This window comes from Oryctolagus cuniculus, chromosome 5, assembly GCF_964237555.1.
Source record: "Oryctolagus cuniculus chromosome 5, mOryCun1.1, whole genome shotgun sequence".
In the NCBI taxonomy this organism is placed as follows: domain Eukaryota; kingdom Metazoa; phylum Chordata; class Mammalia; order Lagomorpha; family Leporidae; genus Oryctolagus; species Oryctolagus cuniculus.
In genome coordinates this window covers 136,856,636-136,928,724 of record NC_091436.1, presented here as the reverse complement: position 1 = coordinate 136,928,724, position 72,089 = coordinate 136,856,636, and positions in this window count along the sequence as shown.

Genomic DNA, 72,089 nt, shown 5'->3' with positions numbered 1-72,089 from the left:
ATAGGCAATAAAAGAAATAATTAACAATTGGGATTACATCAAGTTGAAAAGCTTTTTTTAAACTTTTATTTATTAAATATAAATTTCCAAAGTACAGTTCATGGATTACAATGACCTTTTCCCCCAGTAACTTCCCTCCCACCCGTAACCCACCCATCTCCCGCTCCATCACCCATTTCATTCGCATCTAGATTAATATTCAATTATCTTTATATACAGAAGATCAATTTAGTGTATATTAAGTAAAGATTTCAACAGTTTGCACCCACACCAAAACACAAAGTGAAAAATACTGTTTGAGTACTAGTTATAGCATTAATTCACAATGTACAACCCATTAAGGACAGAGATCCTACATGAAGAGTAAGTGTACAGTGACCCCTGTTGTTGACTTAACAAATTGACACTCTTGTTTATGGTGTCAGTAATCACCCGAGGGTCTTGTCATGAGTTGCCAAGGCTATGGAAGCCTTTCGAGTTCACTGACTCTGATCTTATTTATACAAGGTCATAGTCAAAGTGGACGTTCTCTCCTCCCTTCAGAGAAAGGTACCTCCTTCTTTGATGGCCCATTCTTTCCACTGGGATTGCACTTGCAGAGATCTTTCATTTAGATTTTTGTTTTCCAGAGTGTCTTGGCTTTCCATGCCTAAAATACTCTCGTGGGCTCTTGAATCAAATCCAAATGCCTTAAGGGTTGATTTTGAGCCAGAGTGCTGTTTACGGAATCTGCCAGTCTATGAGTCTGCTGTGTATCCCGCTTCCCATGTTGGGTCATTCTCTCCTTCTTAATTCTATCAGCTAGTATTAGCAGACACTAGTCTTGTTTATGTGATCCCTTTGACTCTTAGTCCTATCATTATGATCAACTGTGAACTGAAATTGATCACTTGAACTAGTGAGATGGCATTGGTACATGCCAAGAAACTAGGCAAAAAAGACAAACAAATGACCTAAATGAAAATTTTGAGATTGCAGCGGAAAGAACAGGCCATCCAAGAAAGGGGTACCTTTTCTGAAACGAGGAAAGAACTTCCACTTTGACTATGGCCTTGTCTAAATAACATTAGAGTTCGTGAACTCAAGAGGCTTACATAGCCTTGGCAGCGTATGACAAGAGCCTCAAATAAGAGTGTCGATTGTTAAATCAACAACATGAGTCACTATGCACTTACTCCCCATGTAGGATCTGTCCTTAATGTGTTATACTATGTGAATTAACAGTATGACTAGTACTCAAACAATACTTTATACTTTGTGGTTCTGTGTGGGTGCAAACTGTTGAAATCTTTACTTAATATACACTAAATTGATCTTCTGTATATAAAGATAATTGAAAATGAATCTTGATGAAGAATGGGATGAGAGAAGGATTGGGAGATCAAATGGCTGTTGGTGGGAGGGTGGTTATGCGGGGAAAAAGCCGCTATAATCCAAAAGTTGTACTTGTAAATTTATATTTATTAAATAAAAATTTTTCAAAATTCCTCAGACCATACAGTGGAGTAAGGATAAATTCTTCAAAAAATGAGTTTGGCAAAACAAAAGTACATATGTAGAAGTATGAAATTATACATGGAATACTCCAAGACATTTGTGTAGGGCTAACTTCCTGGATAACACCCTCAAAGCACGGTCAACAAACACAATTAATTAAATAATTGGAATTATTTCACATTCAGAAGTATTGCACAACAAAGGAAACAATCAACAGAGTCAAGACCCTTCCAATAGAATGGAAAATAATATTTGCAAAACACATATTTCACAAAGGATTAGTCTCCCAAATATATCAGTAATTAATAATCCCAATAACCAAAAAAACACACAAATAATGGGCAAAAGTCTTCAATAGTCAGTTCTCACAGAAGAGATACAAATGGCCAATAAATCTATGAAGATAATGCTCAACATCACTAGTCATCATGGAATAGCAAATCTAAACCACAATGGGCTATGACCTCACCTCTGTCAAAATGGCTAAAATCCAAAACACAGACTAACAAATGCTGTCAAGGATGTGCAGAAATGAGAACACTTACATACTATTGGTGGGAATGTAATTTAGTGCAGCTACTGTGGAAAATAGTGTGCAGATTTCTTTAAAAATTAGAAATAAACATGTCATATGATCCAGAATACCCATTCTCACTACAAGGTATATAGCCAAAAGACTTGTGGCAATGAGGGAAAAGCTGCTACATGCAGACTTGCATTACATGTGGGTGCTAGTTCAAGTCACGGCTGCTCCACTACCAATCTAGCTCCTTGCTAAAATGCCTGAGAAAACAGTAGAGGATGGCCCAAATGCTTGTACCCAGAACCCAAGTGGGAGACCTGGAGTGGGCTCCTGGATCCTGGATTCAGCCTGGCTCAGCTACAGCCATTGTGGCCATTTGGGGTGTGAATCAGTGCATGGAAGATATCTCTGTCTGTAACTCTACCTTTCAAATAAATAAAATCTGAAATTTGGAGAAAAGTTTCATGACATTTGTCTTGGAAATAAGTTTTTGATACAACCACAAAGACGTAGCAATGAGAAAAAAGTGAGTGAGAAACCATCAAAGATTTTGTACATCAAAGAAAACTAAAATGAAAAGCAAACCCATATTATGGGAGAAAATGTTTTGCTAGCCAAGTACGTGATATAAAGGAATAACATCCAAAATATACAAAGCATCTATACAGCTCAATAGCAAGAAAACAATGAACTGGTTTAAAAATGGGCAAATGATGTACAATGTAATACTTTATCCATTTTAGTATTTTCTCTTTCTTTTTGTTCTAGTACTATTGGTTGAACTCTGTGATTAACACACAATTATTCTTAGGTGTTTAAATTTTAACTGAGAAGTGATCTCTGTTAAATATAAGAGTGGGAATAAGAGAGGGAGGAGATGTACAATTTGGGACATGCTCAATCGAACTTTCCCCAAATGGTGGAGTTAGAATCATGCCAGGGGATCCCAATACAATCCTATAAAGGTGGCATGTACCAATGCCATCTCACTAGTCCAAGTGATCAATTTCAGTTCACAATTGATCACTGATAGGTCTAAGAGTCAAAGGGATCACACAAACAAGACTAGTGTCTGCTAATACTAGCAGATAGAATCAAAAAGGGAGAGAACGATCCATCATGGGACGCAGGATACACAGCAGACTCATAGAATGGCAGATGTCCTAAATAGCACTCTGGCCTCAGAAACAGCCCTTAAGGCATTCGGATCTGGCTGAAGAGCCTATGAGAGTATTTTAGGCATGGAAAGCCAAGACACCCTGGAAAAAAAAAAATAAGTCCTAAATAGAAGATCTCTGCAAGTGAGATCCCAGTGGAAAAAACGGGGCCATCAAAGAAGGAGGTACCTTTCTCTGAAGGGAGGAAAAAACTTCCACTTTGACTATGACCCTGTCGAAATAAGATCGATGTTGGCGAACTCAAAAGGCTTCTGTAGCCTTGGCAACTCAGGACTAGAGCCTAGGGAGACTACTGACACTATAAAAAAGAGTGTCAATTTGTTAAGTCAACAACAGGAGTCACTTGTACTTACTTCTCATGTGGAATCTGTCCTTAGTGTGTTGTCCAATGTGAAGTAATGCTGTAACTAGTACTGAAACAGTATTTTACACTTTGTGTTTCTGTGTGGGTGCAAACTGACGAAATCTTTACTTAATATATACTGAATTGATCTTCTGTATATAAAGATAATTGAAAATGAATCTTGATGTGAATGGAATGGGAGAGGGAACGGGAGATGGGAGGGGTGTGAGTGGGAGGGAAACTATGGGGGGGAGCCATTGTAATCCATAAGCTTTACTTTGGAAATTTATATTTACTAAATAAAAAATAAATTAAAATAAATAAATAAATAAAAATGGGCCAATGATTCAAATGCACATTTTTCAAAGAAGATATGCAAATGTGCACCTAATATATGAAAAAGTGCTCAATAACAGTAATCATGAAAATGTAAATATATATCACAATGAAATATGAGCTCACACCAATTAGTGTATTCAAAAAGTGAAACATTTAAATCCTGAGACTGTGAAAGAAAGGGAACTCTTGTACAACATTATTTGGGATGTAACTTTATGTAGACATTATGGGAAATAGCATTATGACACTTCCAAATATTACAAAGAGAGCTGGCATATGATCCAGCAGTGAACTTCTAGGTATACATCCAATGGGAATAAGATCACTGTCTCAAAGATATGAGTGCATTCTTGTGTTCTTTGCATCATTATTCACAACAGTTGCGATATGTGATCAACTTAATTCTCACTGACACATAACTGAATGTAGTGTATATAAACTATGGAATACTACCCAGCCATCAAAAAAGAATGAAATTCTCTCTTTTGCAACAAAATGAATGGAACTAGAAACTCTAATGCTTAGTGAAATAAACCAGTCCCCAAAAGATATATATCATACTTGTTAGTTAATATAGAATACAAAAATTATAGGAATAAAAGAGATGTCTTGTGATATGATTGCTGTTTTTAACCCTCTTTTATACTCCTGTGAAACAGTGGTCTTTCTACTTTTTACTAGTTGAATATTATTTTTAGTGCTGCATTCAACTGGTGGTTATAGAGTGGACTAAATAGTGAAAAAAATGGGAGAGGATTATGGGAGGGAAAGAAAAATGGTGGGAATATGGTTACCTTATGATCACCTACCTGTAGAATAAATGAAATATGTTCTATTCATATTAATAAACAACTTTTGAAAAGAAAATTTGGCATGTGATGGACTTCCAAATGTTCACAGAAAGTGTATTTTGTTAAAAAGATGTATATCAATTTCAACTATTTCACCAAAATAAACATTTTTTAATTCCAATTTACTGAGAGACTTTTTAGAGTATTCTTGTGAATTGAAATATCATTCAGCATTAAGAAAGAGATCCTGCCAATTGGAACAGTATATGTGAACCTGAAAGATGTAATGAGAAGTAAAATTAGCCAAAAATGAAAATTATATGAGGTAGTTGATATGTTAATTAGGTTGATTGTGTTGATCATTTCACAATGTGTGTGTATGTGTATAAAATGTGAAGACACATGTGCATTTTAAATATATGCAGTCTGTGCTATTTATATTTATCAATCATATGTAAATTAAGCTTAAGAAATAAAAGGAACTATAGTATATTGTTAGCAGTTCCCAGAGGAGAGTACAACCCATGCTTTAGGACGGCTACATGGGTAAGCACTGGGCATGGTCATGAGGATGAGGAAAGGGGGACACAGGCTACAGCCCAATAGAATGAATGAGCAAGTTAAAAAAGCAGACTTTAACTAGTTTGAAAAATTTCAGCAAATTTTGGGCTTAGGGATTATCTGTGTTTTTTTTTTTTTTTTTTTGTCTGTGGTGACTGGAGCAGGTAGATGATAGTGCAGTGGGTGAGGCTCCATTAAAGATGTGTTTTTAGATTGATGGCTTTTATTGGGAAAGTACATTTTGTGTCCAATTGTTTACTATATCTAGTAACTGTTCGACACTGGGAAGACTAAACCCTCCAGGGTCAGAAAAGCCCATCTGTCACTGTATCAGAATACAGAAAATAAAAGACATGGTTAACACATGGAGTAGAATAATTGCCTCTGCTTCTGCTGGAGGGTAATGGCAATTACTATACATAATTAACATATTTTCAAGCAGTGAATAGTTTTAGTTAGAGGTACTTTGTAAAAACTCTCCAGGCACTGCCTTCTAAGATTTTGTTAGGTGTTGATTTAATTAATCATAAACAATTTCACTGTCAACCTGGGCTGTACCCACTACTACATAACAAACTATTGTACAATTCAGGAGCTGAAGATGACAAACATCACAAAACGTCTGTGATAATGAATCTAAGGTGGTTTAACTGATGGTTCTGGCTTAAAAATTCACAGAACTGCAGTTAAGGTCTGCTTTGGTGTCAGTCATCTGAAGGATTGATGAAGGATGGAGGATGTGCTTCCAAGATGTGTTACTCATGTCGACTTAAGAGGCCTGAGTTCCTTGCCATGGGAGCTTCCTCAGAGGACTGCTCATGAAAGATGGCTTGCTTTCTGCACTGAGTATTCCAAGAAAAAGATTGAGAGGGAGACATAAATCGCTTTGGAAACTGGTGGTGGGGTGTATGTGCTTTTTCTATTTCTACTCTCAATTCAGCACTTCCAAAACAGATGTATGGGGATTGTTTCCACACATTTCAAGCAATTCTCCAGGAGACACCAACTGGGTGTCTATTCTGGTACTGTCTAGCTAAAGACTGTGTCATAGTCCACAAGTGGAAGGCTCAGATCCATAGATGGCCCTCTATTACAGATGCCAATCGCAGGTAGTCAGATGTTAACATTTCTGATCCAACAGCTAAAATATGAGCTCCCCATTATCACTTCCTTGGATTTGACTAACTTAACAGAGTGGTCCACAAAATTTAATATGTTTACTCATTTATTATAAAGATTATTTCAGAAGGTACAGATGAATAGACACATGGAAGAGATACATAGGTTAAGGAATGTGAGGGGGTGCTTAAATTGCATATACTTTCTGGTAGTGCCACTATCCAGAATCTTCCACCTGTCCAGCTATCTGGAGGCTCTCAAAACAGAGTGCTGTTGGTGAAAAGCTGAATCATCAGTCATTCACTCTTTCCTGGAGGTCAGGAGATGTGATTCAACATCACAATGCTCTCAGTATGCCTTGGTTTTTCAGATGATCTGCCCCCATTCCAAAGCTATCTAGGAGACCTTAGGCTCCAGTTGTCTTATTAATAAATTGATGACATTCTCATCATTCCAGGGTTCAAGGATTTTAGGAGCCATGTTCCAGGAAATAAGATGCAAAGACCAAATGTGAATTTCACAGTATCATGGAGCTCAATGTCTTTTATTACTCAATCATGAAAGTCTCAGTACTACCTTGGAATAATACAGATGGATCGCACACAAAGGTACAAATTCTTGGAGTTAGGCAATATTAGGGTCATTTAGATGCTGACTACTGCAGGTGCTACTTGTATTTATCTCCCCATGATTATTTAATTTTATATTGACTTTAAAGATGAGAGTCACAGTGTTGAAACTGGGCACACTTTATCACAGATGCCAATTGTAATTCCTTCAGCTCATCACTTGTAATCAATATTGCAGATCATATTAAAACCAAACATTGTCTTTGTCTCATTCACACTTTTGTTTTGAAGACTGTGGAGAAGTGTGTGAAGACCATGTTCGCACATGGACGTATGAAAGTGGTGTTCATGTGCAGCATTAAAGCCTTGCGTGCAGTAATGTGACTATTTAATAAGGACTTCGCTGAATATCTGTGTAAAACATGGAATCTAGTACATGCAAGCTCAGAGTTCCTGATTTCATCCTATGCTTCATTTTTAAAGAGTAGCAGGATATAGAATGAACCTTGCTAAGAAATACCCAGTATGAAAGTTGTGACCTGCCAAATGTCACCTAGTGTTGTTTTGAGCCATGCAGGGCCTAAATCTCTATTCCAGACTCTTGTCTTTTACTTAGAGAATTTTAAGTACAGGCACAAACACAACATAAAGTGTTGTAATGATTATTTACAGTGAGAATAATACACAGGTACATGAGGTCTTATTTAGGGAGAGTGGGCCAGGAAAAGTAAATTGGGCCTTTCATACCCTGCTTTTCCTAAGTCCATGAGGGCAGAGTGACAGCAGGAGAGTGAGAAAGAGTGATCCCTTTCCCTTTACCAGGCTTCCTATGAACTTAGAGATGGGGAGTGGTTACATAGTACTGCCCCCAGGTCCCAGGTAAGGGGAGGTACATCCAGGGGAGGGGTCATCTAATTGACAGGTGTGTTGATATGGTAGCACAGAGCAGGAAAGGAATGGCAAGCAGCTCATGAACATAAAGTATCTATCTGCCTGACTCCTCACACATCAGTTACTGCCTGAGCTCGGCTCCACTCTGTTATTTCAGTCTTACTGCCAAAGAGCAGGACAGTGAAATTATTTGAGACTGACTAGTGCTCTGTGTAATCCAAAGTTACTTTTTTTCTCCATTAAAAAATTAAGATAATGTTTAAGTTTACATTATGGTGAAACTTTTAATAAATGACCATTTCCCTGATGATTACTGATGTTGAGCATTTTTATATATCTTTTGGTCTCTTTTATGTCTTTTTCTGATAAATTTGTTTAAATCTGTTGTGCATTTTAATTGGAGTGTATGCTTTCCTCTATTGTGTTATTTAAGTTTTTACATACTCTGTAAACATGCATGGCTCACAAATACTTTCTTCATTCTGTAGTTTGAGTCAGTCTATTGTTTTCTTTGTTTTACTGAAATTCTTTAGTTTGATGAAATCACATTTAATTATTAGGCTTTTATTTGCTGTGCAATTAGCAGTCTGGTATATAAAATCCCTGCCCATTCCAGTGGCATGATGTATTTTCTCTATGTATCCTTTTAATAGCTTCAGTTTCATGTCTCATGGTAGAGATCCTTCGCCTATTTGGTTAAATTTATTCCTAAGAATTTTTTTTTTATTTGTTGGGATTGGGATTGCTTTCTTTACTTAATTTCATTTTTATGATATTATTATAAAGAGAACAGATTTAATATTATTCACAGATGGAATTCTAAGAATACAATGTCCTTTTCCTCCCTCTTCTTCCCTCTTTCTTTCCCTCTCTCCCTCCCTTCCTTCTTCTACCTCTCTCTCTCCTCCCTTCTTATAATTTTTGAGATAACATTTTAAATTGACGTTATAGTCAATTCCTTAATGTTCCACTAAATAAAGAGTTGGGTAAGTAAAAAGTCTTATAGGAAATACCTTCTTTTCCAGGTAACTCACTATTGGTTTCTAACAACAATACTTATTTCCTTACATTGATTGTTTTCTGAATCTTTGCTTAATTTTTTTCATTGGTTTTAACAGCTTTTCAGTAGAGTTTTAGGGATTTCCTACAATATAAGATCATGTCTTTGGCAACTAATGTCAGTTTGGATTCCTCCTTTCCAGTTGGATTCGTATTTTTTTCCCTCTTGCCTAATGGTATAGCTGGGCCACCTGTGCCATGTTGAATAAAAATGGTAAATGTGGATACCCCGGTCTAGTACAAGATCTAGAGAGAAAACTTCGGTTTTGCCCCATTCAATATGATCTTATTTACTGACATGTTACATACGGCTTTTATTATCATGACATATGTTTCCTGTATAGTAAATTTGGTGAGAGTTTTATCACCAAGGATGTGGAATTTTATTAAATGCCTTTCTGAATCTCTTAAGATGATCATATTGGTTTTGTCCTTTATTCTTTTGATGGTGTATCACATCTATTGATTTACATATCTTGAACTATCCTTGCATCTCTGGTATGAACCCTACTTGATCATATTGAAATATATTTTATTGGGCTGCTCAATTTGATTTGCTAGTATTTTGCTGAGGACTTTTGCACTCATATTCATTAAGGAGATTAGACCCAAATTTTACTTTTTTGCTGTGTCCTTGTCTGGTTTTGGAATTAATGTAATGTTGAGTGAATAATATAAATTTGGAAGAATTCTCTCCTCTTCTATTTTTTTAATTGTTTAAGAAGATTTTTGTTAATTCTTGTTTAAATGTTTGGTATAATTTGGCAGTGAAGCCATTTGGTCTTGGGCTTTACTTTCATGGGAAACGTTTTACTATTAACTGGATATTTCTGCTATTTATTGATCTGCTCAGGCACCCTGATTATGATCCATATTGCTAAATTATACATATTTAACAATTTGGCTTTTAAAAAAAGAATTTGGCATTTTTAGGTAATCAAATTTGTTCTCATACAATTGTTAATGGTATCTCCTACAATCTTTTATATTTTTGTGGTGTCAGTCATATTGTCTCCATTTTCATTTCTGATTGTATCTGAATCCATTGATTTTTCAGGAGTAAGCTGTTTAATGCCTAGGTAATTGTATGTTTCCCAATACTTATCTAGTTTTTTTTTTTCTGCCTTTATTACATTGTGGTCAGAAAAGATACTGATCTGATTTCTGCTATTTTAAATTTGTCAAGATTTGTTTTGTGACCTCTGGACAAAGGGGGTTCTGCAATTATTAGCTCCACTTCCTAGAAAGATAGGGTATTCCTTCATTTCAAACTGCTGCATATATTTGTGTGTATATATATATATATATATACACACACACACACACACATGAAATTAAGCCCTCAACTCATACAAAATTAATTAAAAAGTGTTAAAAAGATTAATGTGAAATGTGAAGCTGAAAAGCTACTAGAAAAAAATAGGGGAAAATCTCTGTAGATGTTTTTCTTTTGTATTCTCCCTGTGTGCTGGAGAGTTCTACCAATTTTGACTTTTCATAATGTTACCAGTCATATTGAATTAAATACACATCCTCATTCCATGTAATGTCATCTTAATAATTGTATCTTCAGTAATCCTATAGCCAAATGAAGTTACATTATGAGATACTAGAAGTTAGAAATTCAACATGTGAGACTAAGGGTAGGACACAATTCAGTCATTAAAACAGAGTACATTGAAGAGAAATATGAAGAATGGAAAACATATTATGTATTTAGAAAATTATTTGAGAATTTTTATTTTATATATATATATATATAGGAGGATATATAGTTCATGGAAAATTTTACTCTTGCAGTTTTAGTATGGGTAAAATTTGAATTTTTTTTTAAGATTCATGAGAAGGAGTAAGTAGAAAGGGTGAGAGGAATATCTGATTGTTCCCCAAACCAGGTAGGTCAGTATAGGATTGATGGAGAGAATAGATATTGTTCCCTAGGAAGAGGTTGTTTGTATTAATGTAGCTGAGAGGGAAGCGTAATGGAGATTCCCAGATAGATAGGATTGTTTTATTCGCTGTTATAAAGAGGAGCCAGTTCCCCTCTGATGGATTCTAATTATTATCACTTTGATTTTCTAAGTGGGAACATGTGCTTTTTTTAGAACAAGGGAGGGTAGAATAAAAAGTTTAAATAAGTGGACTATTTTAAAAGTTGATAGGACAAATCTAAGGAAATGTAGATGACTGGAATAGCATGGGGGATAGTGTTATCATCTAGGTTGTGAAAGGTACAACAAACATACAAGGTACCAGTCTGCTCAGACCTATGAAGTTTTATAGCCTATTAAAAAAAAAAGCTGCTAGTACGAACAAAGGATAGAATCATTGATATTTGGGGTTTTGCTAGGAAGTTGTCACAGAAGGACAAAGAGATCAAGGTTTTCATTTACTAGTAAGGGAATGTTTGAAGTTATTAGCCATTCCTATTTAAGTAGCAAAGGGTGGGAATTGAAGTCAGGAGAGACTGACCAGGAAAAAATGAGAGTCTGATGGGGCTGAAGCACTGGGTGAATAGAAAGAGAAAAGTGTGGAGTTCAGGAGGTTAAACCTCCTGTTTCAAATGTGGATGTCTGCTGCCATCCTGAAAAGTAGTGCACATCAGTTAGAAATAGATCTCATAATAAGACACACAAAAATACACTAATGGCTTAAACATATAAAGGTTTATTTTCCAAAGAAAAGAAGTCTTGTGTTAAACAAGGGCATTTACAATAAGTTGTCAAAAATTTAAAATCACAGTGTCTGTCTGTTATCCATTTCTTATTTCACTCTCAAAAATATGCTTCAAGTAATTATGCATCATTTCATATCTAGCCAGCAGAAAAAGAAAACAGCAAACGAAGACATATAATTTCCCTTTGAAGGAAAATATGATAAGTCAGACTACACAATTCAGCATATATTATACTGGTCAACGTCTAATCACATGCAGCAGAGGAGGCTAGGAAATCTAATATTAAACTAGACTATAATAGGTCGGGAAATCTATTACTAAGGAAGAGGAAAAGCAGTGGTAAGGAACAATCAGAAATCTGTGCCCCATAGCTCCATTTAGACAATAACCCAATCAGGAGAAAGAAAAAAAATGCAATTTCTCAATAGTTAGTTGGCATTGCAATCAACATTGGGACTCAACATCATTATTTTGTGAAATGAGGTGCACTTATGAATTACAACATCACTCTGTTCTCCTTCAGTGGACAATGGTCAAGTTGCCTTTGTCAGACTTCCAAAGCCCGAAAAGAGGTCTTAAGGCACCTTGGAATACATTTTGGGTAAAGGTGTAAATATGGGATCCATCTGTCATGTTATAGAATGACACATCTCCATCTTCATAATCCAGGAATATCCCCACCCTACGGGGGTTCTGTCTCAGAGTAAGATGAGTTTCTGGGGAAGTGAGAGCCCAATACTCCCCCTCATAAATCCTGAAGGCCCAGAAACCATTTTGTGGGGATAGTGTGACTTGCCCCTTCCTTGTTACATTGTCTCTACAGATTCCCAGATCACAGGAAACTGTGTCCCCAATATCTACCTCCCAGTAGTATCTCCCGGAAGTGATACTCAGCTGACCCAGCACACAGGGAAGAGAATCAAATCTCTGTGGGGAGGCAGGAAGATCCTGCCTCTCTTCTTGCCAGGTTACACGTCTCTGTTCAGACAGGAAGAGGGCAGGATGGGCAGTGTCTGCATCCAGGGTCACGTTTACTGCAAAGACAAGAGAATCATCATGATCTAACTAGGGAAAGTCTCAGAAGTCTGGGGCTCGAGAAACTATTCTGTGAGAGCTTCTATGGCCCTAGGTGAATTTTGCTAACATCTGCCCATCTTTGTGTGAGACTACGCACAATGAACATGGTTCCTTTTGCACTGTCATAGACTCACCAGCCTGGAACTCTTCTTTCCTCCAATCTGCAAGAAATATATCAACATGAGAAGCCACCATCTGTGAAAGAAAGCTACCTGACCATTCAGAGTATGAATTCCCCAGGTTTAGTTTAAAATGATAGCAACTAAATAAAATATCTTTATATCCTTGCCCTTCATTTTATAGCTTGCTAAATTATGACTGACTTGAAGATCTGAGCCATGCCAATGCTTTCCTCATTTAAAAAATTCTACAATATGGGGCCGGCGCCTGGCTCACTTGGTTAATCCTCCGTATGTGGCGCCAGCATCCCATATGAGCCCAGGTTCTAGTCCCGGTTGCTCCTCTTCCATTCTAGCTCTCTGTTGTGGCTCAGGAAGGCAGTGGAGGATGGCCAAAGTGCTTGTGCCCCTGCACCCGCATGGGAGACGGAAGAAGCATCTGGCTCCCAGCTTTGGATTGTCCCAGCAGGGGCAAAAGCAGCCTTAAGGGGAGTGAACCAATTGAAGAAATACCTCTCTCTCTAACTCTCTCTCCCACTGTCTATAACTCTACCTGTCAAATAAATTTAAAAAATTCTACTAGATAACAGTATTTTATCTATTTAGATGCTAGAGATGAGATATGTCATATGGTGACTTTGTTTTTTTTTATTTTTTATTTATTTTTAATTTTTTTTGACAGGCAGAGAGGACAGTGAGAGAGAGAGAGACAGAGAGAAAGGTCTTCCTTTGCCGTTGGTTCACCCTCCAGTGGCCTCCGCGGCCGTTGTGCTGTGGTTGGTGCACCGCGCTGATCCGATAGCAGGAGCCAGGTACTTATCCTGGTCTCCCATGGGGTGCAGGGCCCAAGCACTTGGGCCATCCTCCACTGCACTCCCTGGCCAAAGCAGAGAGCTGGCCTGGAAGAGGGGCAACCGGGAGAGAATCCGGCACCACAACTGGGACTAGAACCCGGTGTGCCGGCGCTGCATGGCGGAGGATTAGCCTAGTGATCTGCAGCGCCAGCTATATGGTGACTTTGACTCAACAACTAATTTTGCTTTGCTTTTTCAAATTTTAGTACATAATTAAAATTCTACATTGCCTCTAAAGATAAGGTAATACACAGATTTGAAAAATTAAAATTTAATGTTTCAATCTCATATGTGTTAAAATTTTAAGTTTATTTGAACAGTAACGTGATGGAGGGTTGAGGAGAGAAACAGAGAGAACAAGAGCACTTTCATCTACTGCAATGAGTAAGGATGGGCTAGCCTAAAGCCAGGAGCCCAGAACTCCATCCAAATCTCCTTGCAGTGGTAGAGAACCAAGTACTTGGGCCATCATCTGCTCCCTTCCCAGGTGCATTAGTAGGAAGCTGGATTGGAAGCAGAGGAACTTGAACTCATCAGCTCCAGTATTGGATGCAGGTTTCCTAAGCAGTAGCTTAACTTCTTGTCTAAATACTCATCCCAATGTGTTAAAATTTTGTAGTATTATGTCATTTTTATGGGAGATATGCTTTGGATTTCTTTTCCTTCATGATGTTTTACATTGAAGATGTTTATGTATAATATATTCAGTAATAGGTTATTATTAGAATCCATGTTACATACCAGGATATAATGCTGCTTTCCTCCAGTCTGCAAAAGAAGAAAACAGGAAATCCTATAATTTTTTCCTTCTGTGTCTTCTCTCATTATGCTTCTCATATCATCCTGCATTTTTCTCACATTTCCTTCTCTACGTCCTCTGTTCTGTGTTTTTCTCACCTCTATCATTGTATTCCAAATATCAAAGACATGATGATGAAAATGATCAAGGGGGAAATTTAGATAAATTAAAGCAATAAATGGCAGGATTGTGAAGGTTGGAGCAAAAAAATAAAGGGAAGTCCAAAGAGAAAAGGGTGTAAAAAGGGGGTGAAGAATGCAGAATCACAATGTTTTTATATATTTCAGATATATACCCAGTAGTGTGATTGCTGGATCATATGGCTATTCTGAAGCAATGCACTGACACTCTAATCCTGCTGGTAAAATCTCTGGCATGTTGTCAGAGATTAATATTTCTAACTTTTTCACATGCTTGAGCCTGCAAAGTCTTTCTGTTGTAAAGCTGATGAAGCTCTAGCTGTACTACATGTACACCAAGGTAAACAGGCTGCCCAGGAGAGTGAACAGGGACACTGCTGTTCCAGCTGTTTATAATTGGTCAGGGACCACTAAAAGAAACTCGCACCTCACCAGAGAACAAAATATCTAATGATCAAAACCTTAAATATTATGGGAAAACATTGCAAAATATAAAATAAGTTAAAAGGGAAAAGAAATGTAAAACCCTATGTATTGAGCTTATGCCAGGCCTAGCAAGCATAATGGTAGTCCTATCTTACTTATTGATTTAAAAGCAGCAGCAACATAGTAAAATAAAAAGACAAAATAATGTATTATAGATCCTGGAAAAAAGAATTTTTAGCAAGTACAAAATGTATAACATTCCTTCTTTCAATTTTATATTTCTTTTATGCTAAAATAGCACGGAATGTCAGCTCTCTTTTAAGGAAATGATGACCGAGCAAGAAAACACAATTTGGATTATAAAAGTCTTACTTTAATAAAATTTCCTTAAACAATGGAAAAATGAAGTTTCCATACTATTTTCCATAGTGGTTTTACTAGTTTTTATTCCCATGAACTGAATCGCTCTTTCCCATACTTTCATTAATATTTATTTTTGTCTTTGTGATAATAGCTATTCTAACTGGAGGGAGGTGAGTTTTAGAAGGTTAGTGATATTAAGCATTTGTTCATATGTTATTGACAATTTATATTTATTCTTTTGAGAACTGTCTATTCTGGTCTTCTATCAATTTCTCAATTGGAGTTTTTGTTGTTGTTATTGAGTTTTTGAGTTCCTGAGATATTTTTATATTAATTTTATGTCAGAAAGGAGATATTTGCTCCACTATGTTTATTGTGGCACTATTCATAATACTGTGATAAAGGAATCAACCAAGGTATCCATCATCAGATGTATAAATAAAGAAAATGTATGTATGTATGTATATTTACATAAACACAAACACACAAATAAAATGGAATATTATTCAACAACAACAAAAAAGAATGTATCTTCTCATTTGCAGGAAAATCGATGGGACTGGAGTACTGCGTGTTCTTGACCATGTATGGGGGGTAAAAGAAGAAAACAGCAATAACAAAAACCTCAATATGGATACAGAATAGTGACTACTACAGGCTGCAAGGGAAGGGGTGGGGTGGATAGAGGAATTTGGTTAAAATAAGAGTATCAGCTCGGTATGGTTCATTAATTGTCACAAATACTAATATGAGATATTAGTAATAGTGAACTTCAGCGTGGTTTCTTAAGTGTGAAAATACACTGATATAAGATGGTAATAAGGGGAAGATGAGTGTGGAGTATATGGGAACTCTGTACTACATAATTGTTGTTTTTGTAAAAATAAAATAATTATGAAATTAGAAGTTTATTTTAAAATTTTTAAAAATAAGATCATAATAATCTAATATAATATTCACCCCAGGGGCCAGTACCATCGCACAATATGTTAATCCTTCACCTGTGGCACTGGCATCCCATATGGCCACCGGTTCTAGTCCCGCTGCTCCTCTTCCAGTCCAGCTCTCTGCTATGGCCTGAGAAAGCAGTATAAAATGGCCCAAGTTCTTGGGCCCCTGCACCCGCATGGGAGACTGGGAGAAAGCACCTGGCTCCTGGCTTCGGATCAGCACAGCTCGGGCCATTGCTGTCATTTGGGGAGTGAACCAATGGAAGGAAGACCTTTCTCTCTGTCTCTCCCTCTCACTGTCTGTAACTCTACCTCTCAAATAAATAAATAAAATCTTTCAAAAAAATTCACTCCACTGTTGAAACACTTATAAATTGTATTTAAGGGGGGGAGGGTTATTGAAATTCTTCTTTGCCAAATAGACACTGTTTGTTACATTGTTTTATTCTAACCAATTACTATAGAGGTTAAGATAGGAGTTGAATCCAAAAGAGACAGAAAAATGGAATTTTTTTTTGTGAGAGAATGATTACTCACTGACTTTGAATTGAGCCTACTTCTATCTGAAGGAAGTAATGACTACATGAATCCTATAATTGTTATTGGACTCAGATATGGACTGAACACATTGAAGATATAGGAATGGAGGTTTCCTAGAGATAATAATTACTTACCGAACATATATTGAGCCTTCCTCCTATCTGAGAGAAAAATATACAAAACATACCTTCATGAGATAGGTTTTGTTAATATCATAAAGAATACACAATTCAAACCATATATTTTCCAGTTTTCATGCCTGCAATATTGAGCAGATCATGTTCATTTCTTTAGCAGTAAAAGAAGACTCTAAAGTACATTCATACTGAAAACTTCACTGCAATTGGAAGAAAACTATATGAGGCGTAAATAGTTAAATACAAGGTGCTTCAGAAATCTTGAATGAAAAGAATTAAAAGTTAAGTTTTATTTGGTACAAGATTGTTGACATTTATATCTACTTTTTTCATAATTTACATTTTCCACAAACTTTTTGAAGGCTCCTTTTAATGCTTATAGTTTGGCACTAAAATTTGTAGAAATATTTTAGAACAAGGTATTAGATTTTTAAAATGTATTTCCAATGGAATTTACCTAACAATGCATACTAAAATCATGAAAGGAGAAAAATTCACAGATCAAAATTCATAGACCAAAAGAAGAAAGAGCAGCAGTAGCTATGGTTGTAAAGAGAAGATTGTAAGATCATGGGAAAATAGTTAATACCTAGGATTATTTAAAAATACAGTTGAGTAATAAAAATTAACAAGTCTCCAGACTATATTTGATATTAGTATATACTAACTGTATAAAGGCCAATAAAAGGAGGAACTTATATCTTCCAGGAATTTGAAGTCTGATATCCAAAATTAATAATTAAGATATCATCATTTGAAAAATAATGAGCACTCTGCTACAGAAGATGTGTTGTAGAACACAATTAAAGGAAGTTTTCTATTCAGTGGAAACAACTGTATTCCTCTATTCATCTCATAACCTTATATTGAAGATACAACAATTATCTGCAAGACAGAAGAAGCCAAAGCACATACCAGAAAGGAAAAGGGGGATAAAGTACAGAAAGGAAAAGGGATAAAGAGAAGGGGATGGAGGGGATCAGAAGGAAACTTAATAAGATAAAAGTTCATGGAGCAAAAAAGAAGATAATAGTTTAATTTGAACTCCACAAGTAGCAAAAGCAAAGAAGAGTAGAGATGATGTAAAGTGTCAAGAGACTGCAGAAAAACAAAAAAAGCTATCACTAGGAAAAATATCAGAAAAATTACCAATTTCTCCCCGAAGTTCTTCTGAAAAATAAAAAGGAAAATTCATACGAATGTCAAGGGAAAACATGGATATAGTTAGAATATATTATGCTAAGGGTCATAAGTAGATACAGAATGCCAAATATTATGGGCTTTCACATCATGTGAAATCTTAAAAAGGAATACCATAGAAATGGTGTAGCAAGTTTATTACAGGAAGCTGAAGGGGGCTGGATATATATGTATGAAATACATGCAAATTGAATACCTCAAATAAAATTAAAAAAGAAAAAACTAAAGGGGAGGAGGAAGGACACAGAAAGGAAAGACGTTGATCAAAATGTGTGAAGTTTCAATTAAACTGGAGTAATAGTTTTTAGACCATATGGTAACCACAGTTCTTCACAATATAAATTTCAAAGTTCCTTTAAAAAGCAGCTTTTTAATATACTTACCACAAAAATTATAAATATGCTAGATGTGTTAATTAACCTGATTGAATTCTTCTACAATGTATACATAAACATCACATTATAATCCACAAATTTCCAAAATTAATATTTTTCAAAATAAAATATCAAAATGTCAGGTAAAACTATCAAAGAATATGAAACTTCCATTGTAAAGATAAATTAGTTGAATAAATATAATTGATATGATAAATATAATTATCAAAAAATCAATAAACTGAAAAGGAAGCCCATTTCTAGCTAAGAAAATTGAAAAGAGGGAATATAGAAAATCTAAAAATGGATGAAAAAATGTAAATGACCGGAAAGAAAGACTAAGATTTATAACATACATATTTATTTTATAGATTAAAGTATCAAAGTAATTTAGCTAATCCAACATACACACAAACATACACACACACACACACACTCAAACACACAAGAATAGAAGTGCTTTAAAAAGTGGGAAATGGAATTACAAGATGATACCTTTTATTTGTCTCTCTGTTTCTCTACATTTGATATAAATAAATAAATACATATACATGGGTTGGGCGTTTGGAGCAGTGGTTAACCCACTGCATGGAATGTCAGCATCTCATGTCATAAGGGTTCCAATCCTGGCTCCACTTCTGAGACCAGCTTCCTGCTAATGCACACCCGAGGAGGCAGCTGTGATTACTAAGTTACTGGATCCTTGCTACCCACATGAAGGGTCCAGATGAGTTCCTGGCTCCCAGCTTTGACCTGGCCCAGCCTGACTTTTGTAGGCTTTAGGGAATGAACCAGAGAATTGGAAATCTCTCTGTGTCTGTATGTCTGTCACTTTTAAATTAAATGAATAAATAAAATTTAAAAATACATGATGGAGATTTTCCACAAACTGTTTGAAGCCTTCTGTATGAGACTATGCATTGCCTTCCTCTTCTTGTAATTGTATTTTATAACGCATATTATCTTGGCATTAGAGTGTTGAAATTGATATTTTTATTTTCTAAGATTTTTCTACTATGTCAGAATAAACAAGATATCTTTCAGTAAAACATAATTTTTAGAATTAGTATTTAATATTATAGTATGATCAAGACCTCTTGGGGCTGGCACCATGGCTCACTTGGTTAATCCTTCACCTGCAGAGCCAGCATCACATATGGGCACCAGGTTCTACTCCAGGCTGCTCCTCTTCCAGTCCAGCTCTCTTCTGTGGCCGAGGAAGGCAGTGGAGGATGGCCCAAGTGCTGGGGTCCCTGCATCTGAATGGGAGACCAAGAGGAAGCAACCGGCTCCTGGCTTCATATCGGCATAGCTCTGGCCGTAGCGGCCATTTTGGGGGTGAACCAATGGAAGGAAGACTTTTCTCTCTGTCTCTCTCTCTTACTGTCTAACTCTAGCTGTCAAATTAAAAAAAAGCTTCTTAAAAATGCTTAATGAACATATGAAATTATACATTACATTTTTGTGGGGCACTTAGTGATGCTTTTATACATGTATACATTGTGTAATGTCCGATGGAGGTAAATATATTTATGTATTCAAAGATCTAGCATTTCTTTGTAATTAAAACATCCAAAATACTATCTTCTGGGTGTTTTAAATTTAAGAAATGTTCAGTACATTGATATTATCTGATATCACTCTACTGCACAGAAGCATCCCAGCACTGCCTACTCCTATCTAGCTATAACTTTGTACACATTACTCAAATTTTTCCATCTCTCCCTCCCCATTTTTCTCCTCAGCCTCTGATAACCTCCAAAAGCTTCTTAGAAGATATGAGAGCCATGAAGAAAGCAAATTACCATTACATATGGGACAATATTTTGCAAGAATCATGATCTCTAACTCTTCACATTTCATGAACTTTCATTAGGATTTAACTGAGTTGTCAACTGACAGAATTTTAAAATAATCTTTGATAAAAGTTATTTTGTGGTTTTTATGATGTGCCTCAGGAGAAATTCCAACAATCAAGTGACAATGCTTTAATTAAAGTCCTTCCTATTCCTGTTATCTTACATATAAGGACGCAGTTTCTTAGCCTATAAATCTTTGATTAAAACTAAGAAAAATTATGGAATAAAATTGATGTTGGTCACTGACTCAAGAGTTTGAGAGAAATAAAATTAACAAGAAAAAATAAGAAAGGAAGGAGGAGAGAGTTTTGGGCGGGAAATATCACTATGCTCCTAAATCAGTATATAGGAAATATATGAAATTTTTCACCTATGTAAATAAAGAAAATATAAAAATTAAACATGAATAAATCAAGATAAAAGGCTGCTATGAAATTTGCATTACAATGGCAATGTGCAACATGCATTTTATGTACATAAAATAAAAGCATAGTTTTATTTAAAGAATCAACATGAATCATTCACTGAGAAATTTATGATGAAAACTTTGAGGCTATATTTAAATTGTTTAAGACAGATTTAGTTTTCCACAATTATTTTAAAAATTACATGACCAAAATATTTGAAGACTTTACTTTAAACTTTTTTATTACATCTCTTTCCTAATACGTGACATTAGGCTTCAGTCATATTCCTTACAAAGGTAACATATACTTTTGAAAAGATTAGCTAAATGTCTAGAATTCATATGTATTGTTTTAGATTGTTCCTTAGCTGTTTTTGAAATTTTATGCTTCAAGATTTTATATGATATTTACATATTTATTTTTCCCACGTTCTTTAAGAAATTCTTTTTGTTGTGTTATTTCTTTCTGGTTCTTTGCCATCTTTCCTCTATTCGTCAAAACCTTTTCTCTCTGAAGGAAGAGTATAGTCTTCCAGATAAAATGACGCTTGGTACAATTTTCTTCATGGAAAAAAATAGGATGCTGTTACTTCATATGCATTCCAGGAAGCAAAATTGCTTTATACTTTAAATAAATCACTTGAAATGAAACTATAAATGAAGTATAAATTAATCACAAACAAGTTTGGGAATTTTTAAATCAAATCCTAAAGATGAGGAGTTATCATATGCAAAGTATGGACACTTATAGTTTGGAATATCTGATAAAGGTCCTAAATCAGGAGTTTTCCAGAAATTATGTATTGCATGGAAAGTACATGCCTATTTGCTTAACTCCTGTCATCTCACCGATCATAATGAAACTTCAGAGACATTTAGAGTACAAAAGCAAAATTTATACAAATGAATGACACAGAATCACAAAAAGAAAAAGGAATGAGAAAGGATGGGAAAGATAAGGACAAAGAAATGATGAGAACATGACATAAGAGTGGCCCCTAATGAAAAAATAAAATGAGGAGGGTAGAAGAGTAGATATATGGAGAAGGGAGAGCTAAAGGATGCTATCTATAAGAAGAGACATACGTAAAGACATCAAGAAAACATTATAATGGAAAAACGGCCATCATACAATTTTTACCATTATTTTCCTGAAGTTCATCAGAAAATAAGATGGAAAATAACAATATAAATTTTTTGACAGGCAGAATGGACAGTGAGAGAGAGAGAGACAGGGAGAAAGGTCTTCCTTTACCACTGGTTCACCCTCCAATGGCTGCCTCGGCTGGCGTGCTGCAACCGGTGCACCACGCTGATCCGAAGCAAGGAGCCAGGTGCTTCCTCCTGGTCTCCCATGTGGGTATAGGCGCCCAAGCACTTGGGCCATCCTCCACTGCACTCCCGGGCCACATCAGAGAGCTGGCCTGGAAGAGGAGCAACTGGGACAGAATCCGACATCCCAACCTGGACTAGAACCCAATGTGCTGGTGCTGCAGGCGGAGGATTAGCCAATTGAGTCGTGGCGCCAGCCACAATATAAATATTTTTTAAAAATGCAAGCTTAAGAAAATTCTAACATTTTAAGAGAATAAAGGAATGGCAGAAAATATTTACTATTACTTCTCTGAAGCTCATTTGAAAATAAATGGAAAAAATGAAAATAAATAATTTGTTATATAAAGGTTTGAAAATTCCAATTTATGAAAAATGCAATTCAAAATTTAAAATTAGGATGTGGACATAAACACACATAAACACACACACACATGCTGTTGGCACACGAATTTTCTCTAAATAACAAGCTATACTGTGCAAAAGGAGAAGGAAATTTGATTTTATTTGTTTTACAGGCTTGTATATCAAGAATCTGGACACAGAATAAATAAACGTTTATAGGGAAGTAAAGCCAAGGCTGAAATACAACTGGAGGTGAATGATAGAAAATGAAGGAAAAGAGGGCCGGCGCCGCGGCTCACTAGGCTAATCCTCCACCTTGCGGTGCAGGCACACTGGGTTCTAGTCCCGGTCGGGGCGCCGGATTCTGTCCCGGTTGCCCCTCTTCCAGGCTAGCTCTCTGCTGTGGCCAGGGAAGTGCAGTGGAGGATGGCCCAAGTCCTTGGGCCCTGCACCCCATGGGAGACCAGGAGAAGTACCTGGCTCCTGCCATCGGATCAGCGCGGTGCGCTGGCCGCAGCGCTCCAACTGCGGCGGCCATTGGAAGGTGAACCAACGGCAAAGGAAGACCTTTCTCTCTGTCTCTCTCTCTCTCACTGTCCACTCTGCCTGTCAAAAATAAAAAATAAATAAATAAAAAATAAATAAATTTAAAAAAATGAAGGAAAAGAGAAATGGAGAGAACTTAATATGGGAGAAGTCAAGCAGTCATAATATATGGGGAGAGATTAGACATTCAGGAAAAGGGTAAATCAAGGCGTACAATTAGGGAATAAAGGAAAAAGACAACAAGAGAGCAATAATTTTAGAGTGGCAAAGGAGTAAAGACTGTCAGGGAATACTTACCACATTTTCTCTGAAGTTCATCTGAAAATAAGATGGTAAAACTTAATATTAATATTCTTCTTATGGAATGAAAGCTTAAGAAAATTCAAACAATTTAATAGAATAGAGGAATGTCGGACAATTTACCATTATTTCTCTGAAGTTCATCTGAAAATAAATGGAAAAATTCATTATTTTTATAACATATTCTTGTTATGAAAAGGTTAAGAAAACTGCAAATTATGTAAACTGCAATGCAAAATTTAAATTATGAACACAGACACACACAAACAACCACGCATCCTGCTGGAAAACTAATTCTAGCCGGCGCCGTGGCTCAATAGGCTAATCCTCCACCTTGCGGCGCCGGCACACCGGGTTCTAGTCCCGGTTGGGGCTCCGGATTCTGTCCCGGTTGCCCCTCTTCCAGGCCAGCTCTCTGCTATGGCCAGGGAGTGCAGTGGAGGATGGCCCAGGTGCTTGGGTCCTGCACCCCATGGGAGACCAGGAAAAAGCACCTGGCTCCTGGCTCCTGCCAGGATCAGCGCGGTGCGCCGGCTGCAGCGGCGGCCATTGGAGGGTGAACCAACGGCAAAAGGAAGACCTTTCTCTCTCTGTCTCTCTCTCTCTCACTGTCCACTCTGCCTGTAAAAAAAAAAAAAAAAAAAAAGAATAGTGATAAAAAAAAAAAAAAAAAACTAATTCTGTCTAGGTAACATGCTATACAGAATTAAAGAAAAGGAGGATATTTGCTTCACTTAGAAAGAATATAAATAATAGTTTTGATAGTAAAAGAATAAAATATCTTTAGTTTTGTATGCAATTTGGGCTTTCATTTTTAGGATTCTTTGATATTGTCTTTGATTTTCAGTAAATCTATGATATTGATTCTCATTTTAATGGCAGAAATGTTGTATTAAATCACAATCAACCCAGAGTTAGGGATTCCTGAGCCACTGCTCATGGAAGAAAATCTGAGTTCAGATGCCTCTAAGTCTCTGGTCACCATAGCACCAAAATATCACAGAGTTTTCCGTGTTTCTGCGTCAAGAATCTAGAAACAGAAAAAAATAGATGTTTAAAAGAAACTAAAGCCGTGGATGAACTAAAACTGGAGGTGAATGATAGAAAATGAAGGAAAACAGATATAGAGAGACTGAATATGGGAGAAGTCCAGTAGCCACTATATATGGGGAGAGAATATACATTCAGGAGAAGGGTAAATCAAGACATTCAATTAGAGAAAGAGGGAACAAACGCAAAAGACAACATTAGAGTGATCATTTTAAAGTGGCAAGAGAGTTAAGGATGCCAGGGAATATTTACAACACTTTCACTGATGTTCATATGTACAGAAGATGGAAAAAATCAAGAAAATATTCTTGTTATGTAACGCAAGGATACAAAAATTCTAACATTTTGAGGGAATAAAGAATGTTACCATTATTTCTCTGAAGTTTATCTGAAATTAGATGAAAAATCAATATTAATATTCATCCTTCGCAATGCAGGGTAAAGAAAATTCTAAAGTTCTAACGGGAAAAAAGAACATCAGAATGTACTTACCACCAATTCTCTGAAGTTCACCTGAAAATGAATGGAAAATCATTATAATATTCTTGTTATTAAAAAGTTAAGAAAATTCCAACTTATGTTAAAGGCAATACAAAATTTAAACTCAATCTAAAGATGTGCACACAAACAGGGACACCCACACACAAACAGACACCCATGCTTAAGTGTCAAGAATCTGGACACAAAATACATAGACATTTATAGGGAAGTAAAGCCTTGGATCAAGTAAAATTGGAGGTGAATAACAGAAATTGAAGGAAAAGAGAAATGGAGAGAATTTATTTTAGGAGAAGTCTGGAAGTCACCATATATGGAGAGAGAAACGACATTCAGAAGAAGGAAAAATCAAGGCATGCAATTAGGGCAATAGGGAATAAATGCAAAACACAATAAGAGAGCCATCATTTTACAGTGGCAGGAGAATAAAGGATGCCAGGGAATATTTACCACATCTTTTGTGAAGTTCGTCTGAAAATAAGATGTGAATTTTACACACTTTTGAGGGGATAAAGGAATGTCAAACAATATTTACCATTATTTCTCTGAAGAACATCTGAAAATAACATGAATAAAATCAATATAAATATGCTAGTTTTCAAATGGATGAGGAGATTCCAACTTGTGTAAAATGTGATGAAAAATTTAAACTCCAGACACTGATATAACCTACACACACACACACACACACACAGACACAAACACCCACCCATGCTGCTGGAAATCTAATTTCATATCATTAAAATGCTTTACAGAATTAAAGAGAAGGAGGACATTGGCTTCCTTGAGAAAGAATTGAAATATTAGTTCTGATGGTTACCATATAGAATAGCTTTATTTTTTGTTTGTTAATCTTTCTTTTATATTTATGGTTGTTTGATAGCGCCATTGACTCCCAATGACCTAAGATATTGATTCTCATTATCATGATAGCAATGCTGGTTTAAGTCACAATTAATCCCGTGTTAGGGACTCCTGAGCCACTGCTCCTGGGGGAAAATCTGAATTTAGGTGTCTCTAAGTCTTTTCAACACGGACCCGCGGAATCACTTTGTTTTACATGCTTGAGTGTCAAGAATCTACACACAGAATACATAGATCGTTATAGGGAAGTAAATCCATGTCTGGCCTAAAACTGGAAGTGAATGACAGAAAATGAAAGAAAGGAGAAATGGAGACAACTTAATATGGGAGAAGTCCAGCAGTCACCATATATGGGGAGAGGGTAGATATCAGGAGACGGGTAAATTAAGGCATGCCATTAAGGGAATAGGGGAAAAATGCAAAACACAACAAGAGAGCCATCATTTTACAGTGGCAGGAGAATAAAGGATGCCAGGGAATATTTACCACATCTTTTCTGAAGTTCGTCTGAAAATAAGATGGAAAAATCACTATAAATAATTCTGTTATGGAATGCAACATGATGAATTTTATACACTTTTGAGGGGATAAAGGAATGTCAAACAATATTTACCATTATTTCTCTGAAGTACATCTGAAAATAACATGAATAAAATCAATATAAATATGCTAGTTTTCAAATGGATGAGGAGATTCCAACTTGTGTAAAATGTGATGAAAAATTTAAACTCCAGACACTGATATAACCTACACACACACACACACACACACACAGAGACACAAACACCCACCCATGCTGCTGGAAATCTAATTTCATATCATTAAAATGCTTTACAGAATTAAAGAGAAGGAGGACATTGGCTTCCTTGAGAAAGAATTGAAATATTAGTTCTGATGGTTACCATATAGAATAGCTTTATTTTTTGTTTGTTAATCTTTCTTTTATATTTATGGTTGTTTGATAGCGCCATTGACTCCCAATGACCTAAGATATTGATTCTCATTATCATGATAGCAATGCTGGTTTAAGTCACAATTAATCCCGTGTTAGGGACTCCTGAGCCACTGCTCCTGGGGGAAAATCTGAATTTAGGTGTCTCTAAGTCTTTTCAACACGGACCCGCGGAATCACTTTGTTTTACATGCTTGAGTGTCAAGAATCTACACACAGAATACATAGATCGTTATAGGGAAGTAAATCCATGTCTGGCCTAAAACTGGAAGTGAATGACAGAAAATGAAAGAAAGGAGAAATGGAGACAACTTAATATGGGAGAAGTCCAGCAGTCACCATATATGGGGAGAGGGTAGATATCAGGAGACGGGTAAATTAAGGCATGCCATTAAGGGAATAGGGGAAAAATGCAAAACACAACAAGAGAGCCATCATTTTACAGTGGCAGGAGAATAAAGGATGCCAGGGAATATTTACCACATCTTTTCTGAAGTTCGTCTGAAAATAAGATGGAAAAATCACTATAAATAATTCTGTTATGGAATGCAACATGATGAATTTTATACACTTTTGAGGGGATAAAGGAATGTCAAACAATATTTACCATTATTTCTCTGAAGTACATCTGAAAATAACATGAATAAAATCAATATAAATATGCTAGTTTTCAAATGGATGAGGAGATTCCAACTTGTGTAAAATGTGATGAAAAATTTAAACTCCAGACACTGATATAACCTACACACACACACACACACACAGACACAAACACCCACCCATGCTGCTGGAAATCTAATTTCATATCATTAAAATGCTTTACAGAATTAAAGAGAAGGAGGACATTGGCTTCCTTGAGAAAGAATTGAAATATTAGTTCTGATGGTTACCATATAGAATAGCTTTATTTTTTGTTTGTTAATCTTTCTTTTATATTTATGGTTGTTTGATAGCGCCATTGACTCCCAATGACCTAAGATATTGATTCTCATTATCATGATAGCAATGCTGGTTTAAGTCACAATTAATCCCGTGTTAGGGACTCCTGAGCCACTGCTCCTGGGGGAAAATCTGAATTTAGGTGTCTCTAAGTCTTTTCAACACGGACCCGCGGAATCACTTTGTTTTACATGCTTGAGTGTCAAGAATCTACACACAGAATACATAGATCGTTATAGGGAAGTAAATCCATGTCTGGCCTAAAACTGGAAGTGAATGACAGAAAATGAAAGAAAGGAGAAATGGAGACAACTTAATATGGGAGAAGTCCAGCAGTCACCATATATGGGGAGAGGGTAGATATCAGGAGACGGGTAAATTAAGGCATGCCATTAAGGGAATAGGGGAAAAATGCAAAACACAACAAGAGAGCCATCATTTTACAGTGGCAGGAGAATAAAGGATGCCAGGGAATATTTACCACATCTTTTCTGAAGTTCGTCTGAAAATAAGATGGAAAAATCACTATAAATAATTCTGTTATGGAATGCAACATGATGAATTTTATACACTTTTGAGGGGATAAAGGAATGTCAAACAATATTTACCTTTATTTCTCTGAAGTACATCTGAAAATAACATGAATAAAATCAATATAAATATGCTAGTTTTCAAATGGATGAGGAGATTCCAACTTGTGTAAAATGTGATGAAAAATTTAAACTCCAGACACTGATATAACCTACACACACACACACACACACAGACACAAACACCCACCCATGCTGCTGGAAATCTAATTTCATATCATTAAAATGCTTTACAGAATTAAAGAGAAGGAGGACATTGGCTTCCTTGAGAAAGAATTGAAATATTAGTTCTGATGGTTACCATATAGAATAGCTTTATTTTTTGTTTGTTAATCTTTCTTTTATATTTATGGTTGTTTGATAGCGCCATTGACTCCCAATGACCTAAGATATTGATTCTCATTATCATGATAGCAATGCTGGTTTAAGTCACAATTAATCCCGTGTTAGGGACTCCTGAGCCACTGCTCCTGGGGGAAAATCTGAATTTAGGTGTCTCTAAGTCTTTTCAACACGGACCCGCGGAATCTCTTTGTTTTACATGCTTGAGTGTCAAGAATCTACACACAGAATACATAGATCGTTATAGGGAAGTAAATCCATGTCTGGCCTAAAACTGGAAGTGAATGACAGAAAATGAAAGAAAGGAGAAATGGAGACAACTTAATATGGGAGAAGTCCAGCAGTCACCATATATGGGGAGAGGGTAGATATCAGGAGACGGGTAAATTAAGGCATGCCATTAAGGGAATAGGGGAAAAATGCAAAACACAACAAGAGAGCCATCATTTTACAGTGGCAGGAGAATAAAGGATGCCAGGGAATATTTACCACATCTTTTCTGAAGTTCGTCTGAAAATAAGATGGAAAAATCACTATAAATAATTCTGTTATGGAATGCAACATGATGAATTTTATACACTTTTGAGGGGATAAAGGAATGTCAAACAATATTTACCATTATTTCTCTGAAGTACATCTGAAAATAACATAAATAAAATCAATATAAATATGCTAGTTTTCAAATGGATGAGGAGATTCCAACTTGTGTAAAATGTGATGAAAAATTTAAACTCCAGACACTGATATAACCTACACACACACACACACACACAGACACAAACACCCACCCATGCTGCTAGAAATCTAATTTCATATCATTAAAATGCTTTACAGAATTAAAGAGAAGGAGGACATTGGCTTCCTTGAGAAAGAATTGAAATATTAGTTCTGATGGTTACCATATAGGATAGCTTTATTTTTTGTTTGTTAATCTTTCTTTTATATTTATGGTTGTTTGATAGTGCCATTGACTCCCAATGACCTAAGATATTGATTCTCATTATCATGATAGCAATGCTGGTTTAAGTCACAATTAATCCCGTGTTAGGGACTCCTGAGCCACTGCTCCTGGGGGAAAATCTGAATTTAGGTGTCTCTAAGTCTTTTCAACACGGACCCGCGGAATCACTTTGTTTTACATGCTTGAGTGTCAAGAATCTACACACAGAATACATAGATCGTTATAGGGAAGTAAATCCATGTCTGGCCTAAAACTGGAAGTGAATGACAGAAAATGAAAGAAAGGAGAAATGGAGACAACTTAATATGGGAGAAGTCCAGCAGTCACCATATATGGGGAGAGGGTAGATATCAGGAGACGGGTAAATTAAGGCATGCCATTAAGGGAATAGGGGAAAAATGCAAAACACAACAAGAGAGCCATCATTTTACAGTGGCAGGAGAATAAAGGATGCCAGGGAATATTTACCACATCTTTTCTGAAGTTCGTCTGAAAATAAGATGGAAAAATCACTATAAATAATTCTGTTATGGAATGCAACATGATGAATTTTATACACTTTTGAGGGGATAAAGGAATGTCAAACAATATTTACCATTATTTCTCTGAAGTACATCTGAAAATAACATGAATAAAATCAATATAAATATGCTAGTTTTCAAATGGATGAGGAGATTCCAACTTGTGTAAAATGTGATGAAAAATTTAAACTCCAGACACTGATATAACCTACACACACACACACACACACAGACACAAACACCCACCCATGCTGCTGGAAATCTAATTTCATATCATTAAAATGCTTTACAGAATTAAAGAGAAGGAGGACATTGGCTTCCTTGAGAAAGAATTGAAATATTAGTTCTGATGGTTACCATATAGAATATCTTTATTTTTTGTATGTTAATCTTTCTTTTATATTTATGGTTGTTTGATAGTGCCATTGACTCCCAATGACCTAAGATATTGATTCTCATTATCATGATAGCAATGCTGGTTTAAGTCACAATTAATCCCGTGTTAGGGACTCCTGAGCCACTGCTCCTGGGGGAAAATCTGAATTTAGGTGTCTCTAAGTCTTTTCAACACGGACCCGCGGAATCACTTTGTTTTACATGCTTGAGTGTCAAGAATCTACACACAGAATACATAGATCGTTATAGGGAAGTAAATCCATGTCTGGCCTAAAACTGGAAGTGAATGACAGAAAATGAAAGAAAGGAGAAATGGAGACAACTTAATATGGGAGAAGTCCAGCAGTCACCATATATGGGGAGAGGGTAGATATCAGGAGACGGGTAAATTAAGGCATGCCATTAAGGGAATAGGGGAAAAATGCAAAACACAACAAGAGAGCCATCATTTTACAGTGGCAGGAGAATAAAGGATGCCAGGGAATATTTACCACATCTTTTCTGAAGTTCGTCTGAAAATAAGATGGAAAAATCACTATAAATAATTCTGTTATGGAATGCAACATGATGAATTTTATACACTTTTGAGGGGATAAAGGAATGTCAAACAATATTTACCATTATTTCTCTGAAGAACATCTGAAAATAACATGAATAAAATCAATATAAATATGCTAGTTTTCAAATGGATGAGGAGATTCCAACTTGTGTAAAATGTGATGAAAAATTTAAACTCCAGACACTGATATAACCTACACACACACACACACACACACAGACACAAACACCCACCCATGCTGCTGGAAATCTAATTTCATATCATTAAAATGCTTTACAGAATTAAAGAGAAGGAGGACATTGGCTTCCTTGAGAAAGAATTGAAATATTAGTTCTGATGGTTACCATATAGAATATCTTTATTTTTTGTATGTTAATCTTTCTTTTATATTTATGGTTGTTTGATAGTGCCATTGACTCCCAATGACCTAAGATATTGATTCTCATTATCATGATAGCAATGCTGGTTTAAGTCACAATTAATCCCGTGTTAGGGACTCCTGAGCCACTGCTCCTGGGGGAAAATCTGAATTTAGGTGTCTCTAAGTCTTTTCAACACGGACCCGCGGAATCACTTTGTTTTACATGCTTGAGTGTCAAGAATCTACACACAGAATACATAGATCGTTATAGGGAAGTAAATCCATGTCTGGCCTAAAACTGGAAGTGAATGACAGAAAATGAAAGAAAGGAGAAATGGAGACAACTTAATATGGGAGAAGTCCAGCAGTCACCATATATGGGGAGAGGGTAGATATCAGGAGACGGGTAAATTAAGGCATGCCATTAAGGGAATAGGGGAAAAATGCAAAACACAACAAGAGAGCCATCATTTTACAGTGGCAGGAGAATAAAGGATGCCAGGGAATATTTACCACATCTTTTCTGAAGTTCGTCTGAAAATAAGATGGAAAAATCACTATAAATAATTCTGTTATGGAATGCAACATGATGAATTTTATACACTTTTGAGGGGATAAAGGAATGTCAAACAATATTTACCATTATTTCTCTGAAGAACATCTGAAAATAACATGAATAAAATCAATATAAATATGCTAGTTTTCAAATGGATGAGGAGATTCCAACTTGTGTAAAATGTGATGAAAAATTTAAACTCCAGACACTGATATAACCTACACACACACACACACACACACAGACACAAACACCCACCCATGCTGCTGGAAATCTAATTTCATATCATTAAAATGCTTTACAGAATTAAAGAGAAGGAGGACATTGGCTTCCTTGAGAAAGAATTGAAATATTAGTTCTGATGGTTACCATATAGAATATCTTTATTTTTTGTATGTTAATCTTTCTTTTATATTTATGGTTGTTTGATAGTGCCATTGACTCCCAATGACCTAAGATATTGATTCTCATTATCATGATAGCAATGCTGGTTTAAGTCACAATTAATCCCGTGTTAGGGACTCCTGAGCCACTGCTCCTGGGGGAAAATCTGAATTTAGGTGTCTCTAAGTCTTTTCAACACGGACCCGCGGAATCACTTTGTTTTACATGCTTGAGTGTCAAGAATCTACACACAGAATACATAGATCGTTATAGGGAAGTAAATCCATGTCTGGCCTAAAACTGGAAGTGAATGACAGAAAATGAAAGAAAGGAGAAATGGAGACAACTTAATATGGGAGAAGTCCAGCAGTCACCATATATGGGGAGAGGGTAGATATCAGGAGACGGGTAAATTAAGGCATGCCATTAAGGGAATAGGGGAAAAATGCAAAACACAACAAGAGAGCCATCATTTTACAGTGGCAGGAGAATAAAGGATGCCAGGGAATATTTACCACATCTTTTCTGAAGTTCGTCTGAAAATAAGATGGAAAAATCACTATAAATAATTCTGTTATGGAATGCAACATGATGAATTTTATACACTTTTGAGGGGATAAAGGAATGTCAAACAATATTTACCATTATTTCTCTGAAGAACATCTGAAAATAACATAAATAAAATCAATATAAATATGCTAGTTTTCAAATGGATGAGGAGATTCCAACTTGTGTAAAATGTGATGAAAAATTTAAACTCCAGACACTGATATAACCTACACACACACACACACACACAGACACAAACACCCACCCATGCTGCTGGAAATCTAATTTCATATCATTAAAATGCTTTACAGAATTAAAGAGAAGGAGGACATTGGCTTCCTTGAGAAAGAATTGAAATATTAGTTCTGATGGTTACCATATAGAATATCTTTATTTTTTGTATGTTAATCTTTCTTTTATATTTATGGTTGTTTGATAGTGCCATTGACTCCCAATGACCTAAGATATTGATTCTCATTATCATGATAGCAATGCTGGTTTAAGTCACAATTAATCCCGTGTTAGGGACTCCTGAGCCACTGCTCCTGGGGGAAAATCTGAATTTAGGTGTCTCTAAGTCTTTTCAACACGGACCCGCGGAATCACTTTGTTTTACATGCTTGAGTGTCAAGAATCTACACACAGAATACATAGATCGTTATAGGGAAGTAAATCCATGTCTGGCCTAAAACTGGAAGTGAATGACAGAAAATGAAAGAAAGGAGAAATGGAGACAACTTAATATGGGAGAAGTCCAGCAGTCACCATATATGGGGAGAGGGTAGATATCAGGAGACGGGTAAATTAAGGCATGCCATTAAGGGAATAGGGGAAAAATGCAAAACACAACAAGAGAGCCATCATTTTACAGTGGCAGGAGAATAAAGGATGCCAGGGAATATTTACCACATCTTTTCTGAAGTTCGTCTGAAAATAAGATGGAAAAATCACTATAAATAATTCTGTTATGGAATGCAACATGATGAATTTTATACACTTTTGAGGGGATAAAGGAATGTCAAACAATATTTACCTTTCTTTCTCTGAAGTACATCTGAAAATAACATGAATAAAATCAATATAAATATGCTAGTTTTCAAATGGATGAGGAGATTCCAACTTGTGTAAAATGTGATGAAAAATTTAAACTCCAGACACTGATATAACCTACACACACACACACACACACACAGACACAAACACCCACCCATGCTGCTGGAAATCTAATTTCATATCATTAAAATGCTTTACAGAATTAAAGAGAAGGAGGACATTGGCTTCCTTGAGAAAGAATTGAAATATTAGTTCTGATGGTTACCATATAGAATATCTTTATTTTTTGTATGTTAATCTTTCTTTTATATTTATGGTTGTTTGATAGTGCCATTGACTCCCAATGACCTAAGATATTGATTCTCATTATCATGATAGCAATGCTGGTTTAAGTCACAATTAATCCCGTGTTAGGGACTCCTGAGCCACTGCTCCTGGGGGAAAATCTGAATTTAGGTGTCTCTAAGTCTTTTCAACACGGACCCGCGGAATCACTTTGTTTTACATGCTTGAGTGTCAAGAATCTACACACAGAATACATAGATCGTTATAGGGAAGTAAATCCATGTCTGGCCTAAAACTGCAAGTGAATGACAGAAAATGAAAGAAAGGAGAAATGGAGACAACTTAATATGGGAGAAGTCCAGCAGTCACCATATATGGGGAGAGGGTAGATATCAGGAGACGGGTAAATTAAGGCATGCCATTAAGGGAATAGGGGAAAAATGCAAAACACAACAAGAGAGCCATCATTTTACAGTGGCAGGAGAATAAAGGATGCCAGGGAATATTTACCACATCTTTTCTGAAGTTCGTCTGAAAATAAGATGGAAAAATCACTATAAATAATTCTGTTATGGAATGCAACATGATGAATTTTATACACTTTTGAGGGGATAAAGGAATGTCAAACAATATTTACCATTATTTCTCTGAAGAACATCTGAAAATAACATAAATAAAATCAATATAAATATGCTAGTTTTCAAATGGATGAGGAGATTCCAACTTGTGTAAAATGTGATGAAAAATTTAAACTCCAGACACTGATATAACCTACACACACACACACACACACAGACACAAACACCCACCCATGCTGCTGGAAATCTAATTTCATATCATTAAAATGCTTTACAGAATTAAAGAGAAGGAGGACATTGGCTTCCTTGAGAAAGAATTGAAATATTAGTTCTGATGGTTACCATATAGAATATCTTTATTTTTTGTATGTTAATCTTTCTTTTATATTTATGGTTGTTTGATAGTGCCATTGACTCCCAATGACCTAAGATATTGATTCTCATTATCATGATAGCAATGCTGGTTTAAGTCACAATTAATCCCGTGTTAGGGACTCCTGAGCCACTGCTCCTGGGGGAAAATCTGAATTTAGGTGTCTCTAAGTCTTTTCAACACGGACCCGCGGAATCACTTTGTTTTACATGCTTGAGTGTCAAGAATCTACACACAGAATACATAGATCGTTATAGGGAAGTAAATCCATGTCTGGCCTAAAACTGGAAGTGAATGACAGAAAATGAAAGAAAGGAGAAATGGAGACAACTTAATATGGGAGAAGTCCAGCAGTCACCATATATGGGGAGAGGGTAGATATCAGGAGACGGGTAAATTAAGGCATGCCATTAAGGGAATAGGGGAAAAATGCAAAACACAACAAGAGAGCCATCATTTTACAGTGGCAGGAGAATAAAGGATGCCAGGGAATATTTACCACATCTTTTCTGAAGTTCGTCTGAAAATAAGATGGAAAAATCACTATAAATAATTCTGTTATGGAATGCAACATGATGAATTTTATACACTTTTGAGGGGATAAAGGAATGTCAAACAATATTTACCTTTCTTTCTCTGAAGTACATCTGAAAATAACATGAATAAAATCAATATAAATATGCTAGTTTTCAAATGGATGAGGAGATTCCAACTTGTGTAAAATGTGATGAAAAATTTAAACTCCAGACACTGATATAACCTACACACACACACACACACACACAGACACAAACACCCACCCATGCTGCTGGAAATCTAATTTCATATCATTAAAATGCTTTACAGAATTAAAGAGAAGGAGGACATTGGCTTCCTTGAGAAAGAATTGAAATATTAGTTCTGATGGTTACCATATAGAATATCTTTATTTTTTGTATGTTAATCTTTCTTTTATATTTATGGTTGTTTGATAGTGCCATTGACTCCCAATGACCTAAGATATTGATTCTCATTATCATGATAGCAATGCTGGTTTAAGTCACAATTAATCCCGTGTTAGGGACTCCTGAGCCACTGCTCCTGGGGGAAAATCTGAATTTAGGTGTCTCTAAGTCTTTTCAACACGGACCCGTGGAATCACTTTGTTTTACATGCTTGAGTGTCAAGAATCTACACACAGAATACATAGATCGTTATAGGGAAGTAAATCCATGTCTGGCCTAAAACTGGAAGTGAATGACAGAAAATGAAAGAAAGGAGAAATGGAGACAACTTAATATGGGAGAAGTCCAGCAGTCACCATATATGGGGAGAGGGTAGATATCAGGAGACGGGTAAATTAAGGCATGCCATTAAGGGAATAGGGGAAAAATGCAAAACACAACAAGAGAGCCATCATTTTACAGTGGCAGGAGAATAAAGGATGCCAGGGAATATTTACCACATCTTTTCTGAAGTTCGTCTGAAAATAAGATGGAAAAATCACTATAAATAATTCTGTTATGGAATGCAACATGATGAATTTTATACACTTTTGAGGGGATAAAGGAATGTCAAACAATATTTACCATTATTTCTCTGAAGTACATCTGAAAATAACATAAATAAAATCAATATAAATATGCTAGTTTTCAAATGGATGAGGAGATTCCAACTTGTGTAAAATGTGATGAAAAATTTAAACTCCAGACACTGATATAACCTACACACACACACACACACACAGACACAAACACCCACCCATGCTGCTGGAAATCTAATTTCATATCATTAAAATGCTTTACAGAATTAAAGAGAAGGAGGACATTGGCTTCCTTGAGAAAGAATTGAAATATTAGTTCTGATGGTTACCATATAGAATAGCTTTATTTTTTGTTTGTTAATCTTTCTTTTATATTTATGGTTGTTTGATAGTGCCATTGACTCCCAATGACCTAAGATATTGATTCTCATTATCATGATAGCAATGCTGGTTTAAGTCACAATTAATCCCGTGTTAGGGACTCCTGAGCCACTGCTCCTGGGGGAAAATCTGAATTTAGGTGTCTCTAAGTCTTTTCAACACGGACCCGCGGAATCACTTTGTTTTACATGCTTGAGTGTCAAGAATCTACACACAGAATACATAGATCGTTATAGGGAAGTAAATCCATGTCTGGCCTAAAACTGGAAGTGAATGACAGAAAATGAAAGAAAGGAGAAATGGAGACAACTTAATATGGGAGAAGTCCAGCAGTCACCATATATGGGGAGAGGGTAGATATCAGGAGACGGGTAAATTAAGGCATGCCATTAAGGGAATAGGGGAAAAATGCAAAACACAACAAGAGAGCCATCATTTTACAGTGGCAGGAGAATAAAGGATGCCAGGGAATATTTACCACATCTTTTCTGAAGTTCGTCTGAAAATAAGATGGAAAAATCACTATAAATAATTCTGTTATGGAATGCAACATGATGAATTTTATACACTTTTGAGGGGATAAAGGAATGTCAAACAATATTTACCATTATTTCTCTGAAGAACATCTGAAAATAACATAAATAAAATCAATATAAATATGCTAGTTTTCAAATGGATGAGGAGATTCCAACTTGTGTAAAATGTGATGAAAAATTTAAACTCCAGACACTGATATAACCTACACACACACACACACACACACAGACACAAACACCCACCCATGCTGCTGGAAATCTAATTTCATATCATTAAAATGCTTTACAGAATTAAAGAGAAGGAGGACATTGGCTTCCTTGAGAAAGAATTGAAATATTAGTTCTGATGGTTACCATATAGAATAGCTTTATTTTTTGTATGTTAATCTTTCTTTTATATTTATGGTTGTTTGATAGTGCCATTGACTCCCAATGACCTAAGATATTGATTCTCATTATCATGATAGCAATGCTGGTTTAAGTCACAATTAATCCCGTGTTAGGGACTCCTGAGCCACTGTCCTAGAAAAAAATCTGAGTTCAGATGCCGCTAAGTCATTGGTAACTACGGCACCAAAATACCACGAAGATTTCCATGCTTGTGTGTCAAGTATCTGGACAAAGAATACATAGATCATTCAAGGGAATTAAAGCCATGGCTGAACTAAAACTGTTGGTGAATGACAGAAGATGAAGGAAAAGAGAATGGAGACAACTGAATATGGGAATAGTCCAGTAGTCACCATATATGGGGAGAGAGTAGACATCAGGAGAAGGGTAAATCAAGGCATGCAAATAGGGGATGGGGGAATAAATGCAAAAGACAACAAGAGAACAATCATTTTAAAGTGGCAAGAGAGTTAAGGATGCCACGGAATATCTACAACACCTTCTCTGATGTTAATATGTACAGAAGATTGAAAAAATCCATAAAATATTCTTGTTATTGAATGAAAAGATAAGAAAATTCTAAGATTGTAAGGGAATAAAGGAATGTCAGACAATTTTACCATTATTTCTCTGAAGTATATCTGAAATTAAGATGAAAAAATCAATATTAATATTCATCTAAAGAATGAAGGGTTAAGAAATTTCCAAAGTTCTAATGGGATAAAAGAACATCAGAATGCACATATCATTAATTCTTTGAAGTTCACCTAAAAATAAATGGAACAAATCATTATAATATTCTTGTTATAAAAAGGTGAAGAAAGTTGCAACTTATTTTAAAGGCAATACAAAATTTAAACTCAAGCTACAGACGTGCACACACACAGGCACACCCACACAAAAACAGCTGGAAAACTAATATTGTCTAAGTAGCATGCTATACAGAATTAAAGAAAAGGAAGGAATTTTCTTCACTGAGGAAAAAAATAGAAATATTAGTTCTGATGCTAACATTATAAAATATCTTTTTTGTTTGTATGTTATTTGCACTTTTATTTTTAGGGTTCTTTGATACTGCCTTTGAGTCCCAGTAAATCTATGATATTGGTTTTTATTATCACACTAGCAATGTAGTATTGAGTCAAAATCAACCTTGGGTTAGGGACTCCTGTGCCACTGCTCATGAAAAAATTTCAGAGCTCAGATTCCTCTAAGTGTCTGGTCACCACAGCACGAAAACATCTCTACGTTTTCCATGCTTGTGTGTCAAGAATCTGGACACAGAATAAATAGGTCCTTATAGGGAAGTAAAGCCATGGCTGAAATAAAGCTGGAGGTGAATGATAGAAAATGAAAAAAAGAGAACTAGGGAGAACTGAATATGGGAGAAGTCCAGCAGTCACCATATATGGGGAGAGAGTAGACATTCAGGAGAAGGGTAAATCAAGGCTTGCAATTAGTAGAAAGGGAAAAAATGCATAAGACAAGAGAGCAATCATTTTAGTGTGACAAGAGAGTAATGACTATCAAAGAACACTTACATCCTATCTGATGTTCCTCTGAAAATAAAATGGTAAAAGTAATATTAATATTCTTCTTATTAATGAGAGATGAAGAAAATTCTGTAATTTAAGGGAATAGAGGAATGTCAAACAATATTTACCATTATTTCTCTGAAGTTCATCTGAAAATAAATGAAAACTTCAGTATGTTTTAACATATTATTGTTATGAAAAGCTTACGAAAATTGTAACTTTAGTAAAATGCAACTTAGGTAAAAATTTAAACTCATGATAAAGACACACACACACACACACACTCATGAATTCTGCTGGTAAACTAATTGTGCCTAAGTATCATGGTATATAGAATTAAAGAAAAGGAGAGCATTTGATTCACTGAGAAAGAATAGAAATAATAATTCTGATGGTAAAAGTTAAAATATATTAATTTTTGTATGTTAATTGTTCTTTTATTTATATGGTCGATTGATAGTGCCATTCACACTGAATAACCTATGATATTGATTTTTTTTCTTTTTCCATCCTTTTATTTAATGAATATAAATTTCCAAAGTAAAGCTTATGGATTACAATGGCTTCCACCCCATAACGTCCCTCCCACCCGCAACCCTCCCCTTTCCCACTCCCTCTCCCCTTCCATTCACATCAAGATTCATTTTCGATTCTCTTTATATACAGAAGATCAGTTTAGCATACATTAAGTAAAGATTTCAACAGTTTGCTCCCACACAGAAACATAAAGTGAAAAATACTGTTTGAGTACTAGTTATAGCATTAAATCTCAATGTACAGCACACTAAGCACAGAGATCCTACATGAGGAGTAAGTGCACAGTGACTCCGCTTGTTGAGTGAACAAATTGACACTCTTGTTTATGGCATCAGTAATCACTCTAGGCTCTTATCATGAGCTGCCAAGGCTATGGAAGCCCCCTGAGTTCACCGACTCTGATCATATTTAGACAAGGTTGTAGTCGAAATGGAAGTTCTCTCCTCCCTTCAGAGAAAGGTACCTCCTTCTTTGATGACCTGTTCTTTCCACTGGGATCTCACTGACGGAGATCTTTCATTTAGGTGTGTTTTTTTTTTTTTCCCCAGAGTGTCTTGGCTTTCCATGCCTGAAATACTCTCATGGGCTTTTCAGCCAGATCCACATGCCTTAAGGGCTGATTCTGAGGCCAGAGTGCTGTTTAGGACATCTGCCATTCTATGGGTCTGCTGTGTATCTCACTTCCCATGTTGGATCATTCTCTCCCTTTTTGATTCTATCAGCTAGTATTTGCAGACACTATTCTTGTTTATATGATCCCTTTGGTTCTTAGTCCTATCATTATGATCAATTGTGAACAGAAATTGATCACTTGGACTAGTGAGATGGCATTGATACATGCCACTTTGATGGGATTGAATTGGAATCCCCTGATATGTTTCTAACTCTACCATTTGAGGTAAGTCAGATTGAGTATGTCCCGAATTGCACATCTCTTCCCTCTCTTATTCCCACTCTTATATTTAACAGCAATCACTTTTCAGTTAAGTTTCAGCATACTTAAGAATAACTGTGTATTGATTACAGTATTCAACCAAAACTATTAAGTAGAACAAACAAAAAAAATACTAAGAGGGATATAACATATTAAGTTGCTCATCAACAGTCATGGTGAGGGCTGATCATATGTTAATTGTTCTTTTATTTATATGGTTGATTTATAGTGCCATTGACTCCCAATAACCTATGATATTGATTCTTTTTTTTTTTTTTTTGGACAGGCAGAGTGGACAGTGAGAGAGAGAGACAGAGAGAAAGTCTTCCTTTTGCCATTGGTTTGCCCTCCAATGGCCTCTGCGGCTGGTGTACCTTGGTGATCCAGAGGCAGGAGCCAGGTGCCACTCCTGGTCTCCCATGGGGTGCAGGGCCCAAGCACTTGGGCCATCCTTCACTGCACTCCCGGGCCACAGCAGAGAGCTGGCCTGGAAGAGGGGCAACCGGGACAGAATCCGGCGCCCCAACCAGGACTAGAACCCAGTGTGCTTGCGCCACAGGTGGAGGATAAGCCTAGTGAGCCAAAGCGCCAGCCAATATTGATTTAATTATCATGATAGCAATGCTGGTTTAAATCCCAATCTTCCCTGAGTTAGGGACTCCTGAGCCACTGCTCCTGGAAGAAAATCTGAGTTCAGATGCTGCTAAGTCACTGGTCACCACGGGACCAAAATACCACAATATTTTCCATGCTTGTGTGTCAAGAACCTGGACACAGAATACATAGATAGTTATAGGGACGTAAAGCTTTGGCTGAACTAAAACTGGATTTTAAAGATCGGAAATGAAGAGAAAGAGAAATAGAGAGAACAGAATATGGGAGAAGTCCAGCAGTCACCATATATGTGGAGAGAGTACACATTAAGGAGAAGGGTAAATCAAGACATGCAACTAGAGGAAGAGGGAAAAATGCAAAAGAGAACAAGAGAACAATCATTTTAAAGTGGCAAGTGAGTTAAGGATGCCACGGAATATTTACAATACCTTCTCTGATGTTCATAAGAAATGAAGATGGAAAAAATCCATAAAATATTCTTGTTATTGAATGTAAGGATAAGAAAATTCTAAGATTTTAAGGGAATAAAAGAATGTCAGACAATTTTACCATTTCTCTGAAGTTTATCTGAAATTAAGATGAAAAAATCAATATTAATATTCATCCTTCGCAATGCAGGGTAAAGAAAATTCTAAAGTTCTAATGGGATAAAAGAACATCAGAATGTACTTACCATCAATTCTCTGAAGTTCACCTGAAAATAAATGGAAAAAATCATTATAATATTCTCGTTATAAAATGATTAAGAAAATTGCAACTTATGTTAAAGGCAATACAATTTTTTTAACCACCCCTGCATATCAGGATAAATCCTACTTGGACTGGGAGGATGATCTTTCTGATGTGTTGTTGCATTCTATTGGCCAGAATTTTATTGAGGATTTTTGCGTCTTTGTTCATCAGGGATATTGGTCTGTAAATTTCTCTCAATGCTGCATATTTTTCTGGCTTAGGGATTGAGGTGATGCTGGCTTCATAGAAAGAATTTGGGAGGATTCCCTCTCTTTTGATTGTACTAAATAGTTTGAGGAGAATTGGAGTTAATTCTTTTTAAATGTCTGCTAGAATTCAGCAGTGAATCCATCTGGACCTGGGCTTTTCTTTGTTGGGAGGGCAATACAAAATTTAAGCTCAGGCTACAGATATGCACACACACACAGGCACACCCACACACAAGCAGACAGCCGTGCTGCTGGAAAACTAATATTGTCTAAGTAGCATGCTATACAGAACTAAAGAAAAGGAAGGGCCGGCGCCGCGGCTCACTAGGCTAATCCTCCGCCTAGCGGCCCCGGCACACCGGGTTCTAGTCCCGGTCGGGGCTCCGGATTCTGTCCCGGTTGCCCCTCTTCCAGGCCAGCTCTCTGCTGTGGCCAGGGAGTGCAGTGGAGGATGGCCCAGGTGCTTGCGCCCTGCACCCCATGGGAGACCAGGAAAAGCACCTGGCTCCTGGCTCCTGCCATCGGATCAGCGCGGTGCGCTGGCCGCAGCGCGCCGGCCGCGGCGGCCATTGGAGGGTGAACCAACGGCAAAAAAAAAGGAAGACCTTTCTCTCTGTCTCTCTCTCTCTCACTGTCCACTCTGCCTGTCAAAAAAAAAATAATAAAAAAATAAAAAAATAAAAAGAAAAGGAAGGAATTTACTTCACTGAGAAAGAATAAAATGTTAGTTCTGATGCTAACAGCATAAATATATTTTGTCTGTCATTCACACCTCTATTTTTAGGGTTCTTTGACACTGCCTTTGAGTCCCAGTAAATTTATGATATTGATTTTTATTACCATGCTAACAATGTTGTATTAAGTCACAACCTTGAGTTAGGGTCTCCTGAGCCACTACTCCTGGAATAAATTGGAGTTCTGATGCCTCTAAATCTCTGGTCACTTTGGCACCAAAATATCACTATGCTTTCCATGCTTATGTGTCAAGAATCTGGACACAGAATACATAGACATTTATAGGGAAGTAAAGCCTTGGATCAAGTAAAATTGGAGGTGAATGATAGAAATGAAGTAAAAGAGAAATGGAGAGAATTTATTTTAGGAGAAGTCTGGAAGTCACCATATATGGAGAGAGAAACGACATTCAGAAGAAGGAAAAATCAAGGCATGCAATTAGGGCAATAGGGAATAAATGCAAAACACAATAAGAGAGCCATCATTTTACAGTGGCAGGAGAATAAAGGATGCCAGGGAATATTTACCACATCTTTTCTGAAGTTCGTCTGAAAATAAGATGGAAAAATCACTATAAATAATTCTGTTATGGAATGCAACATGATGAATTTTATACACTTTTGAGGGGATAAAGGAATGTCAAACAATATTTACCATTATTTCTCTGAAGTACATCTGAAAATAACATGAATAAAATCAATATAAATATGCTAGTTTTCAAATGGATGAGGAGATTCCAACTTGTGTAAAATGTGATGAAAAATTTAAACTCCAGACACTGATATAACATACACACACACAAACACACACACACACACACAAACACCCACTCGTGCTGCTGGAAATCTAATTTCGGCTAAGTAACATGCTGTACAGAATTAAAGAAAAGGAGGACATTTGCTTCATTGAGAAAGAATAGAAGTATTTATTCTGATGGTTACTATATAAAATATCTTCATTTTTTGTATGTTATTTGGGTTTTTATTTTTAGGGTTCTTTGATACTTTCTTTGATTCCCAGTAAATCTATATTATTGGTTCTTATTTACATGTTAGCAAAGCTGTATTAAGTCACAATCAACCCTGAGTTAGGACCTTCCTGAGCCACTGTCCTAGAAAAAAATCTGAGTTCAGATACCGCTAAGTCATTGGTAACTACGGCACCAAAATACCACGAAGATTTCCATGCTTGTGTGTCAAGTATCTGGACAAAGAATACATAGGTCATTCAAGGGAAGTCAAGCCATGGTTGAACTAAAACTGATGGTGAATGACAGAAGATGAAGGAAAAGAGAATGGAGACAACTGAATATGGGAGTAGTCCAGTAGTCACCATATATGGGGAGAGAGTAGACATCAGGAGAAGGGTAAATCAAGGCATGCAAATAGGGGATGGGGGAATAAATGCAAAAGACAACAAGAGAACAATCATTTTAAAGTGGCAAGAGAGTTAAGGATGCCATGGAATATTTACAACACTTTCTCTGATGTTCATTTGTAAAGGAGATGGAAAAATCCATAAAATATTCTTGTTATTGAATGCAAAGATAAGAAAATTCTAAGATTTTAAGGGAACAAAGGAATGTCAGACAATTTTACCATTATTTCTCTGAAGTATATCTGAAATTAAGATGAAAAAATCAATATTAATATATACCTACAGAATGAAGGGTTAAGAAATTTCTAAAATTCTAATGGGTTAAAAGAACGCACATGTACTCTATCAAATACTATACAGCAGTCAAAAACAGCGAAACCCGGTCATTTGCAACAAGATGGAGATATCTGGAAAACATCATGCTGAATTTAGCCAGTTCCAAAGGGACAAATATCATATGTTCTCCCTGATAGGTGACAACTAACTGAGCACCAAAGGGGAAACTTGTTGAAGTGAAATGGACACTATGACTTGATCAGCTCTTGTCCAGATGGTTGATGTAAAATGTAATACTTATCCATTTTAGGATTTTTTTTTGTTCTAGTACCATTGGTTGAACTCTGTAATTAACGCACTTTTATTCTTAGGTGTTTAAATTTTAACTGAAAAGTCATCCCTGTTAGGAATTTGGAAAACATTCTGTTGAGTGAAACAAGCCAATCCAAAGGGAGAAATGCCACTTGTTCTCCCTGATAGGTGACAACTAACTGAGCACCAAAAAGGAAACCTGTTAAAGTGAAATGAACACTATGAGAAACGGTGACTTGATCAGCCCTCACCCTGACTGTTGATGAGCAACTTAATATGTTATCCCTCTTAGTATTTTTTGTTTGTTCTACTTAATACTTTTGGTTGAATACTGTAATGAATACACAATTATTCTTAAGTGCTGAAACTTAACTGAAAAGTGATTGCTGTTAAATATAAGAGTGGGAGTAAGAGAGGGAAGAGATGTGCAATTCGGGACATGCTCAATCTGACTTACCTCAAATGGTAGAGTTAGAAACATACCATGGGATTCCAATTCAATCCCATCAAAGTGGCATGTACCAATGCCATCTCACTAGTCCCAGTGATCAATTTCTGTTCACAATTGATCATAATGATAGGACTAAGAACCAAAGGATCACATAAACAAGAGTAGTGTCTGCAAATACTAGCTGATAGACTCAAAAAGCGAGAGAACGATCCAACATGGGAAGTGAGATACACAGCAGACCCATAGAATGGCAGATGTCCTAAACAGCACTCTGGCCTCAGAATCAGCACTTAAGGCATGTGGATCTGGCTGAAAAGCCCATGAGAGTATTTCAGGCATGGAAAGCCAAGACACTCTGGGGAAAAAAAAAAAAAACTAAATGAAAGATCTCCGTCAGTGAGATCCCAGTGGAAAGAACGGGTCATCAAAGAAGGAGGTACCTTTCTCTGAAGGGAGGAGAGAACTTCCACTTTGACTACAACCTTGTCTAAATATGATCAGAGTCGGTGAACTCAGGGGGCTTCCATAGCCTTGGCAGCTCATGATAAGAGCCTAGAGTGATTACTGATGCCATAAACAAGAGTGTCAATTTGTTCACTCAACAAGCGGAGTCACTGTGCACTTACTCCTCATGTAGGATCTCTGTGCTTAGTGTGCTGTACATTGAGATTTAATGCTATAACTAGTACTCAAACAGTATTTTTCACTTTATGTTTCTGTGTGGGAGCAAACTGTTGAAATCTTTACTTAATATATGCTAAACTGATATTCTGTATATACAGAGAATCGAAAATGAATCTTGATGTGAATGGAAGGGGAGAGGGAGTGGGAAAGGGGAGGGTTGCGGGTGGGAGGGACGTTATGGGGTGGAAGCCATTGTAATCCATAAGCTTTACTTTGGAAATTTATATTCATTAAATAAAAGTTAAAAAAAAGAACGCCAGAATGTACTTACCAGTAATTCTCTGAAGCTCACCTGAAAATAAATGGAACAAATCATTATAATATTCTTGTTATAAAAAGGTGAAGGAAGCTGCAACTTATGTTAAAGGCAATACAAAATTTAAACTCAAGCTACAGACGTGCACACACCCAGGCACACCCACACAAAAACAGCTGGAAAACTAATATTGCTAAGTAGCATGCTATACAGAATTAAAGAAAAGGAAGGAATTTTCTTCACTGAGAAAGAATAAGAATAGAAATATTAGTTCTGATGCTAACAGTATAAAATGTCTTTTTTTGTTTGTATGTTATTCGTATTTTAGTTTTTCAGGTTCTTTGATACTGCCTTTGAGTCCCAGTAAATCTATGATATTGATTTGCACTATCTCTAGCAGTGTAATATTCAGCCACAATCAACTTTGAGTTAGGGGCTCCTGTGCCATGGCTCCTGAAAAATTTCAGAGCTCAGATGCCTCTAAGTCTCTGGTCACTTCAGCACCAAAATATCTCTACATTTTCCATACTTGTGTGTCAAGATCCTGGACATAGAATACATAGATCTTTATAGGGAAGTAAAGCCACAGCTGAACAAAAAACTGAGGTGAATGATAAAAAAAATGAAAAAAAAAGTGAACTAGGGAGAACTGAATATGGGAGAAGTCCAGCAGTCACCATATATGGGGAGAGAGTAGACATTCAGGAGAAGGGTAAATCAAGGCTTGCAATTAGTGGATAGGAAATACATGCGAAAGACAACAAGAACTCAATAATTTTAGAGTGATAACATTGTAATGGCTGTCAGAGAATACTTACCACATCTTCTCTGATGTTCATCTGAAAATAAGATGATAAAAATTAATATTAATATTCTTCTTAAGGAATGAAAGCTTAAGATAATTCTAACATTTTAGGGAATAGAGGAATCAAACAATATTTACCATTATTTCTCTGAAGCACATCTGAAAATGACAAGAATAAAATTTATATAAATATTCTTGTTTTAAAATGGATAAGGACATTCCAACTTAAGTAAAATCCAATGCAAAATAATACTCAATATATTGAAACACACACACACAAACACAATCTCACTAACATGGTTATACAACATTGAAGAAAAGGAAGAAATTTGCTTCACTGAGAAAGAATAGCAATATTAGTTCTGATGGTAACAGTATAAAATGTTTATTGTATGCTATTTGCAGTTCTATTTTTAGGGAACATCCATACTGTCTTTGATTCCCAGTAAATCTATGATATTGATTCTCATTTTCATGGTAGCAATGTTGTATTAAGTCACAATCAACCTTGAGTTAGGGACTCCTGAGCCAATGTTCCTGGAAAGAAATCGGAGCTCAGATGCCTCTAAGTCTCTGGTCACCACAGCACCAAAATATCATGAAGTTTTCCATGCTTGTATGTCAAGTATCTGGATACAGAATACATAGATGTTTATAGGGAAGTAAAGTCATGGCTGAACAAAAAATAGAGGTGAATGGATAGAAAATGAATAAAAGAGAAATAGAGAGAACTGAATATATGAGAAGTCCAGCAGTTACCATATATGGGGAGAGAGTAAACATTCAGGAGAGGGTAAAGCAAGGCTTACAATTCGTGGAAAGGAAATAAATGCAAAAGACAACAAGAGAGCAATCATTTTAGTGCGGCAAGGGAGTAAAGGCTGTCAGGGATTACTTACCAAGTATTCTCTGAAATTCGTCTAAAAATAAGATGGGGAAAATCAACATAACTATTCTTGTTATGGAATGCAAGGTTAGGAAAATTCTAACACTTAAAGGAAGAAAGGAATATCAAACAATGTTTACCATTATTTCTCTGAGATTCATCTGAAAATAAGATGGATAAAATCAATATAAATATTCTAGTTTTTAAATGGGTAAGGAAATTCCAACTTATGTAAAGTGCGATGCAAAATTTAAACTCAAGATAGTGGCATAACATATATATATACACACACACACACACAAACACCCACGCATGCTGCTGGAAACTAACTTTGCTAATTAATGTACTATACAGAATCAAAGAAAAGGAGAACATTTGCTTTACTGAGAAGTATAGAAATATTGGTTCTGTTGGTTACCATATAGAATATCTTTATTTTTTGTATGTTAATCGTTTTTTTTATTTTTATGGTTGTTTGATAGTGTGTTTGACTCCCGGTAAACCTATGATATTGATTCTCATTATCATGAGGGATGGAAAAAAATCAATATAAATATTCTTGTTACGGAATATAAGGTTAAGAAAATTCTAACATTTTAACTGGATAAAGGAATGCCAGAATACATTAAACATTATTTCTCTTATTTTTCTGAAATAAATGGAAAATAATTCTACATATGCTTTTTATCTAAGGTTAAGAAAATTGCAACTTATATACAATCCAATGCAAAATTCAAACCTGTATACAAACACACAGATACACACACACAAACAGCCTTGCATTCTGCTGGGAATCTAATTTTATCTATGTAACATTTTGTAAGAATTAAAGAAAATGAGGAAATTTGCTTCATTGAGAAAGAATAGAAATATTAGTTCTGATGGTTACTATATAAAATATCTTTATTTTTGTATATTATTCGTGCTTTTATTTTTAAGGTTCTTTGATACTGTCTTTGATTCCCAGTATCTATGATATTGATTCTCATTTCATGGTAGAAATGTTGTATTCAGTCACAATCAACCCTGAGTTAGGGACTCCTGAGCCACTACTTTGGAAAAAAATCTGAGTTCAGATTCCGCTAAATTTCTGGTCACCAAGGAACCAAAATATCACTAAGTTTTCCATGTTTGAGAGTCAATAATCTGGACACAGAATACAGAGATCTTCATAGGAAGTAAAGCCATGGCTGAACAAAAACTGGAGGTGAATGAGAAAAAATGAAGGAAAAGAGAAATAGAGAGAACTGCATATGGGAGATGTCCAGTAGCCACCATATATGAGGAGAGAGTAGACACTTGGAGAAGGGTAAATCAAGGCATGCAATTAGAGGAAGAGGGAATAAATTCAAAAGACAACAAGAGCACAATCATTTTAAAGTGGCAAGAGAGTGAAGGAAGCCATGGAATGTTTACAACATATTCTCCGACGTTCATATGAAAATAAGATGTAAAAAATCAATATAAATATTCCTGTTATGGAATGAAAGGGTAAGAAAATTCTAACATTTTAAGGGAATAAAGGAATGTCCGACAATTTTACCATTATTTCTCTGAAGTTATTTGAAATTAAGATGTAAAAATCAATATTAATATTCATCTTACAGAAATTATATTCTAAACTTCTAATGGGATGAAAGAATGTACTTACCACTAATTCTCTTAAGTTCAACTGAAAATAAATAAAAAAGCATTATAATATTCTTGTTATAAGAACTTTAAGAAAATAGCAAGTTATTTAAAATGCAATACAAGATTTAAACTCAAGATACAAATGCACCCACACAGAGTCACATACACACAAACCCATGCTGCTGGAAAACTAATTTTGTCTACGTAACATGCTATGCAGAATGAAAGAAAAGGAAGAAATTTGCTTCACTGACATAGAATAGTAACATTAGTTATGATGGTAACAGTATAAAATATCTTTATTTTTTGTATGTTATCCAGGATTTTTTTATTATTTTTTTTTTGACAGGCAGAGTGGACAGTGAGAGAGAGAGAGACAGAGAGAAAGGTCTTCCTTTGCCATTGGTTCACCCTCCAATGGCCACCACGGCCGGCGCGCTGCGGCCGGCGCACCGCGCTGATCCAATGGCAGGAGCCAGGAGCCAGGTGCTTTTCCTGGTCTCCCATGGGGTGCAGGGCCCAAGCACCTGGGCCATCCTCCACTGCACTCCCTGGCCACAGCAGAGGGCTGGCCTGGAAGAGGGGCAACCGGGACAGAATCCGGCACCCCGTCCGGGACTAGAACCCGGTGTGCAGGCGCCGCTAGGCGGAGGATTAGCCTAGTGAGCCGCGGCGCCGGCCTATTCAGGATTTTTTTAGGGTTCTTTGATACTGTTTTTGATTCCCAGTAAATTTATGATATTGATTTTCATTATCACACTAGCAATTTTTTATTAAGTCACAATCAACCCTGAGTTAGCGACTGCTCATCCACTATTCCTGGAAAAATATTGGAGCTCAGATGCCTCTAAGTCTCTGGTCACTTCAGCACCAAAATATGAGTACATTTTCTCTCTTGTGAATCAAAAATCTGGACACAGAATACATAGATCTTTATAGGGAAGTAAAGCCATGAATGAACAAAAAAGGGAGGTTTATCATAGAAAATTAAAAAAGAGAGAACTGAATATGGGAGAAGTTCAGCAGTTACCATACATGGGGAGAGAGTATACATTCAGGAGAAGGGTAAATCAAGGCTTGCAATTAGTGGAAAGGAAATAAATGCAAAAGACAACAAGAGAGCAATCATTTTAGAGTGGCAAAGGAATAAATGCTGTCAGGGAATATTTACCAAGTACTCTCTGAAGTTCGTCTACAAATAAGATGGGAAAAATCAATATAAATATTCTTGTTATGGAATACAAGGTTAAGAAAATTCTAACATTTAAAGGAAGAAAGGAAGGTCAAACAATATTTACCATTATTTCTCTGAGGTTCAACTGAAAATAAGATGGATAAAATCAATGTTAATATTCTTATTTTAAAATGGATAAGGAAATTTAAACTTATGTATAATACAATGCAAAATTTAAACTCAAGATACTGGCATAACATACACACACACAAACAACCACGCATGCTGCTGGGCTGCTGGAAAACTATATCCAAGCCACATGTAATACAGAATTAAAGCAAAGGAGGACATTTGCTTCACTGAGAAGTATAGAAATATTGGTTCTGTTGGTTACCATATAGAATATCTTTATTTTTTGTATGTTAATCATTCTTTTATTTTTAGGGTTGTTTGATAGTGTCTTTGACTCCCAGTAAACCTATGACATTGATTCTCATTATCATGAGAGCAATGCTGTTTTAAGTCACAATCAACCCTGAATTAGAGTCTCCTGAGCCACTACTCTTGGAAGAAAATATGAATTTAGGTGCCTCTAAGTCTCTGGTCAACAAGGCACCAAAGCATTACTTTGTTTTACATGCTTGAGTGTCAAGAATCTGCACACAGACTACATAGATCTTTATAGGGAAGTAAAGCCATGGCTGACCTAAACCTGGAGGTGAATGATAGAAAATGAAGGAAAAGAGAAATGGAGCCAACTTAATATTGGAGAAGTCACCATACATGGGGAGAGAGTATACATTCAGGAGAAGGGTAAATCAAAGCATGCGATTAGGGGAGAGGGAATAAATGCAAAAGACAGCAAGAGAGCAATCATTTTAGAGTGGCAAAGGAATAAATGCTGTCAGGGAATATTTACCAAGTACTCTCTGAAGTTCGTCTACAAATAAGATGGGAAAAATCAATATAAATATTCTTGTCATGGAATACAAGGTTAAGAAAATTCTAACATTTAAAGGAAGAAAGGAAGGTCAAACAATATTTACCATTATTTCTCTGAGGTTCAACTGAAAATAAGATGGATAAAATCAATGTTAATATTCTTATTTTAAAATGGATAAGGAAATTTAAACTTATGTATAATACAATGCAAAATTTAAACTCAAGATACTGGCATAACATACACACACACAAACAACCACGCATGCTGCTGGGCTGCTGGAAAACTATATCCAAGCCACATGTAATACAGAATTAAAGCAAAGGAGGACATTTGCTTCACTGAGAAGTATAGAAATATTGGTTCTGTTGGTTACCATATAGAATATCTTTATTTTTTGTATGTTAATCATTCTTTTATTTTTAGGGTTGTTTGATAGTGTCTTTGACTCCCAGTAAACCTATGACATTGATTCTCATTATCATGAGAGCAATGCTGTTTTAAGTCACAATCAACCCTGAATTAGAGTCTCCTGAGCCACTGCTCTTGGAAGAAAATATGAATTTAGGTGCCTCTAAGTCTCTGGTCAACAAGGCACCAAAGCATTACTTTGTTTTACATGCTTGAGTGTCAAGAATCTGCACACAGACTACATAGATCTTTATAGGGAAGTAAAGCCATGGCTGACCTAAACCTGGAGGTGAATGATAGAAAATGAAGGAAAAGAGAAATGGAGCCAACTTAATATTGGAGAAGTACATAGTGATTGGAGAAGTCCAATTTACATCGCATTTATTCCCTCTTCCAATAATTGCATGTCTTGATTTACCTTTCTTCTGAATGTCTACTCTCCCCACATGAATTTTGACTACTGTACATTTCTATTTCTCTTCAATTATTTTTTCCATTTATTTTCAGATAAACTTAAGAGTAATAATTTTTATTATTTTCTGGATTCCTTTATCCTATTAAAATATTTTCCTAATGTAAATCCTGGATTAACAGGGGGCTAGGTACCCATGTAGGAAGATGAGGTGTCCCCAGCCTCAACATATCATGGGTTCTGGGACTCAAACTATGTTGGGAGAATACCTACACCCAGCTGGCTTAAGGAAAGTCTCTGCCTTTCTATGGATGGGACATGTTATTAGAGTAGAAAAGATCGTCTATGTTCTTGACTGTAGGATCCTTGTGTTTGGTGTCTGAGACTGTCGGAATACTGTGACTGCATGAAAGGGTATAGCTTGGTCTCTGGACAATCATTGTGAGTGGCTCCACATGTTCCAAGATTCCTGATTGCCTGGAGAAGATCATTGCAGTGTGATCCATGCTCACACTGAGGACTTCATGGATCATTTGTGTGGTTCATACAGCAGTGCAGATGAATAACGCACCACTGTGGGATAACACAAGGGCATTGATCACCTTGAAAGAGAGGAGGAGATGGTATGATTACGTGAACAGAGGTGATCATACTCACCTTTCTACTAAAAAGAGGAGATCTAGCACACCCAACATGGATGTCACCCTGATACTTGCCCCCACCTTGGAACAATGACCAGGGCCATCTGGCCACACCCAGCACACACCTCTGGGTATTCACTGAAGGAGCTGACATTCCACTAAGCCACAGAGGTTAGTTCATAGATAACAGCCATCAGAAGAAAACACTAGTAATTCTTTCCACAAATATCCAAAAATAAATGCAAAAATACAGGAAACAAAAGTAAGGAAGTCAACCTCCAAAGGAACACTGCAACACTTCAATCATGAGATGTGAAGATGAAGAGATTGATTAAATGCCTAAAACTTAATTAAAAGAATTAATCATCCCTGAGGGTAGCTTGACTGATAGCCCTGCAATTAAACACTTGTTTGGGTGGCATAAGGTCATTGCCTCTTTGCCAGGCATCCAGTTTTTCTCTCTACTCTGCTTTTTGTGGGCTCTTACAGGAGCTTCCTTGTAGGTTGTGGCTCTTTATTCTTCCTCCTATCAGTCTCCTCTTTAGGAATCTCTGGAGCAATGCCCACCTGCTCTGGTGGATACCATCTCCCATTAAACCTAACCTACTGGTGAACAGTCTCCAGTGGACTTCCTGTCCCTGGCACATTGGCCCCTAAACCACAGTTCCCTTGGGGCCTGACAGTTGCCTGAACTTGTTATTTCAGAGGCTGTCCCAAGGAACTGACTGTTGACTAGGGCATCATTGGACTAAGGTGTTCTCTGGTTTAATGAAACTTCTTTTATTATATATATATATATATATATATGTATGTATATTATATATATTTTATAGAGTTTTATAAAAAGGAGTACATTTCCATATAAATGTAATTTTGACCTTAGTTCAGATACAGGTATGATATAATATCAGCATCTTAAATCATCTAGTTGTAATTGCTAAAAGAAAATCTGGTAATGCAGATAAGAGAAATGTGTCTAAATGTAAACTTTGATACTCTCAGCACCTTATATTCTTTGGGAAAACTATTTGGGTTTGCTAACATGTTTTCATAAATTGTCCATATGAAAATAGTTCAACACTGCTCGAAAGTAACTAAGGGCTGGCGCCGCAGCTCAATTGGCTAATCCTCTGCCTGCGGCGCCGGCACACCAGGTTCTAGTCCCAGTCAGGCCACCGGATTCTGTCCCAGTTGCTCCTCTTCCAGGCCAGCTCTCTGCTGTAGCCCGGGAGTGCAGTGGAGGATGGCCCAGGTCCTTGGACCCTGCAACCACATGTGAGACTGGGAGAAGTACCTAGCTTCTGGCTTCGGATCAGCGCAGTGCGCCGGCCACAGCGCACCAGCTGCAGCAGCCATTGGGGGATGAACCAATGGAAAAAGGAAGACCTTTCTCTCTGTCTCTCTTTCTCACTGTGCACTCTACCTGTCAAAAAAAAAAAAAAAAGAAAGTAACCAAGGTTGAAATTTGATGTGTTATTTAGAAAAAGTACTCTTCTATTAGTCTATGTTTCTGTGACATAAAACTAGATCTGATCCTCAGTTAAAGCAATGAGATTTTTGTAATGTATATATGTTAGGAAATATTTTGAAATAGTGTTAAAATCTGTTTAAAAACTGTATCACCTCCTTCTAAAGTAGTTTTATTTGATTGGTGACTCTCTGTCACTTTTCTACCCTGCTCCAGTAAGCTCTTTTCTTTCACTAGCTCAGATTCTGTTAAGATTATTCCAAGTTATAAATGATTCCATGTGCTAACTAATTTAAGTTTTGTTTGCGATTCTTGGGATGATCAAAGAGATAGATGTATGGACACAAGTTTCTCTCTCTCTGCTCACCTCTCAAGGGCAAGCAAGACAAAGAGCAGGTGCCATCTTGGACATATGTCATAAGCAGAGCGACCTCAGGTCTGCACTGGCCCTGAGCCTAGCAGAAAAACCTGACTCTGGGTGGGGCGAATTAACAGGAGATTAGGACCTAGTAAATTTGTGGTGCTACTGAACTGAGACTGTGAAAAAAGAGACAGTGGGGGAGAGAACTCACGGAATTCACGTGAGCACTCTCCAGAGATGCTACAATTCCGTAACTTTGGCAACCCAGTGGGAGACTGAAGGAGAATTTGAGCCCACTCTGAGGGCCGAACAGATTCCCTGTGTGGTCCTTGGGAAAGAGCTTCTGATCTCTGGCTCCTGTGAGTATATCATTTGCCTGCTAACTACCTCCAACTTCGTTCAGCTGTGCAGAATTACTTCCCTTTTGAATCAAAAAAAGAGAGAGAGAGATCTACCACACCTAACCTGGGAGTGTCACCTTTGGCACACCAAACAGAGCTCTCAGGCCACACCCATCTCAAGCCTCTAAGGCTCCATCAAAAACAGACAGTCCACTTAATCTAGAGTCATAGTATAACAAGAAAAAGCACCACAGTGAAGAAGCTAAATATCTCCAATATGCCAAATAACAAACGCAAAAACCGAGGCAATAAAAACAAGGAAGTCACCATGAGCCCCCAAATGAAAAAGACACCCCAATTCAAGATTACGAAGATGATGAGTTAAAAGAAATGCAAGAAGCAGATCTCAAAAAATTGATAAGAACATTAAGTAGTTCTCAAAAACAAATTCTTGAACTACAGAAATCCTTAATGGACAAGATAGAAAACCTCTCTCATGAAAATGAAATATTAAGGAGGAATCAAAATGAAACAAAACAACTAGTACAACAAGAAACTGTGATAGTGACGAGAAATCATAATGAAGTGAAGAATTCAATAGATCAAATGAAAAACACAATAGAGAGCCTTATAAACAGAATGGGTGAAGCAGAAGAGAGAATATCAGACTTAGAAGACAGAGAACAGGAAAGGATACAGTCAGACCAAAGAAAAGAAGAGGAAATTAGAAATCTAAAACATATTGTCAGGAATCTGCAGGATACTATTAAAAAAACCAACATTCGGGTTCTAGGAGTTCCTGAAGGCATGGAGAGGGAGAAAACATTAGTGAGATATTAGCAGAAAATTTCCCAGGTTTGGAGAAGGACAGAGAAATCCGAGTACAGGAAGCTCACAGAACCCCTAATAAACATGACCAAAAGAGATCCTCACCACGACACGTTGTAATTAAACCCTCCACAGTGAAACATAAAGAAAAGATCCTAAAATGTGCAAGAGAGAAACGTCAGATTACTCTCAGAGGATCTCCAATCAGACTCACAGCTGACTTCTCATCAGAAACCCTACAAGCTAGGAGGGAATGGCGAGATATAGCCCAGGTACTAAGAGAGAAAAACTGCCAGCCTAGAATATTATATCCTGCAAAGCTATCATTTGTGAATGAAGGTGAAATAAAGACTTTCCATAGCAAACAGAAATTGAAAAAATTTGTGGACTCTCATCCAGCCCTGCAAAAGATGCTTAAAGATGTGTTACACACAGAAACACAGAAACATGGTCATCAATATGAAAGAAGGTAAAGGAAGGAAACCTCACAGCAAAAGATCACAGGGAATTCAAAGCATATATTAGAACTTATCTTTGGCAAATGGCAGGGCAAAGTTACCACTTATCATTAGTCACATTGAACGTTAATGGCCTGAACTGTCCAGTTAAAAGACACCGATTGGCTGATTGGGTTAAGGAACAAAACCCATCTATTTGCTGCTTACAAGAAACACATCTTTCCAACAAAGATCCATACAGACTGAAAGTGAAAGGCTGGAAAAAGATATACCATGCCAACAGAAATGAAAAAAGAGCGGGCGTAGCCATCTTAATATCGGACAACATAAACTGTACCACAAAAACTGTTAAGAGAGACAAAGAGGGACACTATATAATGATTAAGGGATCAATTCAACAGGAAGATATAACAATTATCAATGTATATGCACCTAACTACAGGACACCGGTTTATCTAAAAGATTTGTTAAGGGACTTAAAGGGAGACTTAGACCCCAATACAATAGTACTGGGGGACTTCAATACTCCACTCTCAACAATAGACAGATCAACAGGATAGAATATCAACAAGGAAACAGTAGATTTAAACGACACTATAGCCCAAATGGATCTAACAGATATATACAGAACTTTCAATCCTACAGCTAAAGATTTTACATTCTTCTCAGCAGTACATGGAACCTTCTCTAGGATTGACCACATACTAGGCCATAAAGCAAGTCTCAGCAAATTTAAAAGAATTAGAATCATACCATGCAGCTTCTCAGACCATAAAGGAAGGAAGTTGGAAATTAGCAACTCAGGAATCCCTAGAGCATACGCAAACACATGGAGATGAACAACATGCTCCTGAATGAACACTGGGTCATCCAAGAAATCAAAAGAGAAATCAAAAATTTTCTGGAAGTAAATGAGGATAACAGCACAACATACCAAAACATATGGGACGCAGCAAAAGCAGTGTTAAGAGGAAAGTTTATATCAATAGGTGCCTACATCAAGAAATTGGAAAGGCACCAAATAGATGAGCTTTCAACACATCTCAAGGATCTAGAAAAACTGCAGCAAACCAGACCCAAATCTAGAAGGAGAAGAGAAATAATTAAAATCAGAGAAGAAATCAACAGGATTGAATCAAAAAAACATTACAAAAAATCAGCCAAACGAGGAGCTGGTTTTTTGAAAAAATAAACAAAATTGACACCCCATTGGCCCAACTAACTAAAAAAAGAAGAGAAAAGACTCAAATCAATAAAATCAGAGATGAAAAAGGAAACCTAACAACAGACACCACAGAAATAAAAAGAATCATCAGAAATTACTACAAGGACTTGTATGCCAGCAAACAGGAAAACCTATCAGAAATGGATAGATTCCTGGACACATGCAACCTACCTAAATTGAACCAGGAAGACATAGAAAACCTAAACAGACCCATAACTGAGACAGAAATTGAAACAGTAATAAAGGCCCTCCCAACAAAGAAAAGCCCAGGACCAGATGGATTCACTGCTGAATTCTACCAGACATTTAAAGAAGTACTAATCCCAATTCTTCTCAAACTATTCAGAACAATCGAAGAAGAGGGAATCCTCCCAAATTCTTTCTATGAAGCCAGCATCACCTTAATTCCTAAGCCGGAAAAAGATGCAGCACTCAAAGAGAATTACAGACCAATATCCCTGATGAACATAGATGCAAAACTCCTCAATAAAATTCTGGCGAATAGAATACAACAACACATGAAAGAGAATCCAACCAGACCAAGTGGGTTTTATCCCTGGTATGCAGGGATGGTTAAATGTGCACAAAACAATCAATGCGATACACCACATTAACAGACTGCAGAAGAAAAACCATATGATTATCTCAATTGATGCAAAGAAGGCATTTGATAATATGACCTCAATAGACATTTTTCAAAAGAGGAAATCCAAATGGCCAACAGGCACATGAAAAAATGTTCAAGATCACTAGCAATCAGGGAAATGCAAATCAAAACCACAATGAGGTTCCACCTCACCCCAATTAGAATGGCTTACATTCAGAAATCTACCAACAATAAATGCTGGAGAGGATGTTGGGAAAAAGGGACACTAACCCACTGTTGGTGGGAATGCAAACTGGTCAAGCCACTATGGAAGTCAGTCTAGAGATTCCTCAGAAACCTGAATATAACCCTACCATTCAACCCAGCCATCCCACTCCTTGGAATTTACCCAAAGGAAATTAAATTGGCAAAAAAAAGCAGTCTGCACATTAATGTTTATTGCAGCTCAATTCACAATAGCTAAGACCTGGAACCAACCCAAATGCCCATCAACAGTAGACTGGATAAAGAAATTATGGGACATATACTCTATAGAATACTATACAGCAGTCAAAAACAATGAAACCCATTCATTTGCAACAAGATGGAGGAATTTGGAAAACATCATGCTGAGGAATTAAGCCAGTCCCAAAGGGACAAATATCATATGTTCTCCCTGATCGGCGACAACTAACTGAGCACCAAAGGGGAAACTTGTTGAAGTGAAATGGACACTGTGAGAAACAGTGACTTGATCAGCTCTTGTCCTGACGCTTGATGTACAATTGAATACTTTACCCATTTTAGTATTTTTTTTTTGTTCTGGTACCATTGGTTGAACTCTGTAATTAACACACAATTATTCTTAGGTGTTCAAATTTTAACTGAAAAGTCATCCCTGTTAGGAATTTGGAAAACATTATGCTGAGTGAAACAAGCCAATCCCAAAGGGACAAATACCACTTGTTCTCCCTGATAGCTGACAACTAACTGAGCACCAAAAAGGAAACCTGTTAAAGTGAAATGAACACTATGAGAAACGGTGACTTAATCAGCCCTCACCCTGACTGTTGATGAGCAACTTAATATGTTATATCCCTCTTAGTATTTTTTTTGTTTGTTCTACTTAATACTTTTGGTTGAATAGTGTAATTAATACACAATTCTTCTTAAGTGCTGAAACTTAACTGAAAAGTGATTGCTGTTAAATATAAGAGTGGGAGTAAGAGAGGAAAGAGATGGGCAATTCGGGACATGCTCAAGCTGACTTACCTCAAATGGTAGAGTTAGAAACATACCAGGGGATTCCAATTCAATCCCATCAAGGTGGCATGTACCAATGCCACCTCACTAGTCCCAGTGATCAATTTCTGTTCACAATTGATCATAATGATAGGACTAAGAACCAAAGGGATCATATAAACAAGACTAGTGTCTGCAAATACTACCTGATAGAATAAAAAAGGGAGAGAATGGTCCAATGGGAAGTGAGAAACACAGCAGACCTATAGAATGGCAGATATCCTAACAGCACTCTGGCCTCATAATCAGCCCTTAAGGCATGCGGATCCAGCTGAAATGCCCATGAGAGTATTTCAGGCATGGAAAGCCAAGACACTCTGGGGGGGGGAGGACTAAATAAAAGATCTCTGTGAGTGAGATCCCAGTGGAAAGAATGGGTCATCAAAGAAGGAGGTACCTTTCTCTAAAGGGAGGAAAGAACTTCCACTTTGACTACAACCTTGTCTAAAAATGATCAGAGTCAGTGAACTCAGGGGGCTTCCATAGCCTTGGAAGCTCATTACAAGAGCCTAGGGTGATTACTGATGCCATAAACAAGAGTGTCAATTTGTTAAGTCAACAACAGGAGTCACTGTGCACTTACTCCTCATGTAGGATCTTTGTCCTTAGTGTGCTGTACATTGAGATTTAATGCTATAACTAGTACTCAAACAGTATTTTTCACTTTATGTTTTGTGTGGGAGCAAACTGTTGAAATCTTTACTTAATGTATGCTAAACTGATCTTCTGTATATAAAGAGAATCGAAAATGAATCTTGATGTGAATGGAAGGGGAGAGGGAGTGGATAAGGGGAAGGTTGCGGGTGGGAGGGATGTTATGGGGGGAAGCCATTGTAATCCATATTCTGTACTTTGGAAATATATATTCATTAAATAAAAGTTAAAAAAATTTAAAAAATAAATAAATCTTTAAAGAAAAAAAAGAATAAAAAAGGGAGAGAACAAGCCAACATGGGAAGTGAGATACACAGCAGACCCATAGAATGGCAGATGTCCTAAACAGCACTCTGGCCTCAGAATCAGCCCTTAAGGCATGCCGATCCGGCTGAAATGCCCATGAGACTATTTCAGGCATGGAAAGCCAAGACACTCTGCGGGGGGGAAAAAAAACCTAAATGAAATATCTCTGCGAGTGAGATCCCAGTGGAAGGAATGGGTCATCAAAGAAGGAGGTACCTTTCTCTGAAGGGAGGAGAGAACTTCCACTTTGACCATGGCCTTGTCTAAATATGATCAGAGTCGGTGAACTCAGGGGGCTTCCATAGCCTTGGCAGTTCATGACAAGAGCCTAGGGTGATTACTGATGCCATAAACAAGAATGTCAATTTGTTCAGTCAACAACAGGAGTCAATGTGCACTTTCTCCTCATGTAGGATCTGTGTCCTTAGTGTGCTGTACATTGAGATTTAATGCTATAACTAGTACTCAAACAGTATTTTTCACTTTATGTTTCTGTGTGGGAGCAAACTGTTGAAATCTTTACTTAATGTATGCTAAACTGATCTTCTGTATATAAAGAGAATCGAAAATGAATCTTGATGTGAATGGAAGGGGAGAGGGTGTGGGAAAGGGGAGGGTTGTGGGTGGGAGGGACGTTATGGGGGGGAAGCCATTGTAATCCATATTCTGTACTTTGGAAATTTATATTCATTAAATAAAAGTTAAAAAAAAGAAAAAAAAAAGAAATCAGTAGGTCTGTTTTTTATCTAACTGGAGTTAGTTTTGGTAAAGTGTGCATACCTCCAAGTTGTCATCTATTTGTTATACGTTTTTGAATTAATTTGCATAGGTGTACAAAATATGATTTCCAAAATTTATTTCTTTGTAACAATAGTTATTTTACCTTTGCTATCTCATATTTTGCACATATGTAAATAATACTTACTTTAATTAACTAATGATCTATTTTGTTTCCTTTTTGAAGAAGCAAAATTTAACTCTTTAACTGTCCCTACACCCTTAATTTCTGCAGTTATATTTATCATTTCCTTCTTAGTCTTTTTGTTTGTTTTTTAGATAGTTTTCCCTGCAAAGAACATTTTTCACTGCATGCCTGCATGAGTCTGGAGAGGTGAAATGCAGGCAGGAGTATATGAGGTGACTGATATATTACTTAATTTGATTTAATAATGACACAGTCATACATACATCAAAACATTATGGTACATAACTTAAATGTATACATTTTGCCATTAGTAATTTAAATAAAAAACTCAATTTGCATGAAATTTTTTTTCAAAAATCTATTATCCTAGAGGTTAAGATACCTGCATCCCATATTGGAGTATTTCATTTCTTCCATGCACAGCTCCAGTTCCTAATCCCTAATATTCCTTCTAATGCTCACCCTAGGTGAGAAAAGTGATGGATGAAATAATTGTGTTTCTGTCACCCCCCAAGTAGCCCTATATTGAGTTCCCAGGTCCTGGCTGTGACCTGCCCACTGCAGGCATTTGGAGGGTGAATCAGAGGATAGGAGCACATACTCTCTATTTATCTCTCTGTTTTTGAGAGAGAGAAGAAGGGAGGCAGGAAGGAAGGAGATCTCATTATGTGCATAGATTTATTTCTGGACTCTCCATTCTATTCCATTGATATAAATGCCTGTTTTTATGCATCTTGATCAGTATGACTTTGTAATATAACATGAAGTGCTTGCAGTATGATATCCCCAACTTTGTTCTTTAAGGTCGGGATTGCTTTGGCTACTTGACTTTTTGTATTTCCATATAAATTTAAGGTTTATTTTCCTATCTATTTTTGTGAAAAATGCCAGTGGTATTTTGATGGTGATTGTATCAATCTTGTAGTTAGAATGGTCACTTTTAATAATGTGATTTTCTCTAATCAAAGAAGATGGGATACTTTTCCATTTATTTGTGTCTTCAGTTCCATCACAGATGTTTCCCAGTTTTCAGAGTACAGATCATACTAATCCTTGGTTAAATTTCTTCATAAGTATTCTGATCTTTCCTATGCTGTTATACATGAGATTGCCTCTCTACCTTCTTTTTGCATAATACATTAGTATATGGAAACACAATTTCGACAGCTGATTTTATGTGTTTATTTGCTTAATGTATTAATTCTAAATATTTGTTTTGGGATATGGTATTTAGGGTTCTTTTTATTCTTTGCACTTTGGATATATCATTAAGTTTTGAAATTGGCTTGTAAAGTTCTAGAACCGGTCAGTGACGATCATGTATTTGATACAAGTTTACTATCCAAAACACATAAGGAACTCTTGCAACTCAATAGCAAGACATAATAAGCAAAGAACTTGAATGGACATTTCTCAAAAGAAAACAGAAATAGCCAAAGATATATCAAAAATGCTCCTTCCCACAAACAGTGCATTGGTGTACCATTTTCTCCACATCCTCTCAAGTATTTGCTATTTTTTTTTTATTTTTTGATGATCTCCATTCTATTTGGAGTAAGGCAATAGCTCATTGTGGGTTTTATTTGAATTTCCTGATGGCTAGTAATCCTGGAAATTTTTCATGTTTGTTGGAGATTTGTATTTCATTATTTGAAAAATACAAATGCACACACACGTTTAATGGCATAAAATTTTTGAAAGAATTATTAAGCTGCATTTCTCCAGCCATCCTCCTGAAGAGTCTTGAACTCAGATAATTTTCTTCTGTGAGATAATCAAAGATATACTCAAGCCTTCAGAATTTTATATCTTTTCCTTTAACATTCATTCCTTCATATTTTCGGAATTTGATGGTAAAACTGGCTATATGTTGAAGATCATTCAAGTCTACTTTGTCACTGTAGCCTCACAAGTACAAAAAATGAATACTCTCCAGTCAGCAGTACATTGGACCTGAGAAAAGTTGTGATTCCCAGCTGATTTAATGAATCTAGAATTGGCAGCTATTGATGGGGTGAAAGTGGTTCCAAAGCTGAGCTCATTTTTTCACACAGGTATTCACACTCTAGAATACTAAGACCAATTAATTCTACTTCATGAATTTAAATGTGGGATGTTTTGCTTTTGTATTTTTTCTAGTTGTTGTCTTCAAAACATTTGTCTTCTAAAATTCAGTAGTAAAGCCATAAAGTGTTGGACTTCTCCTGGATGGAAGACTTGTAATTACTTCTTCAATATTATTGTTTGTTATTGGTCTGTTTAGATTTTCTGTGGTCTTGATTTAAACTTGGTAGGTTTTAACGTCCATGCATTTATCCATTTTACGTTTTCTTATTTGTTAGTGTATATTTTTTCTTTTTAAGATGTATTTTATTTATTTGAAAAAGTTACAGAGAGAAGTAGAGACACAGAGAGAAGTCTTCCTTCCATTGGTTCACTCCACAGATGGATGAAATAGCCAGAGCTGCACTGAACCGAAACTAGAAGCCAGGAACTTCTTCCGGGTCTCCCATGTGGAGGCAGGGACCTAAGTACTTGGGCCATCTTACATTGCTTTCCTAGGCCACAGCAGAGAGCTGGATCAGAAGAGGAGCAGCCGGGACTAGAACCGGCATTCATATGCAATGCTGGCCTCTCAAACCAGGGCTTTAACCTACTGCGCCACAGAGCTGGCTCCCTGTATATATTTTTTTCATAATTGTTTCTTATGATCCTTTGTAATTCAGTGCTGTTGGTCGTAATGTCTTCTTTTTTTAATCTCTAATTTAATTTATTTGAGTTTTTCCTTTTTTTGTTTGTTACTCCAGTTAACATTTAGTCTATCTCGCTTATCTTCTCAAAAAAATAAGATTTTTTTTGTTGTTGATCATTTGTATTGTTCTTTTAGCTTTTATTCCAAGTATTTCTCTTCCAATACTTATTATTTCTCACATCCTGCTGATTTGGGATTTGACTTGTTTTTGTTTCTCTAAGTCTTCAAGATGTGTTACTAGATTATATATCTGAGACATTTGAAAGACTGTTAGATGGACAGCCTCAGTTCCTAGCTACCTTTAATCTGAAAGCTGTCATAATTTCCTGGCCGGTTAGTTTACCCCAATGTGACAATGTGGTTCATCAGAAACAGTGCGAGAGTGAGTTTTCCAGCAAGACAGACATCAAAATCTTTTGTAATATAATGAGAACTAAATTATTTAAAGAGGATTACACAAGACTATGAACACTAAGAGGCACAGATTATTGATGGCCTGATGAAAATTTGAGTGTAGGATAAAATTTGCCTCAAGTCTCTAAATATTCATGGTTTCTTTTTTCTCCTCAATAATAAATTTATCAGTGAAAATGCATATTGTCCTTTTAATTCAATGTACAAGTATACTAATTATCAGCCACTTTTCAGTTAAAAATAAATAAGATTATTTTTATTTCTCTTGTATGGTTTGGATCTTCTTAGATTCTCCTAAACTGCTTTTACATTAAGACAAAATTGATGTTACCACTTCTATATTCTCATCTGATCCACACAATTATTGGCTTCATCATAATTTAATACATTCATTTTTGATATCTTACCACTTCTGTTGCGGTTTTTAAACCAGAAGCAAATCATGCAAATTAAAATACATAATACAATCCCAAGGATGAGTGCAACCATAATCAAAGTCTTAGATTCATTTGCACAGTTTCCTGAAAGAAAACAAAGACATGTAGTGTTAGACACAATTTTCATTCCTTTTTTATCCTAGAATAGTTCATATGTATTTTATGCTCACATATGGCCAGTTACAAGAATTGTATCTTTTTTCAAACAATGGAAGCAAGTCTCTGAACTGTGGGGAGCAACTCGGACTAGACTAAGTTACTGGAATTAAGACTTATTCTATGCATCTGCTCTCCCACAATATGGCGCTGGGAGAGGAGTAAACAACTTTTACACAGCTGCCTCCAGTTCGACCAGTAACCTGCAGGAGCTGATCCTGCTCCTGATTGGAGGAGAGCAGCGTACTCGGCGTGTGGGTAGCAGAGTTGGGATTGGTGGAAGAGGACTATAAAGGAGGAGAGAGACAACATGCACCAGGAACATCTAAGGGGAACATCCGAATAACATCTGAGCAGCCCCCAAGAGAGCCAGCAGGTGGTGTGCCGCTCCCCCGCGGAAGTGGGGAAAGTGGCAGGGGGAACCGCCCTTCCACGGAGGTGGAAGGGACGGTAGCCAACCCGGGAAGAACCAGCAGCAAACCCGGGGAGGGCCAAGCAGACAAAAGAACAACGCAGGGTTTAGTGTCGTTCCTCTGCGAAGAGGGGGAGCGACACTGAACAGCTAATTTCATTAAATGACACTAACTGCTGTGAGCATCACACAGAAATTGAAGTTATACTTTATGTCTTGGAACTTTTCCTCAAGTCACATAATGCAGTTGAATTTCTAGCGCTGCTTCTCCTTAAAAGATATAGTGTGACCACCGAGTTGCGGCCATCAGTGCCTCACTAGTATAATATAATAGTAGAGGGCAAAATGAATTAAAAAAGGGATTTTACAGAGATGTTTATGGGACAACTTGCATTACTCAACCCTATGCTAACCAAGAGTAAAATGGAAAATTATATTATTTCAACATAAATTCTGAGAAAGACATGTTTCATACATGCCTATCATCATATGTTTTAACTTCCTACATTTTATGCTGTTTATACCTCTATGTAATATATAATTGCAGAATAAGATTAAAAGCCTTCCTTATTTTCTTTATATTCTAATTTCCATTCAATTTGGATATTATGCTCTGAGTCCTACTATTTCTCTCTAGCTCTTTTCAACTCCTTTTCATTTTTTACACCCTCATTTGTTTATCAAAAAAATTAACAAGTATCATTAATGGTCATTTTAAGAGTTTGTTAATTTTTTCACACTAAATGATATTAGGATATCCCCTGAGAAAAAACCTACTGGTGCCCTGCCAAGGAGAGGTTGCTCACTGGAAACATTTCTTCCTCTGCTCAGAGGAGACACCACCACCCTAGATCTCAACAGCTACCTCTCAAATATTTCATTGACAGGCTCCGTTAATGAGTCTACTTCTTTGTTTTGTGATCTAATCAATAAATTCACTCTACACTTAGGGTCAATTTGAATATCTATTTACCTTCTGACTGCTTTCCCAGGTTTATTCCAATTTATCCTTGATATTTGAGAAGATGCTTTAATTATCCACTTCAAAGCTGACTTCCACTCTTCACTGTAATTTTTTACTAACATCAACTATTGTAGTATATTTGAGCAAGCTTCACATAGTCATAGCATGTACATACACACAATGGAACAATATGTAGCAATAAAAAGGAATGAACAAAGTTCTAGTGATTTATTTTATTTATTTGAAAGGCAGAGTTACAGAGAGAGAAGGAGAGACAGAGAGAATGAGACATCTTTCTTCTGCTGATTCTCTCCCCAAATAGCCACAACAGCCCAGGTTGGATCTCTCACTTGGGTGCAGGGGTCCAAGAACTTGGGCCTTCATCCACTGCTTTCCCAGGCACATAAGCAGGGACCTGGATCAGAAGTTTAGCAGCTGTGCCTTGAATCGGCACCCACATGGGATACTGGCATCGCAGGTGGCAGTTTTACTGGTTATGCCACAATTTCAGCCCTTGGATGAACTATTAGTATGTACAACAGCATTGAGGAATACAAAAATTCTTATTACTGAAGGAAGGAAGCAAGATATGAAGTTGTACACAGTTTTTGATTCCACTTACAGAAAATCTAGAATGTGGAAACCAACTTGTATGGAGAGCAAATCAATGATTTCATGGGACCAGAGAGAACATGTATGGGCCAGAAGGAGATAATACAAAGGGCCACAGAGAAACCTTTCTGGGAGACAGATATATATTTTCTTGAATGCTGTTATGGACACACAGGTGTACATGAATTTCACAAATTTTTCAGTTGCATGATTTTTAATGAGTGAATTTTATTTTATACAATTATACACAAAGTATGGTTATTAACATATTAAGAACAACAACAACAAAAAAGAAACAAAGCTTCTTATTTAGAATTCAAGGCTGTTGGCCCTTCCTCATAATCCCAATCCAAATTTCTTTCTTGGTCTCATTTCCTTGCATATCAAGCTATATCCTTTCTCAAGCATTTAATAGACACCAATAAAACTTCAGATTTATTATAATTGTTCCTTTACTGAATTTTGTCTGATAATAATCCCCATCTTAAATCAGACAAAGTACTTCAGGGTATCTAAAATGCTGTTTCGGAGTGAAAATAAAAAATCAGGAAGTGACTGAGGTCACTATGGTCTTTTTGAGTTTATGCAGGTCATTTTCCAAAATAATATTCTAGGCAGCCAACCAGATATTAAGATAATCTTTGTCACTAGATTGAAAGAATCAATATTTTAACATGTCTATAATTCTACAGATTCAATGTAATTCCTATAAAAATACCTAGGGCAGGCCGGCGCCGCAGCTCACTAGGCTAAACCTCCACCTAGTGGCGCCGGCACACCGGGTTCTAGTTCCGGTCGCGGCGCCGGATTCTGTCCCAGTTGCCCCTCTTCCAAGCCAGCTCTCTGCTATGGCCAGGGAGTGCAGTGGAGGCTGGCCCAAGTGCTTGGGCCCTGCACCCCATGGGAGACCAGGAGAAGTACCTGGCTCCTGCCATCGGATCAGCACGGTGCGCCGGCCGCAGCACGCCGGCCGCGGCGGCCATTGGAGGGTGAACCAACAGCAAAGGAAGACCTTTCTCTCTGTCTCTCCTTCTCACTGTCCACTCTGCCTGCCAAAAAAAAAATAAAAACAAAAAAAAATAAAAAAAATACCTAGGGCACTCCATAGAGAATTAAGAAAAAAACCTAAAATTCACAAAGATCCTCAGAAGATCTAAGATAATTAAAGCAGTCCTGAACAAAAATCAAGCTTAATGGCATCAAAATATCTGATTTCAAAGACTTCTATGAATCTACAGTAATTAAAGAGCATAATACTGACATAAAAACTGACACAAAGATCGATGGAGCAGAGTAGAGTCCAGAAATTATTCCACTTACATATAGCCACCTGATTTTTGACAAAGGTGCCAATACCATACACCAGAGAAAGGATAATCTTTGCATTAAATAGTGCCAGCAAAATTGGAAATAAATCTATAGAAGAATGTCTAAATATCCCTACCTCTTATCATATAAAAAAATCATGCCAAGGTGAATCAAAGACCTACATTAAGACATAGAGCCATGAAATTTTTGGGAAAAAATTAGGGAAAACCTTTACAACATTTGTGTATGCAACAACTTTTTTTCTATCTATATCTATATCTATATCTATATCTATATCTATAAAACAATGCTCAATATTACTAGCCATCAGGGAAATGCAAATCAAAATCACAGTATCACCTCACCCATCTCAAATGGTTATTATTCATAAGACAAGGAACAATAAATGCTGGTAAGGATGTAGAGAAATGGGAACTTGTATACAGTGTGGGTGAGAATATAAATAGTGCTGCCCCAGTGGAAAGCAGTTTGGAGATTTCTCAAAAACTAGAAATAGACATACCATGAGTTCTAGCAATCTCACTACTTGGTATGACACCAAGAATATAAAATAATTTTATCAAAGAGATACCTTTCCTATCATGTATATTACAACACTGTTCATAAGAGCAAGATATGAAATCAGTTAAGGTGTTCATCATCAGATGAATGTATAAAGAAAATACGATGCACATTCGTATTCATCCAAAAAATAATGAAATCTTGTCATGTGTATCAAAGTGGATGCAGCTGGAGAACATCATGTTGAGTGAAATAAGCTAGAAACAGAAAGACAAATACCTCATATTTTTGCTCATAGGAGACTGAATATAACTCAATCTGAATACAAATGGTGATAACACTAAGGAGTGAAAGGAATGGAAGGAGTTTCAACTTTTTTTTAAAAAAAAGGAAGCTAGGCATCACTTATTAATTGTAACGAATTCATTATACAGGTGCCGGCACCATGGAGCACTAGGTTAATCCTCTGCCTGTGGTGCCGGTATCCCATATGGGCACAGGGTTCTAGTCCCCGTTGCTCCTCTTTCAGTCCAGCTCTCTGCAGTGGCCTGGGAAAGCAGTGGAGCATGGCCCAAGTGCTTGGGCCTCTGCACCTGCATGGGAGACCAGGAAGAGGCACCTGGCTCCTGGCTTCAGATCAGCACAGCTCCGGCCATTGCGGCCTTTTGGAGGGTAAACTATTGATGGAAAACCTTTCTCTCTGTCCCTCTTTCTCATTGTCTGTAACTCTACCTTTCAAATAAATTTTTTTAAAAAACAAATACATTATACAAATATGCATATTAATAATCATAGGCATGACTGGTTGTAGTTTATGGGTTGTGACCAAAATATTATACTAATGTAAGATGTTAATAATTGGGAAAGTCAGATGTGTATGTGGGAACTCTTTATACTACTTCACAATATTGGTATGGTAAATTTGAAACTCTTCTGAATACAAAGCTTAAAAAATAAATGTAAAAGAAAAAGCTATACAGACTATATTCTCGGACCCAAATGAATACAAGTTAGGAACCAAACATAAAGATTTCCAGAAAGTTTCCAAATATTTGGAAATAAAATATTTCCAAAAAACAAATGGCCCTAAAAGGAAATTTAAAAAGAAAAATAGTTTTGTACCTAATAGACATGTAAACCCAGTGTATCAAAATGTTTCAGTTTTGTTAGACACTATTTAGACCTAAATAAAATATCACACATAATGCCAACATTAGAAGGAATGCCTTTATCTATATACATCCATCCATCCAAACAAAATCATTTATTAAGTTATAATAAAACTTGCATAATGAATCAACTTTCTTGGTAAATAATGAAAACATGGAAAATAGGCAATAAATAAACTAGTTAAAAGTCCAGTACTCCAGAAGAGAACATTAAACTGAAAAAGATCAAAAGAAGAGAAGTAATAAAGCTCAAAGTAAAAATTAACAAAATGTAAAGCAGAAAAATAATAGAGAAACAAACCAGAAGTGGTAAAGGATAAACAGAAGCCAAAAGACATAGTTTGTATAAAAATATACATAAAACTACTTGATAGAAATAATATTGACTATGAATGAATTAAATACTGCATTTAAAAAACTGTCTCACTGAAGGAAAAGTACAAATAAGAGAGCTAAAACAAGAATTCAGGCCATCAATAGACTCGATCTCACCTGGTAATATACAACATTGGTGTATGGAATTTTTACTACTCAATATATATCTGTGAATGACCACAAACGTGGTCAAGATATGGCCTCAAGTGTGTATGGAACATTCTCCAGCATAGATAACATACTATTAACAGCTTTCAGTAACATTAAAACATTTTAAAACATATAAAGTTTATTCTGTGACAAAATTCAATTAAATGGAAGTTTGGGGTTTTTTCACTTAAGACTTGGACTATATCTTGCCATTCTTTCTTAGTTTGTAAGGTCTGTGATGAGAAGCCCACTGTGAGTCTAATTGGAGATATTCTGAAAGTAATCTGGTGTTTCTCTTATGTACATTTCAGAATTTTTTTTTTATGTTTTACTGTGGAGAGTTTGATTACTGTGTGTCAGGGTGAAGATCTATACTGCTCATGTCTATTAGGAGTTCAATGTCTTCCTGTAATTGGATGTGCCTTTCTTTCTCCAAATTAGGAAAGTTTTCTGTTATTATTTCATTAATAAGGCCTTCTAATACTTTCTCTAATTCCATGTTTCAGGAACTCATAGAATCTGTATTTGGGGTAGTTAGCATGCTGTAGAAAGTTTGTTAGTATGCTGTAGATTCTGTTCACTCTAACTGTATAATTTCCTTTACTTTCTCTTCTACGTTAGATATTCTTTCTTCTGCTTCACTGATTTTGCTGTTAAGGCTCTCTACTATAGTTTTTATTTGTTTTATTGAATTCTTCATTCCCAGGATTTCATTTTGATTTTTCTTTAAGATCTTAATTTCATGGGAGATTTTTCTTTCGTGTCATGTATGGATTTCTTTAGTTCAAGCATTCACTTCTGATTACTTCTAAGTAATCCTATGATCAATATTTTGAATTTGATTTCTGGCATGTCT